This window comes from Lissotriton vulgaris, chromosome 4_1 (assembly GCF_964263255.1).
Source record: "Lissotriton vulgaris chromosome 4_1, aLisVul1.2, whole genome shotgun sequence".
NCBI lineage: Eukaryota > Metazoa > Chordata > Amphibia > Caudata > Salamandridae > Lissotriton > Lissotriton vulgaris.
This window is the reverse complement of record NC_141691.1, coordinates 2,102,044,258-2,102,116,346: the sequence shown is the minus strand read 5'-3', so window position 1 is coordinate 2,102,116,346 and position 72,089 is coordinate 2,102,044,258. Positions and strand designations below refer to the sequence as shown.

The 72,089-nt window shown below is 46.4% G+C and overlaps 2 protein-coding genes across 2 annotated transcripts; one reads left to right on the top strand and one right to left on the bottom strand.

Annotated features, from left to right (window-relative positions):
- Positions 1 to 14,676: 14,676 nt before the first annotated feature.
- LOC147725124 (uncharacterized) lies at positions 14,677 to 17,894 on the bottom strand. The gene is made up of 2 exons (XM_086918180.1): positions 16,307 to 17,894; positions 14,677 to 16,190 (listed from the first exon to the last, which is right to left on the bottom strand). The coding sequence occupies exon 2, from the start codon at positions 15,643 to 15,645 to the stop codon at positions 14,677 to 14,679; it is 969 nt and encodes a 322-aa protein (XP_086774306.1). The 5' UTR covers positions 15,646 to 16,190; positions 16,307 to 17,894.
- LOC147725123 (nicotinamide N-methyltransferase-like) lies at positions 15,683 to 64,199 on the top strand. Its single transcript, XM_086918179.1, has 3 exons — positions 15,683 to 15,713; positions 38,263 to 38,473; positions 63,595 to 64,199. Exons 1-3 carry the CDS (start codon positions 15,683 to 15,685, stop codon positions 64,058 to 64,060), a joined length of 708 nt encoding a protein of 235 aa, XP_086774305.1. The 3' UTR covers positions 64,061 to 64,199.
- The last annotated feature ends 7,890 nt before the right edge of the window (positions 64,200 to 72,089 follow it).

Sequence of the window (72,089 nt, the reverse complement as noted above, 5' to 3'; positions counted from 1 at the left end):
CATAATGACACTTTGCACTGCTACAATTGAGAGCAACCCTAAAGGTTCCATAAAGCTAGGTGTTCCATGACTGTCTCTGGCAACGATGGGTGCTCTCTTTGATAGCAGCCACTCTCTTGATGGTTGACAGTCCACCATCAAGTGTATCTGCTGTACTCTCATCAGTGAGGCACACAACTGCTGTCTGCACTTGGCGCACACACTTCAGTTACACTTGTTGCAGTTGCCTCTTTCACATCACATACTCAGGGCTCTAATGCCAGGCTAAACATTTGACTAAAATTTAATTCTGAGCAATTCACTGTGCCTCTATTGACTTCAAAATATTCATATGTGTAATGTAAGGAATAGTGGTGATGGATGACCTTTCAAAGAGCAGGGTGTAAATTACTGCAAGAAAGTCACCATTTTGGCCCAGATATCCCCCCTGTTTTGCTTGGCACTGGTGGTAATTGACTCTGCCCTGGGCTGTGCTTACCAGACCCTGGGCCCGTACTCTACTGTAAAGGTATATGGCAAAATTACAACAGGCAATAACTAGCACTCTAGGAACCTATTCATTGTCTATGCACTAGCAGAATGTCTCAGGCATTGAGACAAGCAGTGTTACAGTCAAATGTGCACAATGTATGCGTTTCTTAACCCCTTGCAGACTACTGAGTCAGTCCGGCAAAAGTCCAGGTAATAGTCATGATTTTCTGAAAACACACTGCAAGTCTCTGTCCACTCCTACAATGATCAAGACAGAAGCCTGTCCTTATCTATTCACTCTGCTGAAACATAAGCGCTTATAAGCTTATTGTGCTGTCAACTACTAGCACTCTAGGAACTCAGTCACTATCTCTGCATTAACAGAATGACGCCGGCATTGAGACAAGCAGTGGTACAGTCAAATGTGCACAATGTATGCAGTCCGTTAACCCCTTGCAGACTACTGAGTCAGTCCTGCAAAAGTCCATGTAATAGTCATGCTTGTCTGGAATCACACCGCGAGTCTGTGTCCACTCCTACAATCATCCTGATAGAAGCATGTGCTTATCCAATCACTCTGCTGAAACATAAGCGCTTATAAACTTATCCTGCTGTCAACCACTAGCACGGTAGGAACCTATTCATTGTATATGCACTTGCAGAATGTGTCAGGCATTCAGACAAGCAGTGTTACACTCAGATGTGCACAATGTATGCAGTACCTTAACCCCATGCAGACTACTGAGTTAGTCCTGCAAACGTCCAGGTAATAGTCATGTTTGTCTGGAATCAAACTGCAAGTCTGTGTCCACTCCTACAATCATCCCGACAGAAACATGTTCTTATCTAATCACTCTGCTGAAATATAAGCACTTATAAACTTATCCTGCTGTAAATTCCTAGCACTCTAGTAACCCAGTCACTCTCTATGCACTTGCAGAATGACTCAAACATTGAGACAAGCAGTGGTACAGTCAAATGTGCACAAAATATGTGGTCCCTTAGCTCCTTGCAGACTACTGAGTCAGTCCTGCAAAAGTCCAGGTATTAGTCATCCTTATCTGGAATCACACTGTGAGTCTGTGTCCACTCCTACAATCATTCTGACAGAATAATGTCCTTATCTAATCACTCTGCTGAAACATAAGTCCTTATAAACGTATCCTGCTGTCAACTACTAGCACTCTAGGAACCTATTCATTGTCTATTCACTTGTAGAAAGTCTCAGGCATTGAGACAAGCAGTGGTACAGTCAAATGTGCACAATGTATGCGTTTCTTAACCCCATTCAGACTACTGAGTAAGTCCTGCAAAACTCCAGGAAATAGTCATGCTTTTCTGAAATCACACTGCAAGTCTCTGTCCACTCCTACAACTATCCAGACAGAAATAGGTCCTTATATAATCACTCTGCTGAAACATAAGCACTTATAAACTTATCTTGTTGTCAACTACCAGCGCTCTAGGAACCCAGTCACTTTCTATACACTTGCAGAATGACTCAGACATTGAGACAAGCAGTGGTACAGTCAAATGTGCACAATGTATGCAGTGACTTTACACCTTGCAGACTACTGAGTAAGTCCTGCAAAAATCCAGGTAATAGTCATTCTTGTCTGGAATCACACTGTGAGCCTGTGTCCACTCCTACAATCATCCTGATAGATGCATGCGCTTATCCAATGACTCACGGAAAGATAAGCGCTTATAAACTCATCCTGCTGTCAACTACTAGCACTCTAGATACCCAGTCACTGTCTATGCACTTGCAGAGTGACTCAAGCATTGAGACAAGCAGTGGTACACTTGTGGGACACCCCCGCGCCGCACGGCCACCAGCTGCTGCGTGTGCCCCTTGCCTGCCCCTGCCTCGCTGCTGCCTCGTTTGCCGGCCGCCGCCGCTGCGAGTGTTTTTGCCATTTGTTTTGACGGTTTTTTGTGCTTGTTAAGGTTTTACTGTCTTTTTTCCCCTGTTTTGTCGTTTCTTTGTGCCTGTTCCACTGTTTTGCATTTTCCCCGTGTTTGGCTCTCCTTCCTTGTTGTCCGCCTACCTCGCCGCCCCCCTCCCTCCCTTCCCGCCACCGCCGCTTGTCCCCGCCCCTTTTTTGCCTTCTGTAACCCTCCCCGCTCCCGCCTCCCAGCTGCTCCGCCCACCCGCGCACTTGGCCTTAAATGGCGACCGTGCGACGCAGGTGAGTGTGACCCACTTGTGGGACACCCCCGCGCCGCACGGCCACCAGCTGCTGCGTGTGCCCCTTGCCTGCCCCTGCCTCGCTGCTGCCTCGTTTGCCGGCCGCCGCCGCTGCGAGTGTTTTTGCCATTTGTTTTGACGGTTTTTTGTGCTTGTTAAGGTTTTACTGTCTTTTTTCCCCTGTTTTGTCGTTTCTTTGTGCCTGTTCCACTGTTTTGCATTTTCCCCGTGTTTGGCTCTCCTTCCTTGTTGTCCGCCTACCTCGCCGCCCCCCTCCCTCCCTTCCCGCCACCGCCGCTTGTCCCCGCCCCTTTTTTGCCTTCTGTAACCCTCCCCGCTCCCGCCTCCCAGCTGCTCCGCCCACCCGCGCACCTCGCCTTAAATGGCGACCGTGCGAACGCGCAGCGGTTACGCGCAGCGGGCGCGCCGATTGTGCGCCGAAGGCGCGCCAAAGGTAAGCCCGTCTGCGCCCGTCCGCGACCGGATCGCGACCAGCGCCAGGACCCCTGGTCCTCGAGCACCTCGACGCACCCGCCTGACGTACTCAGCCGCCACCCTCATCGCTCTCAACACCGGCCGACCCCCAGAATGCCACCAAGCCACTCCAAGACGCACCCACGGACCTTTCAGCTGCCACGCCTGCAAATTCTCCTGCATCCGGACCAGCCCCGCACCAGCACCCGCCAAGTCGAACACCAACAGCTCCCACCTCAAGTGCATCCTGCTCAACACCCGCTCCGTCCACAGACACGCCATCGAACTCTGGAACCTTCTAGACGCCACAGCCCCTGACGTTGCCTTCCTCACGGAGACCTGGATGAACGCCTCTTCTGCTCCCGACATCGCCATCGCTATCCCAGAGGGCTACAAGATCGTCCGGAGGGACCGAAACGCCAACCAGATGGGAGGAGGCATCGCCATCATCCACAGGAACACCATCCGTCTCACGACCAGCACCGACAACACCCTGACCAGCGCCGAACACCTGCATTTCCAGATCCACACCAACCCGAACACCACCCTCAGAGGCACCCTGATCTACCGACCCCCGGGACCACGCACGCAATTCAGCGAGGACATCGCCGACTTCGTCAGCCCGCACGCCCTCCCCTCCGCTGACTACATCCTCCTGGGGGACCTCAACTTCCATCTGGAGAACAACAACGACCGCAACACCAGCACCCTGCTCGACAACCTCGCCAACCTGGGACTCAAGCAACTGGTGTCCACCCCCACCCACCTCGCCGGACACACACTCGACGCCGTCTTCTCATCCAGCACAGACATCGACTTCAGCCACGCCACAGAGCTTCAATGGACGGACCACAGCTGCGTCCACTTCTCCTTCAAGAGAACGACGACCCACCAACACCAGCAACAGACCGCCCGCAGAAGCTGGAACAAGATCACAGCAGACCAGCTCGCCACCTCCCTGAGCCAACACCCTCCTGCCAGCTCAGCGAACCCCAGCCAGGCCGCCGACAACCTCACGAAGTGGATCAGCAACTGCGCGGACGAACTCGCCCCGCTGAGGACCCCGCCCAGCAGACCCGGCAGCAAGAAGGCCCCATGGTTCACCGACGAACTCAAAAGCTCCAAGAAGAACTGCCGAGCCCTCGAGAAAGTCTGGAAAAGGGAACCGACACCGGACAACAGAACCTCCTACAAACTTGCCACCCGGAAACACCACCAGCTGATCCGCGCCGCCAAGAAAACTGCATTCAAGGACCGGTTGGACAACAACGCACACAACTGCAAGGAACTCTTCAACATCGTGAAAGAGCTTTCCAACCCCAGCGCAGGAAACAACGACATCACCCCATCGCAAGACCTCTGCAACTCCCTCGCCTCATACTTCCACAACAAGATCACGGACATACACAGCAGTTTCAACAACCAACCAACGCACACCACGACCGACCAGCCACCCCCCCCCACCACCACCCTCCACGCCTGGACCCCGATCAGCACCGAAGACACCATCCGCACGATGAACTCCATCCACTCCGGATCACCGACCGACCCCTGCCCTCACCACGTCTTCAACAAGGCCGACGCTGTCATCGCACCCCACCTGCGAGACACCATCAACACCTCCTTCGACACCGCCATCTTCCCTGAAAGCTGGAAACACGCCGAACTCAGCGCTCTACTCAAGAAACCAACAGCGGACCCCACCGACCTCAAGAATTACCGCCCCATCTCGCTTCTCCCGTTTCCAGCCAAAGTCATCGAGAAGACCGTCAACAAGCAGATGGCCGCCTTCCTCGAGACGAACGGATCCCTCGACCCCTCACAGTCCGGCTTCCGAGCCAAACACAGCACCGAGACCGCCCTCATCGCCGCCACCGATGACATCCGAGCCCTGATGGACAATGGAGAAACAGCGGCCCTCATCCTCCTAGACCTCTCCGCGGCATTCGACACGGTCTGCCACCGCACCCTAGTACGGCGCCTCAGCAACATCGGAATCCAGGACAAGGCGCTGGAATGGATCATCTCCTTCCTGGACGGAAGAACACAGAGAGTCCGCCTACCACCGTACAAGTCAGAAGCCTCCAAAGTCATCTGCGGCGTCCCCCAAGGATCATCCCTGAGCCCCACCCTCTTCAACGTCTACATGAGCCCCCTCGCGGCCATCGTACGCAAACACCACCTCAGCATAATCTCCTACGCCGACGACACCCAGCTGATCCTCTCCCTGACCAACGACCCCGCCGCCGCCAGAGCCAACCTGCACGAAGGGATGAAAGAGGTAGCCGAGTGGATGACGACCAGCCGCCTGAAACTGAACTCGGACAAGACGGAGGTCCTCATCCTGGGCTCCTCACCCTCCGCCTGGGACGACTCCTGGTGGCCTCCCGCCCTGGGCACCGCACCCAAACCGACAGACCATGCACGAAACCTGGGCTTCACCCTGGACTCCTCCCTCTCCATGACCAGGCAAGTCAACAGCGTCTCCTCGGCGTGCTTCAACATCCTACGCATGCTACGGAAGATCTTCTGGTGGATCCCCACAGAGACCAGGAAGACCGTCACCCAGGCCCTCGTCACCAGCCGACTGGACTACGGCAACGCCCTCTACGCCGGGACCACCGTCAAGCTCCAGAAGAGACTCCAGCGGATCCAAAACGCCTCAGCCAGACTCATCCTCGACATCCCACGTTCCAGCCACATCTCCGGACATCTGAGAGACCTTCACTGGCTCCCCGTCAACAAAAGAATCACCTTCCGCCTCCTCACCCACGCACACAAAGCCCTACACGACCAAGGCCCGAGCTACCTCAACAGCCGAGTCAACTTCTACGCTCCCAAACGCCACCTCCGATCAGCCAACCACGCCCTCGCCGCCGTCCCCCGCATCCGAAGAGCGACTACAGGAGGAAGGTCCTTCTCCTACCTGGCCGCCAAGACCTGGAACTCCCTCCCGTCCGACCTGCGCCTGACCCAAGACCACCTCTCCTTCAGGAAGAAGCTGAAGACCTGGCTGTTCGAGCAGTAGCGGCACCCCCCCCCCAGCGCCTTGAGACCCTACGGGTATGTAGCGCGCTTTATAAGTGTATTTGATTGATTGATTGATGGTACACTCAAATGTGCACAATATATGTGGCCCTTAACTCCTTGCAGACTACTGAGTCAGTCCTGCAAAAGACCAGGTAATATTCATGCTTGTCTGGAATGACACTGTGAATCTGTGTCCACTCCTACAATCATCCCGACAGAAGCATGTTCTTATCTAATCACTCTGCTGATTCATAAGTCCTTATAAACGTATCCTGCTGTCAACTACTAGCACTCTAGGAACCTATGTATTGGCTATGCACTTTCAGGAAGTCTCAGGCATTGAGACAAGCAGTGTTACAGCCAAATGTGCACAATGTATGTAGTTCATAACCCCTTGCAGACTACTGAGTCAGTCATGCAAAAGTCCAGGTAATAGTCATGCTTTTCTGGAATCAAACTGCAAGTCTGTGTCCACTCCTACCATAATCCTGACAGAAATATGTCCTTATCTAATCATTCTGATGAAACATAAGCGCTTATAAACGTATCTTGCTGTCCACTACTAGCACTCTAGGAACTCAGTCACTGTCTATACACTTGCACAATGACTCAGGCATTGAGACAAGCAGTGGTACAGTCAAATGTGCACAATGTATGCAATCCCTTAACTCCTTGCAGTATTTGAGTCAGTCCTGCAAAAGTCCAGGCAATAGTCATGCTTGTCTAGAACCACATTGTGAGTCTGTGTCCACTCCTACAATCATCCTGACAGAAGCATGTCCTTATCTAATCACTCTGCTGAAATATAAGTGCTTATAAACATATCCTGCTGTCAATTCCTAGCACTCTAGGAACTTAGTCACTGTCTATGCACTTGCAGAATGACTCAGCCTTTGAGACAATCAGTGGTACCGTCAAATGTGCACAATGTACGCGGTCCCTTAACCCCTTGAAGACTACTGAGTCAGTCCTGCAAAAGTCCACATAATAGTCATTCTTGTCTGGAATCACACTGAGCCTGTGTCCACTCCTACAATCATCCTGATAGAAGCATGAGCTTATCCAATGACTCACGGAAAGATAAGCGCTTATAAACTCATCCTGCTGTCAACTACTAGCACTCTAGATACCCAGTCACTGTCTATGCACTTGCAGAGTGACTCAAGCATTGAGACAAGCAGTGGTACACTCAAATGTGCACAATATATGTGGCCCTTAACTCCTTGCAGACTACTGAGTCAGTCCTGCAAAAGACCAGGTAATATTCATGCTTGTCTGGAATGACACTGTGAATCTGTGTCCACTCCTACAATCATCCCGACAGAAGCATGTTCTTATCTAATCACTCTGCTGATTCATAAGTCCTTATAAACGTATCCTGCTGTCAACTACTAGCACTCTAGGAACCTATGTATTGGCTATGCACTTGCAGGAAGTCTCAGGCATTGAGACAAGCAGTGTTACAGCCAAATGTGCACAATGTATGTAGTTCATAACCCCTTGCAGACTACTGAGTCAGTCATGCAAAAGTCCAGGTAATAGTCATGCTTTTCTGGAATCAAACTGCAAGTCTGTGTCCACTCCTACCATAATCCTGACAGAAATATGTCCTTATCTAATCATTCTGATGAAACATAAGCGCTTATAAACGTATCTTGCTGTCCACTACTAGCACTCTAGGAACTCAGTCACTGTCTATACACTTGCACAATGACTCAGGCATTGAGACAAGCAGTGGTACAGTCAAATGTGCACAATGTATGCAATCCCTTAACTCCTTGCAGTATTTGAGTCAGTCCTGCAAAAGTCCAGGCAATAGTCATGCTTGTCTAGAACCACATTGTGAGTCTGTGTCCACTCCTACAATCATCCTGACAGAAGCATGTCCTTATCTAATCACTCTGCTGAAATATAAGCACTTATAAACTTATCCTGCTGTAAATTCCTAGCACTCTAGTAACCCAGTCACTCTCTATGCACTTGCAGAATGACTCAAACATTGAGACAAGCAGTGGTACAGTCAAATGTGCACAAAATATGTGGTCCCTTAGCTCCTTGCAGACTACTGAGTCAGTCCTGCAAAAGTCCAGGTATTAGTCATCCTTATCTGGAATCACACTGTGAGTCTGTGTCCACTCCTACAATCATTCTGACAGAATAATGTCCTTATCTAATCACTCTGCTGAAACATAAGTCCTTATAAACGTATCCTGCTGTCAACTACTAGCACTCTAGGAACCTATTCATTGTCTATTCACTTGTAGAAAGTCTCAGGCATTGAGACAAGCAGTGGTACAGTCAAATGTGCACAATGTATGCGTTTCTTAACCCCATTCAGACTACTGAGTAAGTCCTGCAAAACTCCAGGAAATAGTCATGCTTTTCTGAAATCACACTGCAAGTCTCTGTCCACTCCTACAACGATCCAGACAGAAATAGGTCCTTATATAATCACTCTGCTGAAACATAAGCACTTATAAACTTATCTTGTTGTCAACTACCAGCGCTCTAGGAACCCAGTCACTTTCTATACACTTGCAGAATGACTCAGACATTGAGACAAGCAGTGGTACAGTCAAATGTGCACAATGTATGCAGTGACTTTACACCTTGCAGACTACTGAGTAAGTCCTGCAAAAATCCAGGTAATAGTCATTCTTGTCTGGAATCACACTGTGAGCCTGTGTCCACTCCTACAATCATCCTGATAGATGCATGCGCTTATCCAATGACTCACGGAAAGATAAGCGCTTATAAACTCATCCTGCTGTCAACTACTAGCACTCTAGATACCCAGTCACTGTCTATGCACTTGCAGAGTGACTCAAGCATTGAGACAAGCAGTGGTACACTCAAATGTGCACAATATATGTGGCCCTTAACTCCTTGCAGACTACTGAGTCAGTCCTGCAAAAGACCAGGTAATATTCATGCTTGTCTGGAATGACACTGTGAATCTGTGTCCACTCCTACAATCATCCCGACAGAAGCATGTTCTTATCTAATCACTCTGCTGATTCATAAGTCCTTATAAACGTATCCTGCTGTCAACTACTAGCACTCTAGGAACCTATGTATTGGCTATGCACTTGCAGGAAGTCTCAGGCATTGAGACAAGCAGTGTTACAGCCAAATGTGCACAATGTATGTAGTTCATAACCCCTTGCAGACTACTGAGTCAGTCATGCAAAAGTCCAGGTAATAGTCATGCTTTTCTGGAATCAAACTGCAAGTCTGTGTCCACTCCTACCATAATCCTGACAGAAATATGTCCTTATCTAATCATTCTGATGAAACATAAGCGCTTATAAACGTATCTTGCTGTCCACTACTAGCACTCTAGGAACTCAGTCACTGTCTATACACTTGCACAATGACTCAGGCATTGAGACAAGCAGTGGTACAGTCAAATGTGCACAATGTATGCAATCCCTTAACTCCTTGCAGTATTTGAGTCAGTCCTGCAAAAGTCCAGGCAATAGTCATGCTTGTCTAGAACCACATTGTGAGTCTGTGTCCACTCCTACAATCATCCTGACAGAAGCATGTCCTTATCTAATCACTCTGCTGAAATATAAGTGCTTATAAACATATCCTGCTGTCAATTCCTAGCACTCTAGGAACTTAGTCACTGTCTATGCACTTGCAGAATGACTCAGCCTTTGAGACAATCAGTGGTACCGTCAAATGTGCACAATGTACGCGGTCCCTTAACCCCTTGAAGACTACTGAGTCAGTCCTGCAAAAGTCCACATAATAGTCATTCTTGTCTGGAATCACACTGAGCCTGTGTCCACTCCTACAATCATCCTGATAGAAGCATGAGCTTATCCAATGACTCACGGAAAGATAAGCGCTTATAAACTCATCCTGCTGTCAACTACTAGCACTCTAGATACCCAGTCACTGTCTATGCACTTGCAGAGTGACTCAAGCATTGAGACAAGCAGTGGTACACTCAAATGTGCACAATATATGTGGCCCTTAACTCCTTGCAGACTACTGAGTCAGTCCTGCAAAAGACCAGGTAATATTCATGCTTGTCTGGAATGACACTGTGAATCTGTGTCCACTCCTACAATCATCCCGACAGAAGCATGTTCTTATCTAATCACTCTGCTGATTCATAAGTCCTTATAAACGTATCCTGCTGTCAACTACTAGCACTCTAGGAACCTATGTATTGGCTATGCACTTGCAGGAAGTCTCAGGCATTGAGACAAGCAGTGTTACAGCCAAATGTGCACAATGTATGTAGTTCATAACCCCTTGCAGACTACTGAGTCAGTCATGCAAAAGTCCAGGTAATAGTCATGCTTTTCTGGAATCAAACTGCAAGTCTGTGTCCACTCCTACCATAATCCTGACAGAAATATGTCCTTATCTAATCATTCTGATGAAACATAAGCGCTTATAAACGTATCTTGCTGTCCACTACTAGCACTCTAGGAACTCAGTCACTGTCTATACACTTGCACAATGACTCAGGCATTGAGACAAGCAGTGGTACAGTCAAATGTGCACAATGTATGCAATCCCTTAACTCCTTGCAGTATTTGAGTCAGTCCTGCAAAAGTCCAGGCAATAGTCATGCTTGTCTAGAACCACATTGTGAGTCTGTGTCCACTCCTACAATCATCCTGACAGAAGCATGTCCTTATCTAATCACTCTGCTGAAATATAAGCACTTATAAACTTATCCTGCTGTAAATTCCTAGCACTCTAGTAACCCAGTCACTCTCTATGCACTTGCAGAATGACTCAAACATTGAGACAAGCAGTGGTACAGTCAAATGTGCACAAAATATGTGGTCCCTTAGCTCCTTGCAGACTACTGAGTCAGTCCTGCAAAAGTCCAGGTATTAGTCATCCTTATCTGGAATCACACTGTGAGTCTGTGTCCACTCCTACAATCATTCTGACAGAATAATGTCCTTATCTAATCACTCTGCTGAAACATAAGTCCTTATAAACGTATCCTGCTGTCAACTACTAGCACTCTAGGAACCTATTCATTGTCTATTCACTTGTAGAAAGTCTCAGGCATTGAGACAAGCAGTGGTACAGTCAAATGTGCACAATGTATGCGTTTCTTAACCCCATTCAGACTACTGAGTAAGTCCTGCAAAACTCCAGGAAATAGTCATGCTTTTCTGAAATCACACTGCAAGTCTCTGTCCACTCCTACAACGATCCAGACAGAAATAGGTCCTTATATAATCACTCTGCTGAAACATAAGCACTTATAAACTTATCTTGTTGTCAACTACCAGCGCTCTAGGAACCCAGTCACTTTCTATACACTTGCAGAATGACTCAGACATTGAGACAAGCAGTGGTACAGTCAAATGTGCACAATGTATGCAGTGACTTTACACCTTGCAGACTACTGAGTAAGTCCTGCAAAAATCCAGGTAATAGTCATTCTTGTCTGGAATCACACTGTGAGCCTGTGTCCACTCCTACAATCATCCTGATAGATGCATGCGCTTATCCAATGACTCACGGAAAGATAAGCGCTTATAAACTCATCCTGCTGTCAACTACTAGCACTCTAGATACCCAGTCACTGTCTATGCACTTGCAGAGTGACTCAAGCATTGAGACAAGCAGTGGTACACTCAAATGTGCACAATATATGTGGCCCTTAACTCCTTGCAGACTACTGAGTCAGTCCTGCAAAAGACCAGGTAATATTCATGCTTGTCTGGAATGACACTGTGAATCTGTGTCCACTCCTACAATCATCCCGACAGAAGCATGTTCTTATCTAATCACTCTGCTGATTCATAAGTCCTTATAAACGTATCCTGCTGTCAACTACTAGCACTCTAGGAACCTATGTATTGGCTATGCACTTGCAGGAAGTCTCAGGCATTGAGACAAGCAGTGTTACAGCCAAATGTGCACAATGTATGTAGTTCATAACCCCTTGCAGACTACTGAGTCAGTCATGCAAAAGTCCAGGTAATAGTCATGCTTTTCTGGAATCAAACTGCAAGTCTGTGTCCACTCCTACCATAATCCTGACAGAAATATGTCCTTATCTAATCATTCTGATGAAACATAAGCGCTTATAAACGTATCTTGCTGTCCACTACTAGCACTCTAGGAACTCAGTCACTGTCTATACACTTGCACAATGACTCAGGCATTGAGACAAGCAGTGGTACAGTCAAATGTGCACAATGTATGCAATCCCTTAACTCCTTGCAGTATTTGAGTCAGTCCTGCAAAAGTCCAGGCAATAGTCATGCTTGTCTAGAACCACATTGTGAGTCTGTGTCCACTCCTACAATCATCCTGACAGAAGCATGTCCTTATCTAATCACTCTGCTGAAATATAAGTGCTTATAAACATATCCTGCTGTCAATTCCTAGCACTCTAGGAACTTAGTCACTGTCTATGCACTTGCAGAATGACTCAGCCTTTGAGACAATCAGTGGTACCGTCAAATGTGCACAATGTACGCGGTCCCTTAACCCCTTGAAGACTACTGAGTCAGTCCTGCAAAAGTCCACATAATAGTCATTCTTGTCTGGAATCACACTGAGCCTGTGTCCACTCCTACAATCATCCTGATAGAAGCATGAGCTTATCCAATGACTCTGCGGAAATATAAGCGCTTATAAACTCATCCTGCTGTTAACTACTAGCGCTCTAAGAACGTATTCACTGTCTATGCACTTGCAGAATGACTCAGGCATTGAGACAAGCTGTGTTACATCAAATGTGCACAATGTATGCGGTCCCTTAACCCCTTACAGACTACTGAGTCAGTCCTGCAAAAGTCCAGGTAATAGTCATGCTTGTCTGGAATCACACTGTGAGTCTGTGTCCACTCCTACAATCATCCTGACAGAAGCATGTCCTTATCTAATCACTCTGCTGAAATATAAGTGCTTAAACACTTATCCTGCTGTCAATTACTAGCACTCTAGGAACTTAGTCACCGTCTATGCACTTGCAGAAGGACTCAGCCTTTGAGACAAGCAGTGTGTAGTAATAAATCACTACTCAACGTGGGTTCCAAGATAAGATTTATTAGTTATAGATAAACAGGTGCTCCCAGCTTGGCGGCTTTCACTCACAACCAACATTCTAACTCACGCTCCCAGAGGCGGAGCGGACCATACCAAGAAGGGAGGAAGGAGAGGGGTGTGTGACGGGGAAGACACAACAGGTGAGGTTACAACACACCTTCCCCCCTAAAGAGAACAGAGGAAAAGAGATACAGATCTCCACAGACAGGGGCGAGAGAAAGCAGTAAAAGGGAGAGTGGAGAAGAAAAGAGGGGTGAGTTAAAAGGAGGCGAGGTGACGGGAAGGGATAGGGAAAAGCGAGGAATAGAGGGCTGCTGAAAGAGGACAGCCAAAAGAAGGGAAACAGGAGAGAGGGAAAGACCACCAGGGAGAGAGAGAAGAAGACCGAAACAAGGAAAGAAGAAGAATGGGGAAGACGACCTCTTGGGTTACAGAGAACGAACAACAGTGGGAGGGAAGAATGGAACTATCCTGGGCAGCTTTTAAAAGTAAACCATAACCTTAAGGTTAACCTCTGTATCGAACTAACTGAAAGAACTCTGGAACAGTGAGATAAAATGTTCCGCTGGGTCCCCCAAGAAGTCCTGGCTCTTCTCGCAAGGGATAAGCAATTATGTCTCACAGTGGGTGCGGCTAATTACTACCATACCTTGAACACCTCACCTTCCACCACCCCATTGCTCTCCCTAAAGTCTCTTTGATGGGCCCCATGACATTGGTTACAACAGGTAAGTGCCACATCACTCTTTCACCCTGGGGCTCCCCTTAGTCTGAACAAACCCAACAGTCTATTACACCCTAGAGTTCCGCATGTCTCTTACTAGTCTCTCCAACCCCTTAGGGAGGGATGATCCAGGCGGTAACGCTCCTCATTTTTTTTTCTCTTAGTCAATAACATGGGCCAGGGCACTCCCCGGAAGCTCCCTCTGACACACTATGTCTCTCTTACAATGTCATCCTCGGTGACTGGTCTAGGCCATCTTCTACCCTCCTTCCCTTGGCCCTTACCAGAATCCAGACCTATCTTGAATTCTTTTTCAAACAGCTCCAGATCATCATCACGAGCCTCTTCTGCCCTTAGTCTGTCCACCTGTTCCATCACGAGACCACCATAGAAGAACTCAGTTGTGTTTTCTGGGCCACGAAACTTATGCTTTCTCCTATACTCATAGAGTGGACCATTTTTTCCCGACAGGACCTTTAATGGGAGATCTTTTCGTATTTTCTGCATTTCCATACTCTCACTCTCCAGCTTATCACTATTGGGCCTATGAAAGTATTTTCCTTTATTCTCACCCTTAGATTCACACAAACTGAGACCACTTCTCTTTCCTGTTCAAAATTGTCTTCATACTCCTCCATCATTGTGGTCCTGGACTCAGACGATGTGGTACTTTGCCACGTCTCTTTGTGATTGAATTGCTTACTCTTACATTTTATCCTTTGCCGCTCATTTGCTGTAGTACTCATGCATTCTCCCTTTCTTTCGAATTTCCTTTTTTCCCAACTTTAACTTCACTGCCTTTTCTCTCATGTTTCTTACGTATTTCTCTTTCATGCACCCAACTTTGGTGAGTTTCTCGTTTTTCCTTACGTTTGTCCTTAGCTACTTCTTTTCCGTACTCTTTATTACTTGCAGCTCCTTCAATAACTCCCGAACCCTTTGACGTCGGCGCACGAGCCTTCTGTGCTTCACTATTTGTTCCCTGCATGCTTTGGCTCAGTGCCAGCTCACTCATGTGTTCTTTTCTTCTTCCATTACGTGATATTTTCAATTTCCTTTGATCCTTCCACCCTAGCATGGTGGGTCCTCTTTCCATTATATATATGGTACTCCAAGTATTATTTCCCTTGTGCATTAAATCCATAACTTTGTAACCTATTACGTTGATGTCCTCCCCTGTGTACGTTTTGAGGGATATGTTGGCCACTTTAAATTCATCTCCGTATTTTTTATTTAATTCTCTATTCCATTCACTCTTGCTTACCAAACTATAACGTGATCCTGAATCTGAGATCATATCTGTCTTTACTCCACCTATGAAGATAGTACACTCCGGGTTTATTTTTCTAGTTTTATCTTCCTCTTGGCTATCCATTCTTTCCTTGATCACTTCATCCCTTTGTACCTTTACCAACGAGGCTTGTATTTCATATTCATCCCACGCACTCAAGATGTCATCATACAAATTTCTGACTGACCCTTTCGTGAATACCTTTTCCATTTCGTGGTACTTTTTTAGTCCTTCAGTTCCTAAACTGTGAAGTAATATTTCAGACTTTTCCTCAGGTATAAGAGATACTTCCTCTTCCTCGACAACTGATATGTACTCCTCAAAATATTCTTTCCACTCACTCCATTCTGCAGTGTTTTTTTCATCCCCCTCCATAAACGGCACTGGTGGCGGAAAATTATACCTTTGGCCCCACTCCATGTTAATCGCGCAGCTATATTTTGGAATTCACGTGAAGATGTATTATCCCCCTAAACAGAAAGATGGCGGTACGAGTGAACTTCGTAGGACTCTCTAGCGCCCCAAGGTGGTTAAAAGAAATGCGCCGGCAATAGCCACTGGGATCCTTACTTTGCAGGTCACGTTTCCAACTCCGCTTACTGTTTCCCTACAGGGCACCCTGAAGTCACTAAATATGCTTTGCTTACGCCGTCTGTGGGTTTAAGACCCTTATAAATCCACAGTCACTTATGCAAAGAGATACGTGTCCCTCTCAAGACGTGCTGCATCATATCTGTATTAACTCCGCCACAAGAATTCCGTGCACTATCAGCCCCTCTGAGGGTTTCCTCACGCTGCTACAACTCGCTGCTACAATTCGGTTTACTACACGGAACCCGGTGGGTTGCCACACTCCCTCAGTTCCTCTGAAATCTCCACACACCTCTTCCAACCGCTGCCTCAGTTCTGAAAATTTCCTCACGCTGCTTCAACACGCTGCTGCAGTTAGTTTACTACACAGAACCCTAAAGTTTGCCACGCTCCTGAAATCTCCGCACACCGCTTCCAAGTGCTGCCTCAGTTCTAAAATGTCCTCACGCCGCTTCAACACGCTGCTGCGGTTTAGTTTACCTCACAGAACCCTGAGGTTTGCCACGCTCCCTCTGGTCCTTTGAAATCTCCGCACACCGCTTCCAAGTGCTGCCTCAGTTCTAAAATCTCCTCACGTTGCTTCAACACGCTGCTGCAGTTAGTTTACTGCACAGAACCCTGAGGTTTGCCACGCTCCTGATATCTCCGCACACCGCTTCCAAGTGCTGCCTCAGTTCTAAAATTTCCTCACGCCGCTTCAACACGCTGCTGCGGTTTAGTTTACCTCACAGAACCCTGAGGTTTGCCACGCTCCCTCTGTTCCTTTGGAATCTCCTCACGTCGCTTCCAAGCGCTGCCCCAGTACTGCGATTTCCTCACGCTGCTTCTACACGCTGCTTCGATTTAGTTCACCACTTCCACGCGCTGCCACAGATCCGTTTCACGCGTGGCAACAGGGGCTAACTCCCCACCTTGATCATCTCAGGTAATTTATGCCGCTCAAAGTGCTGCCACAGTTAATCTTCAGTCACTGGAACAAAGGCGCGCTGCACACTCTGTTCTACTGATTTTTCCTCAAACAGCTACAATGCTCTGCCACCATACAGTTTCATAAGTCTTCGGTACCAAATGTTACGCTCAACGCTCCTCACAGTGTTTCGAAGGCTCAACGCAATAATGCAGTCCAGCTTGGGTCCCCTACGGTTACTCTCCCTCCCAATAAATATAAGAATACTTCAGGATTCTCCGAGACTTTCAATTACTCGCCTCCATTAATTCTGGGAGTCAGGGGAAAGCAGATTCCCAACGCTGTCACTCACTCATGCTTCGAACACTTGGCGCTCACCTCAAATCAATTTCTTTTGCATTACTATAAATGTGCCTTCATTCCTTGCTCCGCTCCCTTCTCCTCACACAGCTTCTAGGTCTCACCTCCTTGACTTGTACGACTCCCTCTGTAACCGAATGGAGAACTTCCACCTTTCTTTATTTTCTCCAAATTCACACGGGAAGTAGTTTAGGCTGTGAAGTCCTCCTTCTAACACACGATCACAGTACCGGAACTTCCTGTCAACGACTCTGCAGTTCCTCGGGGCAAGACCTGCTCCGTCTTTTCACTCACTTGAGTTCCCTGCTTTTCGCAGACCGCCTGACAGTCCTCCCACTCCACGGAGGGGACTAAGCACGGTGCCAAGGGACGCCCCCTCAGAGCCAGGAACGGAACACTGTCGCCATACGTCGTTCGCTTCACATCGACTTCGACAGTTTCACTCTTTGCCTCAAGCTCATTACCAGCAACTCGCTGTGCCGAAACTTCATTCATCAACTGGCTGAGTCTTCCTTGTCAGCACTTTTCTCCGCCCAAGCATCAAATCTATCCAGGGGGGAGGCACCACACTGACCCTGGCTCAGCTCCACGTCCTCGTCGCCAAAAATGTAGTAATAAATCACTACTCAACGTGGGTTCCAAGATAAGATTTATTAGTTATAGATAAACAGGTGCTCCCAGCTTGGCGGCTTTCACTCACAACCAACATTATAACTCACGCTCCCGGAGGCGGAGTGGACCATACCAAGAAGGGAGGAGGGAGAGGGGTGTGTGACGGGGAAGACACAACAGGTGAGGTTACAACACAGTGGTACAGTCAAATGCGCACAATGTATGCGGTGCCTTAACCCCTTGAAGACTGCTGAGTAAATCCTGCAAAAATCCAGGTAATAGTCATTCTTATCTGGAATCACACTGTGAGCCTGTGTCCACTCCTACAATCATCCTGATAGAAGCATGCCCTTATCTAAACCCTCTGCTGACACATAACTTCGTATGAACTTATCCTGCTGTCAACTACTAGCGCTCTAGGAACGTATTCACTGTCTATGCACTTGCGGAATGACTCAGACATTGAGACAAGCAGTGGTAAAGCCAAATGTACTCAATGTATGTGGTGCCTAAACCCCTTGCAGACTACTGAGTAAGTCCTGCAAAAGTCCTGGTAATAGTCATGCTTCTCTCGAATCACACTGTGAGTCTGTGTCCACTCCTACAATCACTCTTATAGAAGCATGTGCTTATCCAATCACTCTGCTGAAAAATAACTGCTTATAAACTTGAGCTTTGAACTTATAAACTACCGCTGCCAGGAGGGCACTGACATTGCCCTCCTGGCAGCGGTAGAGGAAGCCAGAACGCTATTGGATGAGGGGGGATCAGTGGCAGTGATCCTCCTCGACCTTAGCGCGGCGTTCGATACCGTTGACCATCATCTCCTCATTGAAAGATTGGAAAGAGTGGGAGTGAAAGGTATAGCCCTATCCTGGCTTGCTTCCTTCCTGTCCCAACGGACCTATCAAATATGGGAGAAGAACGCCCGCTCCTCCGAAATGCCCCTCCAATGTGGTGTGCCTCAGGGCTCTTCCCTGAGCCCCACATTATTTAATATCTATATGTCCACATTGGAGGAGGTTATCACCCCATTCGGAGTGAGCGTCGTCAGCTATGCTGACGACACACAACTAGTGGTGTCTCTGTCCCATCCCAAACAGCAGAAAGCCGATCTATTCAACTGTCTCACGCAGGTCCATCGTTGGATGAATGGATCTGCCCTAAAGCTAAATGGGACGAAAACCGAGGTCCTCATACTTGGCCCGAAAGGAACATCACTCCCCATGGACATCTGGCCAGCCTGTCTAGGTCCTCCCCCTAACCCTAAAACAGAGGTAAAAAGTCTGGGTGTGTGGATTGACTCTGATCTTTCATTTGCTACGCAAGCAAAGAAGGTAGCAGGGACCTGCTTTGGTCTCTTAAAATCTCTGAGAAAAGTCCTGCCCCTTCTCCCCCCCAAGTCCCAAAAATTGCTAATCCAAGGTCTCATAATATCGAGACTGGATTATAGCAACGTGATTTATCTGGGCGCTCCTGAAGCGACTATGAATAAACTTCAGAGAATCCAGAACACCGCTGCCCGGATCATCACAAACACCCCGGCCAGATCATCTGCAAAACCTGCTCTCAAGCTCCTTCATTGGCTCCCCATAAGGGAGCGAGTCAAATTTAAGGCCCTGAGCCTTGTCCACAAAACATTGCACAACCAAGGCCCCCCAGTCCTCAGTAATTTTATCACCCCTTACAAAACCACTAGATCCCTCCGTTCTAATACAGAAAACCTCATCAATACCCCAAGATTCAGGAAAGTCCGATCAGGAGGAAGACGCTTTTCGGTCCAAGCTGCTCGCCTTTGGAATTCACTCCCTCGCGACCTGCGTCTTGAACCACAATATCTGCGTTTCAGGAAGCAGCTAAAGACGCATCTCTTCCCCTAGTTTCGGCTCGGCCCCCCCCTTCTTCCTGATTCCTCATCCCCCCTCTCCTTCTGCTCTCTGCTCCTGGCCTACAGGCCCGCAGAATTAGGGTTTTTTAGCGCTGGGATACTTCCGGGTGACTACGCGCTTTATAAAATAAAATAATAATAATAATAATAATAATAAACTTATCCTGCTGTCAACTACTAGCACTCTAGGAACGTATTCACTGTCTATACACTTGCAGAATGACTCTGGCAATGAGACAAGCAGTGTTACAGTCAAATGTGCACAATGTATGCGGTCCCTTAACTCCTTGCAGACTACTGAGTCAGTCCTGCAAAAGTCGAGGTAATAGTCGTGCTTGTCTGGAATCACACTGTGAGTCTGTTTCCACTCCTACAATCATCCTGACAGAAGCATGTCCTTATCTAATCACTCTGCTGAATCAGAAGTGCTTTTAAACGTTTCCTGCTGTCAATTACTAGCACTCTAGGAATCCAGTCACTGTCTATGCATTTGCAGAATGACTCGGACATTGAGAAAAACAGTGGTACATTCAAATGTGCACCATATATGCGGTCCCTTACCCTTGCAGACTACTGAGTCAGTGCTGCAAAAGTCCAGGCAATAGTCATGCTTGTCTGAAATCACACTGTGAGTCTGTGCCCACTCCTACAATCATCCTGATAGAAGCATGTCCTTATCTAATCCCTCTGCTGAAACATAACTGCTTATAAACTTATCCTGCTGTCAACTACTAGCGCTCTAGGAACGTATTCACTGTCTATGCACTTGCAGAATGACACAGGCATTGAGACAAGCAGTTTTACAGTCAAATGTGAACAATTATATTCCTTGCAGACTACTGAGTCTGTTCTGAAAAAGTCCAGGCAATAGTCATACTTGTCTAGAATCACACTGTGAGTCTGTGTCAACTCCTACAATCATCCTGACAGAACGATGTCTTTATCTAATCACTCTGCTGAAGCATAAGTGCTGATAAATGTATAATACTGTGAATTACCAGCACTCTAGGAACTCAGTCACTGTCTATGCACTTGCAGAATGACTCAAGCATTGAGACAAGCAGTGGTACAGTGAAATGTATAAAATGAATGTGGTGCCTGAACCCCTTGCAGGCTACTGAGTACACCCTGCAAACGTCCAGGTTATAGTCATGCTTCTCTGGATTCACACTGTGAGTCTATGTCCACTCCTACAATCATCCTGACTGAAGCATGTCCTTATCTAATTACTCTGCTGCAACATAAGCACTTATAAACGTATCCTGCTGTCACCTACGAGCAGTGTAGGTACCCAGTCACTGTCTATGCACTTGGAGAATGACTCAAGCATTGAGACAAGCAGTGGTACAGTGAAATCTGCACAATATATGCAGTCCCTTAACCCATTGAAGCCTACTGAGTCAGACCTGCAAAAGTCCAGGTAATAGTCATGCTTGTAAGAAATCACACTCTGAGTCTTTGTCCACTCCTAAAATCAGCCCCACAGAAGCATGTTCTTATGAAATCACTCTGCTGAAACATAACCGCTTATAAGCTTATGGTGCTGTCAATTGCTAGCACTCTAGGAACCCTGTCACTGTCTATGGACTTGCAGAATGACCCAGGCATTGAGACAAGCAGTGGTACAGTCAAATGTGGACAATATGTGTGGTCCCTTAACCCCTTCCAGACTACTGAGTCAGTACTGCAAAAGTCCAGGTAACAGTCATGCTTGACTGGAATCACACTGTAAATCTACAATCATCCTGACAGATGTATGTCCTTATCTAATCCCTCTGCTGAAACATAAGTGCTTATAAACGTATCCTGCTGTCAATTACTAACACTCTAGGAACCCAGTCACTGTCTATGCATTTGCAGAATGACTCAGACATTGAGACAAGCACTGGTACAGTCAAATGTACACAAGATATGTGGTGGCTTAACCACTTGCAGACTACTGAGTAAGTCCTGCACAAGTCCAGGTAATAGTCATGCTTCTCTGGAATCCCACTGTGAGTCTGTGTCCACTCCTACAATCCTCCTGACAGAGGCATGTCCTTATCTAATCTCTCTGCCGAAACATAAGCACTTATAAACTTATCCTGCTGTCACCTACTAGCACTCTAGGTACCCAGACACTGTCTATGCACTTGCAGAATGACCCAGGCATTGAGACAAGCAGTGGTACAGTCAAATGTGGACAATATGTGTGGTCCCTTAACCCCTTCCAGACTACTTAGTCAGTACTGCAAAAGTCCCGGTAACAGTCATGCTTGACTGGAATCACACTGTAAATCTGTGTCCACTACTACAATCATCCTGACAGACGTATGTCCTTATCTAATCCCTCTACTGAAACATAAGTCCTTATAAACATATCCTGCTGTCAACTACTATCACTCTAGGAAGTTATTCACTGTCTATGCACTTGCAGAATGACTCAGACATTAAGACAAGCAGTGGTACAGTGAAATGTGCACAATGTATGCAGTCCCTTAACTCAATGCAGACTACTGAGTCAGTCCTGCAAAAATTCAAGTAATAGCCATGCTTGTCTGGAATCACACTGTGAGTCTCTGTCCACTCCTACAATAATCCTAACAGAAGCATGTCCTTATATAATCAATCTGCTGAAACATAAGTGCTTATAAACCTATCCTGCTGTCAATTACTAACACTGTAGGAACCCAGTCACTGTCTATGCATTTGCAGAATGACTCGGACATTGAGACAAGCAGTGGTACAGTCAAATGTATACAAGATATGTGGTGCACTTGCAGACTACTAATTAAGTAAATAAAATACAATGTGGGTGATGTACATACCGTAGATCATACCTGGGGGCTGGGTCTAGAGCTGTCAGATATAAGTTGATTGAGTATGATGACAGGAGGAAAAGGAGGGTGAATTGTGGAGTGGGGGAAGCATGGAACAAGCATTGGCATAGCCAATAGGTCTTGCTTTGGGGACCCTATAAGTGTTTACTTATCCAGCACAATATGCTTGGTGCAACAAGTGTGGCTCAGGGGTTAGAGGCGGCAGACCCGGAAGCTGAGATCGGCCCTGGACCAGGGTTCAATTCCCCGCCCGACGGGGGTTGGGCTCAATAATTCCACAGACTCGATAATTCTCGCTCCGGTGCCTTCTCGACTCACGGGTTCACACTCTGCGACTCTGGGCAATAGCTTGCTTAATCTCCACAACGGCCCCTCGCGGCGGGATGCCTGGCTTTCACCTTGTGGATACCCTGCTGGGGTGTCTCACAGGGGAATACCAGGACGGGTTCCCTAAGCAAGCGCATAGATGCCTGCGATGTGGGCGATTTGCGCTATATAAATACATGTACATTTACATATATAAATACATGTACATGTACAACATCAACTGTTGCATGGCTAAACACTTATGAGGTCCCAAAGGGAAGACCTATTGGCTATGCCAATGCTTGTTTGTATATTTTCTGAGTCTTGTATTAGTCGGCGACAGGGGCACAAACTTTATCTCGAAGTACATGAGGTCTCTCTGGCAACAGTGCAGGGTCACCTACAAATTCACGACCTGAGGTAATTGAAAATTTTATGGTCAAGTATGTCCCCTAACGTGTACCCCAACGTTTCCATGTACGTGCTTGAAGTACATGTAATTTCCCTCCATGACCGAATAAGAAGACGCATATACATTTGCGTCCAACGTTAACGTGTCATCTACCAGATCCACCCTAAATGGATCGATGATTCAGTCTATAAACATGCCATGCCAACGTCTTTACATGGTACACTTTTGAATCTCGCCCACGATTTCTCCATGTTCCCTGGCCCAGTCGAGCTAGGCCCTTAAACGAGGCCCGAGCCTCATCTCTCCTGTCTCCGAAAGCTGTATGCATCCCTGATCCCTGCCTTACTTCCTGCCAGTGAAGCGGTGCCCGGCTCGGCCTGGACTGCCTGCCAAAATCGTATTTTGCCTACAGTTATCTGCTCAGCCTCCTCGAAAACACATTCCAGTCTAGTGAAATAGGTAAACATATTCCCGGCTGCAGAGCAAAGGGCCTGGCCTTCCTGTCCTCCTTGCAAGTGATTTACTGAACCCGTCACCATGGTAGGCCCATGGCTCCGCACGTTGCACCAAGACACGTATGCATGCACTAGCATTCAGTATTGAATGGCCTCTGCCCGAGAGACCTTTTACTTCAGACACTACATCCTCCCAACATGAGATACCAGATATGCCATAGGTACAGGTTGCCCTGACATCCCAGACACCAGTCTCCTCCACTAGTGCTAAAGTCAAAGCCCCCAGTTCTCCCCAGTTACACGTCATGCTAGTTACGCGCGCATGCAGGTCGTAGGTTTCTGCTGATCCTGCAACTTTCTCTAATGCATCCACCCACATGTGACGTTTCTTATGACGTTTCTCTGACATGTACAGTGCACGCCCATGTGTACGCCCTTTTACACGCCTCCTGCTACGCACATGTGTTCTTATCTCTCTCTTTTTCACCTGTTACGCCTACTGTATTGGTTTCAATTGTGACATTTTACTATATATAATGTGTAATGCTAATAAAACGTTGAATGTCCCTTCCTGAACCTTAGAGGTGATGGAACATGATGTCCCATCCTCGAGGATTTTCCATTAAAGCCCGTATGACTCAGATTCCACGGACTCTGCCTCTCATTTGAATGAGCTGTCTTTTATTGATATTTATATGGAAAAATGAGTAGGTAAATATAATTTACCACATAATTTGGCGCCCGAACAGGGAACCCCCTTCCCCACTCGCCGGTGAAGTCACGCAGGCTTTGACCCCTTCTACAGCCACGACGGAAACCGTGCACGTTTGCGGGTTTTCCTGCTATCTTCCCTCGGGCCAACGGGGGAGACGGAGACTGCGGTCCGACGTCCAGACGAGGCGGTGAGGAATGCGGAGGATCCCGACCAGAGCCCTAGTCGAGAGAGCAAGGTCCGAGGTGTCCGGAGGCCCACCTGTTCCGAAGCGCATGCGTGGTAGCGTGATGCGTAGCTGTCAAATGCAGTAGCAGTCCAGTCCAGTCCAAAGTCCAGTCCAGTTTCCGAGGCCTTCAGTTTCTTGCTTCCCGGTGAGTACCGTTGTTGGGAACGCATCTACACGGGTTCATTAATTTGTGCCCGGTCAAGACAGGTTTGGGTACACAGACCTGGTCCTGACGTGTTCACTTAGGTGGATACGGTCCGACGAGTCTCTTTATGAGACCGGTCTGTACTGTTTTAGCAGTGCATCTAGTAATCCAGTATTCTGGTAGTACCTCGAGATTTACAGTATTTGTGTTTTCCGTGTGTCAGGTGATTCAGTCCGAAATGTTTTAATGTGTTTTTAATGTCGTGGGGTGAATGATTGTTTGCTGTTCATTACTGTGTTTATTGTGTTCACGTCCGAATCGCTCCAGTTATGCCGTTGTTCTCGAAATTACGTCAGATAGGAACTAGGAAAGGGATACTCGAAGAGGCAGTTCCCGTCCCGCCTAGGGACACTCCAGGATATTTTATGTACCACAAGCATGGCTTAGATGCCGTGCTGTATTTAGACTTATGGGTGGATTACACCAAGGATCTGGAAGAGAAGTATAGATGGCCTGTCTCAGGGACATGGGATGCTGAATGCATCATGAGAGTAGAAGAAGCATTGTGGAAAAAGAAAGCCAGACAATCTCAGAAAGATGCCATAGAATTGTGGCGTAAAGAATCGCATAGCCAGACAGAAAAAGCAATCAGAAAAACAGAGAAAAGTAGAGAAGAATCCGAAAAAGCTAGAGAAAAGGAGTTACTAGAAGAAGGAGAACAGGTCAGATTAGAACAATTAGACCGTCAAAGAAATGCACTCATTACAGGCATGTATCCGGTTCTTGCCGAGGGCTTGCCCAAGGCGACCCCGGAAGTACCCCGTAACTTGCCACCACCATTGGTTCCGATTAAACTCCGTCACAAACAGACCGCAGCAGACATTTTCCTTTCTTCCTATTTAGACGACGTGGCTCCAGCATATACCAATGCATCCGTACCACCCGTTATTAATGTACAGCAGCCTGTTCCGTCTGTTCAAGCCACAACGCCTCCACGTGCCCAAGACTCGCTTCCCGCGCCTGTTGTCACTTCCCCTACTGCTACTGGCCACCCTATTACTGTTCCCCCTACTATTGGTCCTCTCAATCCTTTTGCGACAGCTGTCACCCAGAGTCCACCCCCATTACATATACCTCTTCTACCCGCCATGACCCCAGGCCATGCCCTCGCTTCCGCCTCAGGAGGTGCCGTAGGAGGCCACCTCCGCACCCCGCTACAAGTAAGACGAACGACAATCAGAGAATTAGCAATGCAACGTACACCGAAAGCAATCACATATGAAAAACTTAGACAGTATATGACAGATTGTAGATATGATCCAGTACCTGGTAAGGAAGGAGACATGATGTTAGCCTCGTTACGTCTACGACGTGTTACAGATTATTTGATGTTACTACCAGAAATGCCAAACCATCTAGACAAAATATATCATTTTATTCGAACGGGGGAGAGACCAGAATGTATTCGTGAGGCCATGGCATATCAGAAAGCTGAGACACAAGGGTTAATATTACGATTCTTAATTAATTGTTTGATAAGGGAACAAGACCGGCCAGGTGTTGTCAAAGAAGAGATGGATGCACTGACAAAATGGAGTCAGAATATTGCAGATTGTAAACATGATAAACAGAATTGTATAGATGCCATGTCCAGAAAGATCCGTAAAGAAATAGTAATAATGCATGACAGACAGAAGGCTGAAAGGGAAGCCGAGTCAGACAAGAATGAATCCTCGGAGGAGGAGGAAATAGAGACTCCAGTAGAGAATCAAGGTACAATAGCGTACGTAGGTAGAGTGAAACTCCCTAAACAGTATTCTTTTGATAGATCTTTTGACAGACCCATTCGTCTAGAAAACAAGAAACGTTTCCTTTCCCCCATACCAGAGCAATGTTCTCTTGAACATGTTTTTCAAGATACTGATAAAATATTGAAAGAAAGAATAGGTTATCATGAACTTAATACTATGCGTGATCAGGAACTAGCCCGGTCAGCAGTCCAATGGGCTGGTAATGACAGCATATATAAAGATGATTCAGTAGGGCAAACATTTTTGAGCCTTACTCCAGAAGAACAGCGACTAGCTGGTATATACATGATCCAACATCTCATTACACTATATGAAAATCAGCAATCCGATCCAGGCCCATTGTATAATATATTGCAAGACTTACTACTGAGAAGATGGAGAGGCCTAGGTACCGAATTAATTAATACCATTCTAGAACAACGTCACAAATACAGAATTTTCCTGACACCACATTTTGTTTCTGTTCCACCCCTAGTAAGACAGCCATATCACCTAGACAGACAGAACCCCTTACGAGAAGTTCATCCCGTTCAGACTACAGGAGGAACGCTTCAACGCGTATTCGTATACACTCCTTTAACTAAAATGGAATTACTGGAAATGAAGAAAATAGTACCTTCTCACGATAAAGACCCTGCAGGGTTCCACCGTGAATTAAAAGACATGTTACTTATGGGAGACTACACGTATTCCGATATTCTTAAAATGTTAAAAGTATTGTTGCCAGCAGGGATTTACGAAAAACTGAAAGAAAAAGAATGGGAGGTGGGAGATAAAAAGATTATCTGGACTGAATTAGAAGACGAGGAAAAGACACGTACCCCAGGTTTAGGTCTTGGGGACAAAACTAAAGCATTACCAGGATTATTAGTACAGGTCTTGCCTAGATTATTGACAGTTAAAAAGGAAGACTGGGATGCAATCTCAGCCTGCAAACAGAAACAAGACGAAGACACTAGTGATTTTTATTCCAGATTCGAGAAATGTTTCATTATTAATAGTGGCCTGAAAACAAGTAGCGAATCATATCCACATCTTTTTGTGACCAAATTAGTCGAGAATTCCTTACCACAGGTTAAAAATAGAGTATTGAAAGTCGAAAGCACGTGGCAAGCTAATACACCTTCCCAAATGTTACAGATGTTACAGTTCCACCAGAACCGAATCAGAGAGGAACACGATCATGAACAGAGACGTATGAAAGACACGAAAATGAAAGTACTAGTTGCCCAGTCTGTTCCAGCAGATGGTCAGAAAAGGGGTAACACGCAGAACACACAGACTAGTCATTCCGCAGCTCCTGTTAAAGGGAATTGCAATTATTGCAAACAGCCAGGTCACTTCATAAATGAATGTGCCGTTCTCAGACACAATATTGCTACAGGCAAAACAAAAGAAAGACCACGTCCGCCTAGACCAGAACATGTTCCACAGAATGTTCCACAGAATCCGCAACCTCCACAGAATGCACAGCAACAGACAGTAGCTGTACCTCAACCCCAACCCATTGCCGCAACACAACATGTCACACAGCAAATGTACCAGTATGCACAGTCCGATTATCCCGACTATCAGCAGTACACATGAAACAGCCTAGAGAGGGAGGTTGGCTTGCCCCTTATCGAGGTTCCTGTAGATAAAGATGGTCCCTATGTACATAGTCAGGTATTAGGGAAAGACAGAAAATTTTTGATTGACACAGGGGCGAGCAGAACTACCATTAGTCATGACGAGGTTCCAGGGGCACCCCTCTCAGGCTCACAGAATGTTTCCCTTGGATTTTCAGGCAAGCCTATTGTTAACGAAGTATCAAAGCCAATTCCCCTTGCAGTTGGTCCATTGTCCCGTACTACAGATCTGTTACTTACGAAATCATGTCCTGAAAACTTGCTTGGTATTAAAACGCTGAAAGCTCTAGGAGCTGTTATATGTTGTTCTCCGGAAGGAGTGAGATTATTCTTACATGACTTTAAGGGTCATTATGTGTTGAGAGATTTTGATGTAAGATTGAAAAGTGTTCCACAGCATTTATGGGCGCAAGGTCCAACTGATGTAGGTTGTATGCACATTACTCCTTATCGTGTCACACTCAAGCAAGGTGTTGTACTGCCCCGTATCCGACAATACAAATTGCCCCCCGAGGCTGTAGCGGCCTTACTGAAAATTATTGACGAACTCATTGCCCAAGGAGTAGTTGTAGAAACCGACTCCAATGTATGTAATTCTCCAATCATTCCGATTCTTAAACGTACTGACCCAAATGCACCTCCAGTCTACCGACTGGTGATCGATCTTCGAGAACTCAATAAATGCATAGTACCACAGTACCCCGTGGTCCCAGACATTTCGTCACTATTGACTGCCATTGATTCCGAAGCTGCGTTCTTTACTGTAATCGATCTTAAGAACGCCTTCTTTAGCGTCCCCATTCATCCCGACAGCCAGTACCTTTTCGGATTCTGTTTAAATGGCCGAAGCTTCAAATTTGCACGTGCACCTCAAGGGTTCACGGAAAGTCCTAGTATTTACAGCCAAGCACTGAAACGACAACTAGACAGTATTCACTTGCCTACTGACACTGCTCTACTGCAATATGTTGATGATCTACTGATCACAGCACGGACCGAACGTGACTGCGAGCGCGCGTCACTGACAGTCTTGTATTTTCTGGCCGAAAAAGGACATAAAGTGTCCCCTTCGAAGCTCCAATTCTGTGCCCAGCAAGTGGTATACCTTGGACACTTGCTGTCCAAGTGGGGTAGACAGTTGACATCAGATCGTATCCAGTTAATTGCACATCTGCCACAACCCAAGACACAAAAGGAAGTACGGGCCTTTATTGGCCTCACTTCGTACTGCAGACAATGGATTCCCCAGTATGCATATCTAGCCAAGCCACTCATACAGTTGACAACACAGGAGGCAGCGACTTCGACTGTCCTCCCTTGGACTCAGGAACATACACAAGCTTTTAATGACTTGAAGAAAGCTTTATGTGAAGCACCAGTTTTAGCGACACCATGTTACAGCAAACCTTTTACACTTTTTGTCACTGAACGCGATGACACAGCATTATCTGTTCTCACACAAGATCAAGCAGGACACCATAAGCCTTGTGCTTATTTTTCTAGTACATTGGATCCAGTAGCCCAGGCTCTGCCTGCGTGCTTGAAATCAGTTGCAGCAACAGCTCTAGCTATCAGACAAAGCGATTCAATAGTGTTAGGACATCCCTTGACAGTACAGGTTCCACACTCTGTGGAAGTTCTTCTGAACCGAACCCAGACTCAACACTTGACCATAGCACGACTGACAGGTTATGAACTGACACTGTTCCAGCCACATATAGAAATCAGACGCTGCAATATACTCAATCCTGCCACATTGTTACCCTCGAGTACAACAGATCCAGCACCACATGACTGTGTAGAAGTCATTAATACAGTGACAAAGCCCCGAAAAGACTTGACAGATATTGCATTGACCGACCCAGACCTGACACTTTACGTGGATGGTTCATGTATGAGAACAAGCACAGGAGAGTTAGTGGCCGCATGTGCAGTGACCACTGAAACTGAAGTCATAGAAACACACCGTATTGACACACTGTCTGCTCAAGCTGCAGAGCTCATTGCTCTGATCCAAGCCTGCATACTAGCCAGGAACAAGAAAGTTAACATCTACACGGACTCACAATATGCATTCGGAGTCGTTCACGATTTCGGTGTTCTTTGGGAAGAGAGAGGTTTCTTAACCTCTCACGGTACCAAGATCCAGCATGGTCCCCTCATTCAAGCCCTGTTAAAAGCAATATACTCACCTACAGCCATAGCCATCATGAAATGCAAAGCACATACTAAAGTCACCGACACTATTTCCCAGGGTAACGACCTGGCAGATCGTACAGCCAAACTTACAGCTCAGACTCAAACTGATATATCACCTGACATGACAGAGACTGATGTAACTACATTGACACATTGCCTGACAGTAAAGGATCCCACTCTAGATGTACTCGATATACAGACACATGCAACTCCAGACGAAATCAAGAAATGGACTGAACAAGGAGGGATCCAAACGGATCAGGGATGGATGACGAAGGGAAGAGCCACATGGTTCCTCCCCGACTCTATGGTTCAAATCATAATTAATACAGCGCATAGTCCGGCACACTTAGGAGAGAAAGCCATGTTAGACAGTTTACAGAATCTCTGGTTCAACAAACATTTATGAGCAGCAGCGAAACAGAAAGTGCGTACTTGCATGATCTGTTGTCAGTTCAATCCAGGAAAAGGAGTCCCCGTGGAACAAGGTGGGTTTCATCCTCCTGACCATCCTTTTGAAGTTCTCCAGATGGATTATATCCAGATGGACAGATGCCGAGGATTCAAGTATGTCCTCGTAGTCGTATGTGCCCTATCCAGATGGACAGAAGCATATCCTGTCCCCGATTACACTGCAGCAACAACTGCCAAACAACTGGTACGTGAGTTCTTCCCACGATACGGTTTGCCTCGTGTCGTGTACTCTGATAATGGACAGCCATTCTCGTCCGAGCTTATGAAACAGGTATCACTCCTGTTAGGTTACCAGTGGAAGTTCCACTGCGTCCGACATCCCGAAGCAGCAGGTCTTGTGGAGAGACATAATCAGACCCTGAAAACACGCCTAGCCAAAATATGTGCAGAGAAAGGTGTAGATTGGATAGTTGCCTTGTCAGTTGCACTCTTTTACATGCGAATGGTAGCTCATTCTAGGACAGGGCTATCCCCGTATGAGGTGGTCTTCGGTAGGCCTCCGAATATGTGGGGGACGCCTCTGCCCCGTAAGATTACTGATGTTGACAGTTCTATGCTGACAGATTACTTGGCTTCCTTGATGTCTGCACTACAATCTTGTCGTTCACAGGTCACGGCAGCCTTCCCAGACAACACGGAGGTGAAACCGCATAAACTTGTTCCTGGTGACATCGTCGTGGTACGAAATTTCGACAGATCAAGCCCTCTGGAGCCCCGCTGGAAGGAGCCTAAAATCGTTCTGATGACCACAAGGACCGCTGTGAAAATAGAAGGAAGGAAAGGCTGGCTGCACTCGAGCCATGTGAAGAAATTTTATGGACTTCCGCCAAAAACTGTTTCTCAGGACTGCCACATTCCAGACACTGACACTAAACTCCCCCTGTTAGAGAAAACTCTGCAGCAGGAGTATAAGTCAAAATTGAGGTCTAGTAAGTCAGACAGTTTAATTGTTTAAGTCCCCCTCGGGTGAAGCGGTTAGACAGGTTTCTGACATGAATAAGACAGACCCAAGTAGTCAGAGAGATAGGCGTGAAGAGAAAAGGAAAAAGTACTGTAAAGTTTTGCACAGCAGATGCATAATTGCCTTAATTTCTATGTTTCTTCTGAGTCTTACGATTATATGCATTAGTCTAATGTTACACGTTTTCTTTCCTCTTGATTCACTTGCATATGCTTCCTCTAACGATACTGTAGAGCACACTTTTAGTGACCTGCCTCCCCATGAATTGCCCTATCGTTTAGCCATGCGCAACAATACATTCATCCGTATGTTACACCATTCTCACCAGACCAGCAATGCCACTAATTGTTGGGTATGTGGCCGACTCCCTCCCTATCAGAACTACAGGGGAGCTCTGCCCCTCTTTCCTTATCCGTTCACACATAATGGTTCGTGTGGTGCATGGTTTACTTTAATGTCCTCCCTAGATAGTAAGTCCAAGGTTTCCCAAGGCAATTGGATATGGGGGAACCTGAATACAGTCATGAATAAAATATGTTTCCCAGACAAAGAAGGTCTTCCACAAAGGACAGGGACTGATCTAGAAAATGAAGTGTATGGATTAGGTAATTTTACACTTAACCTCATGATTCTGAATGTTCAGTCCGAGACTAATCCAGACATGCCATCAATATCAGTCTTACCAGTAAAAGGTGAATTATGCGTCAGAAACAATGGTTCAGTACATCTAGGACACAGTGACTGTACTACTGTAGTCAAATTCAGTGATAAAGGCAAGTCTACTTTCAAAGCTTCCCACCATTCCTATTTCATTTGTGGTCAGACAGCCTATATACGTTTACCTCTAGACTGGGATGGAACTTGTTTTATTGCATTCTTACTGCCACCTGTTTTTCTAGCCCCATCTGATTATCATAGGAATTCCCACCTTACTCACGTTAGACAAAAGAGAGGTATCCCAATTGTCGATCAGACTGAAACTACATTAGAACAATATATAGATTTCAATAATGGATTTTTTCCATTCATAGGTACTGTCTCAAATAGTAAACTAATACGCAAGTTAACTAGAACTTTGGAAGCAGTAGTGAACAAAACTACTTCTGCTTTAGGCAACCTGACCGAGGAGCAGTCTGCTATGAGACTTGTTGTTCTCCAAATTCGCCTTGTCCTTGACGTCATCCTGGCAGATAGGGGCGGGGCCTGTAGAGTCATCGGATCCAGTTGTTGTGTGTTTATTCCTAATAACGCGCCATCCATATATAAAGCAATTACAAGGCTCCATGAAATAGCTCATCAGATACACCAGAATCCAGGCTCGTGGACTTGGTCTGGTTGGCTCTGGAGTGTAATATCAGCCTGGGGATGGAAAGTACTGTCATTCCTAGGAATCATATTGCTCATAGTATTCAGTTGTTGTCTATGTCTACAATGTGGGCCAGCGATTTGCGGCTTGTGTGCCACAGCCTGCATTCCACGTCCAAGTCCACGTTCCAGTTCCCGTCTGAGAAAAGATGAGCAGATGATGTTATATGAACAGATAGATGGTCTCATGAAGATAGATATATCCTGAAGGGAACGTAGGGGACAAGGAGGGAATGAGGTAATTGAAAATGTTATGGTCAACTATGTCCCCTAACGTGTACCCCAACGTTTCCATGTACGTGCTTGAAGTACATGTAATTTCCCTCCATGACCGAATATGAAGACGCATATACATTTGCGTCCAACGTTAACGTGTCATCTACCAGATCCACCCTGAATGGATCGATGATTCAGTCTATAAACATGCCATGCCAACGTCTTTACATGGTACACTTTTGAATCTCGCCCACGATTTCTCAATGTTCCCTGGCCCAGTCGAGCTAGGCCCTTAAACGAGGCCCAGAGCCTCATCTTTCCTGTCTCCGAAAGCTGTATGCATCCCTGACCCCTGCCTTACTTCCTGCCAGTGAAGCGGTGCCCGGCTCGGCCTGGACTGCCTGCCAAAATCGTATTTTGCCTACAGTTATCTGCTCAGCCTCCTCGAAAACACATTCCAGTCTAGTGAAATAGGTAAACATATTCCCGGCTGCAGAGCAAAGGGCCTGGCCTTCCTGTCCTCCTTGCAAGTGATTTACTGAACCCGTCACCATGGTAGGCCCATGGCTCCGCACGTTGCACCAAGACACGTATGCATGCACTAGCATTCAGTATTGAACGGCCTCTGCCCGAGAGACCTTTTACTTCAGACACTACATCCTCCCAACATGAGATACCAGATATGCCATAGGTACAGGTTGCCCTGACATCCCAGACACCAGTCTCCTCCACTAGTGCTAAAGTCAAAGCCCCCAGTTCTCCCCAGTTACACGTCATGCTAGTTGCGCGTGCATGCAGGTCGTAGGTTTCTGCTGATCCTGCAACTTTCTGTAATGCATCCACCCACATGTGACGTTTCTTATGACGTTTCTCTGACATGTACAGTGCACGCCCATGTGTACGCCCTTTTACATGCCTCCTGCTACGCACATGTGTTCTTATCTCTCTCTTTTTCACCTGTTACGCCTACTGTATTGGTTTCAATTGTGACATTTTACTATATATAATGTGTAATGCTAATAAAATGTTGAATGTCCCTTCCTGAACCCTAGAGGTGATGGAACATGATGTCCCATCCTCGAGGATTTTCCATTAAAGCCCGTATGACTCAGATTCCACGGACTCTGCCTCTCATTTGAATGAGCTGTCTTTTATTGATAATTATATGGAAAAATGAGTAGGTAAATATAATTTACCACAGACCCCCTATCACCCGCAAGGAAATGGACTGGTCGAGCGGTTTAACCACACTCTCAAGGGAATGATCATGGGCCTAGAAGAACCCCTACGTCGCCAATGGGACGTGCTGCTCCCGTGCCTCCTATTCGCCTATCGAGAGGTCCCCCAGAAATCCCTAGGCTTCAGTCCCTTTGAGCTCCTGTATGGACACCCCGTCCGGGGTCCCCTCAGCCTGGACAAGGAAGGATGGGAGATGGCCCCCCAGAAGACTCCTCCAGATGTATATATAATTATCTCCTGACCCTCCGCAACCAGACCCGGCGATTCAGGGAGCTAGCCAAAGCCAACCTCGAAGCCAGCCAGGAGGACATGAAGAAATGGTATGATCAGCATGCCTCCTCCATCGAGTTCGAACCGGGACAACAAGTCTGGGTGATGTCTCCGGTCGAACCCTGTGCCCTACAGGACAAATGGACAGGACCCTTCAAGGTGATAGAGCGCAAGGGCCCCGTCACCTACCTAATCGACATGGAGTCCTCCCGGAACCCCCTACGAGTCCTCCACGCCAACAGACTCAAACCCCACTTCGTACGCTCGGAACTCATCCTACTGATGGCAACAGATAGTGGGACGAAGGAAGACTCCGAGCCCCTCCCTGACCTACTGAGGACCCGTGAACAGGATGCCTCAGTGGAAGGGGTCAGACTCTCCGATGCATTGTCCCCGGAGCAACGCCAAGACTGTCGAGCTCTCCTGCTACAATTTGCAAACCTGTTCTCCCTCACCCCCGGGGTCACCCCCTGGTGCCTTCATGACGTGGACACCGGGGATAGTCCACCTATTCGACACAGGGCGTACCGGGTGCCAGATCGGGTGCGCGCCTGCATCCAGAACGAAGTCACCAAAATGCTGGCTCTGGGAGTGATCGAGCCATCTGACAGCCCCTGGGCCAGCCCAGTCGTACTGGTCCCCAAGGCTGCCGCCCCGGGCGTTGCCCCCGAGCTCCGGTTCTGTGTGGACTATCGGGCCTGAACGCCGTTACCAGAACTGACGCTCACCCTATCCCTCGGGCAGATGAGCTAGTTGACCGCATGGGGGCCGCCCGCTACCTGAGCATCTTCGATCTAACAGCGGGCTACTGGCAAATCTGCCTCACCCCCGGGGCCCAAGAACGATCCGCCTTCTCTACCCCGGATGGCCACTACCACTTCAAGGTGATGCCATTCGGCATGAAAAACGCTCCAGCTACCTTCCAACGACTTGTGAACCAGGTACTGGCAGGCCTCGAAGAATTCAGCGCCGCCTACCTGGACGATATTGCTGTGTACAGTCGCCACTGGGCAGACCACCTCCACCACCTCCGAGAAGTCCTGAACGCCCTCCAGCAGGCCGGCCTCACCATCAAAGCCAGCAAATGCCAGATTGGCCAGGGATCCGTGACCTACCTCGGACACCAAGTGGGGAGCGGTCTGGTGGCCCCCCTTCAGCTCATAATCGCTGCCATCCAGTCCTGGCAACCACCTGTCACCCAAACCGAGGTCCGAGCCTTCCTGGGGCTCACCGGATACTACCGGCGGTTTGTAAAGGACTATGGCAGCACTTACTTCCAAGAAAAACCCCAAAACAGTCAAATGGACTCCGTACTATCAAGCGGCCTTCGAGAAGTTGAAGACCGCCATGTGCACCGCCCCCGTGCTCCAGGCCCCCGACTACAGCCGGGAATTCATAGTCCAGACGGACGCCTCAGATCATGGCATTGGGGCAGTCCTCTCTCAACTCAACGCCGAGGGAGTCGATCAGCCAGTGGCCTTCATCAGCCGACGCCTGCTGGCTCGAGAACAGCGCTAGAGCACCATCGAGCGGGAGGCCTTCGCAGTGGTATGGGCCCTCAAGAAACTCCGGCCCTACCTCTTCGGTACCCATTTCAGGGTACAGGCAGACCACCGACCCCTGCAGTGGCTGATGCAAATGCGGGGGGAGAACCCAAAACTGTTGCAATGGTCCATCTCCGTGCAGGGGATGGACTTCACTGTGGAGCATCGTCCTGGTCAGGACCACGCCAACGCGGAAGGCCTGTCACGCTTTTTCCCCCTTGGCGAGGAGAGTACCCGAGAGGATGGGTGACTCTCCCTGCCTTCAGCTGGGGGGGACGCATGTTGGACAGGCCTCGTGAAAGGCTCGCTCCCTCCCCGCATGATAGGGCCCGGATGCCGGCTCTCCCTGTATCCCCAGAAAGAACCATCCCGGCAACCCACCGAGGCAACCCGCAACCCGTCCCCAACGGGACGCCTGCTCCCGAACACCCCAGTATCGGCTGGCCCGGGCCTCCGTCAGCACCATTGCCCCGGCCCAGCCGCCATCTTTGGACACTGCATCACGAGGCCGCGTGGCCTCGGCTCGACCCCAACCCTGGGCCTGGCCAGGCCCCGACATCGAGGCACCACCATCCACCCAGGAGGTGAAGTAACCACTTGGCGGGTCAATGGGAGAAAGGAGTGTCGATGGCTCTCCCCCGCCAGGTGTCGATCGCCCCCGGCCTCCCCGGGTGCTGGCTCCACCCCCCTGCTGGGTGTCTGGACTCCCTCATCCCGGACCTCCCGACCTCCAAGCGCGAGGGTCTGGGCATCAAAGGAGACCAGACCTATAACTGGGGCAGCTCCAGAGCAGGAAGGCAGTTGTATCCTGGAGTCGAGACACCTTGAAGAACTCATCCTTGACGGACTGCTGGCGCTGCCGCAGCCCTGCCTTGTGAACCATCTCTGAAGCCTGCTGGCACTGCCGCGGCCCTCTGCAACGTGCACCTTCGCCTTGGCCTGCTGGCGCTGCCGCGGCCCATCCTTGTGAACCATCGCTCCGGCCTGCTGGCGCTGCCGCGGCCCCTCTGCAACGTGAACCCTCATCCTAGCCTGCTGGTGCTGCTGCGGCCCTCCTCGTTGTAAAGCCTTCATCCTGGCCTGCTGGCGCTGCCGCGGCCCTCCTTGCCAAGAACTATCATCTTAGCCTGCTGGCGCTGCCGCGGCCCTCCTTGCCGAGAACTATCATCCTAGCCTGCTGGCGCTGCCGCGGCCCGACCTTGCAGACCCCTGAGCTCGAGGATTGTGAGCTCCTTCTGGCCGCCCCTGTACCGGACCGGTACCAAGACTGTCCCGCTACCCCTTACCCTACAGAGACTAGAATTGGGAGGATCCTCGTGTCCTGCCCCCACTGTATCGTTGATAACCTTGCCTCAAGAACCCTATATAAAGTGTGCAGATCTCATCCTTGTGTGGTGTCCATTTGTGGGGGGGGGAGTTACTTGTCTGTACGAACGCCGAAGACGGCCCTCGCCGGAGGCCTCTCCCCCTGTACTCGGCCGACCCTCTGGGTCTCCGTCTAACAGGTAGATAACACATATTGGTATATGAAAACAGCATTATAGCACAACCAACGTTGGTGTAAGTTATGCTTTGCCGAAGGTGATCAAAATCAATTCAACATTTGAAAATGATTAGCAGGACACATATGATCATAATTGTAAAATGAATGTGAATGCCACTAATTGACTGACGCTTAATTCTATGGCTTCACGTCCTTGCTCCGAAATATCCAAGCCGAAGCAATATCTATTTTTTGCATCTGCACTTGCCGTGTTGGTCTTTATTATCTGTCTTTGTTGTATTCAAGGACAAACTTGTCAGGCTTGATCTCATGGCTTTTGTCCATTCAACTCTTTAATTATGCCACCTTTCTGGATTTGAGTTGTTAATCTGGTTTTGTGTTTCCCATTAGGTAATATATCTGGGCATACCCTGATTGATATTGGTTCTGGACCCTCTATCCATCAACTCATCTCTGCCTGTGGAGCCTTTCAAGAAGTTATTGCTTCAGATTTCGAAGACGCAAACCGCCAGGAGCTTGAAAAGTGGCTGAAGAATGAACCGGGAGCATTTGACTGGAGTCCATTGATGAAGGCTGTGTGTGAACTCGAGGGAGGAGATAGGTAGAGTGTTGGACAAGTTTACGTCATTCCGTATCATTGAGAAACATAAACTACTGTATTAAGTGTCCTAAAAACCTGGATGTTCGACTGACAACTACCAGCAGCAGCCCCACCAACCCCAGCGCCTAGATACCAACAAGAGGGATTAGCATTGCTCTACAAATCATTGATTGATTAATTGATCCTTACTTCGCATTGCATTTTTGTCTTGTCAAGGTTCCTCCCGCTGACAAACTTCTTCCTTATTGATATAGGCTTGCCTAATGCCAACCAAACTCTTGCCAACAGTAAGCAAATAATAACATCTGAAACAGTCATAAAAGATAGTTCTTGAACAAATCACTGACAAATTCCTGAGAAAGAAATGCAGCAGACAATTAAAAAAAAGTGCAACACATGTATTGATGGAGTTGAAAGAAATAATTCCAAGTATTGCAACGTACATGTAGAGGAAGCAGACATACCTTCTTTAACATATTTGTTTTCTATGGTCTTTCAAACATTAGCTTAATATATTTCAAGGAGACTATTAAGATGTATTATGTCTACTTACAAAGCAATCCCAAAGAAAATTAAAGGTACTGGCAAGCATTAACGCTAATTTAATATATTGCCAGCTTACCGTTTCTTTCAGACAGACTGCTAGCCAAAGCAATGCAACGTCAAGATAGCTTCAATGTTTGCAAACCAAGACAGTTATCCTGATCCCAAAAAATAAACAATGTAATTAAAGAAAATATATTTAGTGAGACATTTATATGTGAAGAACCTGCCTTGGATCTCCATTACTAGTGACCCCTGTACAGCTACTTTTAGAAATTGAGTTTCTAGTTGTCAGAGTCTGCACTTTGTACAAGCAGGAACCACAATCCTAGTCTGGGTAAGTCAGATACACAGCAGAAATGTACCTCTGCTGACCCTCTGGTAGCTTGACACAGAGCAGGCAGGCTTATCTTTAACAGCAATGTGTTAAGTATTTGTGCAACACAGCAAACCTTAACACAGTGAAAACACTACAAAAAGACTCCACACCAGTTTAGAAAAATAGGTCAATATTAAATTTTGAACAAACGAAAAAAACACAATAATTGGAAGTCAAGATACGAATTTTTAAAGAATAAATGTCAAATTAGCATTCAAATGAAAATAGAAATCAAGGGGTTTGAAAAGGTTCATGCTGGACCGAGAAATAGTCAAGTGATCAGGTCGCCTGCGATTGAGCATAGGCCAGCTACATGGCCCACGCAAGGCGCACTGAACAAAGTACCTTAATCCTTGTTGCAGAAGAACATGCGTGGTGCGATGTGTCTATGCACCCCATGCAGTTGAGGTTACAATGGATTTTTCCACACAGTAGTGGTGATGTTTTGGATCAGTGAACAAAGCTTCTATTCTGGAATGCGGTGGTTCTGAAGGCAATGGGCTGGGTTAATCTACGCTAGAGGTGATGCAGCAATACTCTCCACACTGTGCCGGCAATGTGTTGGTTCTGATGCGGTGATTCCAGAGGTGATGCAGAAGTACTGAGTACGATGCTCTGGGTCCAGACCTTGCGGTTTTTATTGGCGCAATGATGCCGATGTGCAGGTGCGTGTCAGATGAAGCATTTTAAACTAACTTCCATGGGCCCTGAACTTCACTGGCACCACTTGGCAGAGCAAGACTTACAGCAAGTAAAGTCCAGGAACTGGGTTGAAAATGAAAGGCAACGTCTTCGATATCCCTGAGACTTTATCAACAGGGAGCAAGCCAACGACCCCTTGGAGTAACTTAGGCTCAAGGATGTAGAGAGCAGATCCAGTCCTTAGCCCAGGTAAGAGACAGCAGGCCAACACAGCAAAGCAAACTAGTTTGTGGCAGTCCCTCCTAAAGCACAACAACTCTACTTCCTGACTAAATGTGCTGACTTCAAGCAGTGTTCTGAGTTGGTGGGGTCAGATGCCAGATACTCAAATCCCATTTGGCCTTTGAATTAGGGAGGGTTCAAAGAGATTTTTTGAGGTGCACAAGACCCTATCTTTCCTGCCCTGGCTACAGACTCACTCTAGAAGGGTATCCAATCATTTGTGTGCTGTCATGTTATGTTATGGTGACTTATAAAGCTCACGGCAGTCCCAGCAAATGGGCATCCCGGCGCTGAAAACAGAAAACTGCACAGCTTGTGGCAAGCAAGACAGCTTATAGCGGAGGGAAGAGGAATGTTTTCACAGCTTTACAGAAAGGCAGATAGGACTTTATACTGCGGACAGAACTGGGGAGCACATTCCAGAGTTTCAAGGCCAGCCCACGGAAGGAGGGCCCTCCAGCATGGACCCTCCTCACCCTAGGGACAGCCATAAGTTTCTGTCCCATAGAATGAAGTTGGCAGGAGGGGATGAAAAAATTGTGCAAATTGTCCAGAATAGATGGAGATGAAAAATTAAGAATTTTAAAAGTAATGCAAACAGCCTTGAACTCTAGACGCTTGGCCACAGGCAGTCAGTAGAGGCAACAGCAGCCATTCGAAGTAGGAATCCTCCTTGGCAGGACGATTAGAGCTCAAGCCGCTGCATTCAGGACCCTTTTTAGTCTGAAAATCTCAGACTAGTTGACCCTCAGACAGAAGGAGCTGGCATAGTCCAGTCTTGACAAGATCAAGGCCTGGACGATAACTTGTCTCATTGGGGGAACGAAAAGGCCCAGCAGAGATTTAAGCCACCGCAATAGCCCAAAACAAGACCATGCCACCTTCTTGGTTAGGACTCGAAAACAAAGGGCGGTATCAAACCAAACCCCTAGAATTTTTACCACCTCCTCAGGGGCAGGTGCCAGCCCCAGTGTGACAGGCCACCAGTGCTCGCTCCACAGCTCTAAGTCTCTCCCCACCAGCAGTACCTCAGACTTGTTAGCGTTGAGCTGGAGACAGTTGGCAGTAATCCACTCAGAGACAACCTCAAGATCGCTACAGAACTTACAAGTGTCCCAAGTAATGTCATCAGAGATTGTGACTACCAACTGAGTATCATCTGCATACGATACTGCTGTGAGCCATCTGTTCTTAGCCACCATCACCAGTGGTTGAACATACAGATTGAAGAGGGTAGGGCTCAAAGCTGAGACCTGCGGTAACCCTTGCTTTGTGGCATACACTCTGGAAACAAAGGGAGAGACGGCAACCTGGAAGGTCCTCCTGGGAAGAAAGGAGGCAAAACAATCCAGGGCAGAACCCGCTATTCCCACCTCCACCAGGTGCCTCAATAGGATCTGGTGGGAAACCATGTCAAGCACTGCATTGAGATCGAGCAGAATCAGTGCCGAAGTACGGCCTTCATCCAAGGCCCATCTCAGATGTTCGGTGACAGCAAGGAGGGCAAATTCCATGCTGTGACCAGATCGAAAACCATTCTGAGAGGGTTCTAGTATGTCATTTTTATCCTGATACTCCATCAAGATGGTATTAACGTAGGCCTCCAAGATTTTAGAGACCCATGGCAGGAGGGAGTGGAAACTCTCTGGTTTGGCCGCATCCATGTTAGTTTTATTTAGCAGAGGAACCACCCTAGCATGTTTCCAAGTGCTCGGTACCACAACCGTAGAGAGAGATATGTTAATCACATGGCTCAAAGGAGGAATGTGCACAGGTAAAATTTTCATTGCATAGGCCGGCTTAAGAGAATCGGACGGGGACCTAGACTTAATTTTACTACATAACACAGACAACATATCCTAGGAGATAGCAGGGAAAGAAGTCAAAGAGTAAGTAGTAGGGGGCTGAGCCAAGGGGACAGAACCTGACACGACCTGAGGGAAGGATTTATAGATCTTTTTCACCTTCTTCACAAAGAAAGAGGCATGAACACCGCATTGCTCATCAGATGATATGAGAGTAGCAGTCAGCGCTGTAGATGATTTTAGCTCTTTCAGTATCGCAAAGATACTTTTAGATGGATTTGCACTACTCTTAATCTCCTCCGCATAGTAAGTGGCCCGTTCTGACTGGATAGATCTATGACATTACTTAATTGCTATGTTATAGGGCTTCTTCAAGTTAGGGTCATAGTTCCTTCTCCATGCCTTCTTCAACCTTTTACACTCTTTGCGCATGGAGGTGAGCTTAGCATTGTACCAAGGAATAGACTTGGTACTGGGATTATTATACCATTTTACTGGAATAAGGGAGTCGAGAGCACCAAAAATCTAGTTGGACAATGATTTATCATAACAGTCAGAGTCAACTGGAAGACTGGGTACAGATAAAGAAAGAAGCTCTTGAAAATGCACGATATTAAGTTTATGCCAAGGGCGCGTAAGTATGCACTTCTGAGGCACCCTGCTCATAGGCACAACCCCAGAAAGTGACATTGTTATGAGGAAGTGATCCGACCAGCACATCAGGGAGGGAGAGTGAACAATCAAGAGAGCAAGATTAGTAAAGACTGGATCCAACAAGTGGCCAGCAGGGTGTGTAGGCCCTTGCACTAGTTGGAGTAGCTGGCAAGACTCAAGATCAGCCAGAAAGTTACCCATGTCAGCATCCTGAGGATTATGCAGATGCTAATTCAAATTCCCAAAGATACTGAAACCTGCTGATCCGGCCCGACAAGGTATAGTTAGCATTAAAAGAGAACCCAAAGTGCGCAGCTTCGGACCTAGCCTGGGACTCCCCCACAAATGAGCAAGAATAGGAGGATTTACAAATGAATGCAATGCCACCCCCTCTACACCCTCTGTTGAGCTTTTGATACTAAAACCCGGGGGAAGCGCCAAACGCGGTTCAATCACATCATAATCAGACAGCCAGTTAAAAAGGGCATCTGGGGCTTCATCCAGAATCAAGTCAGCATGATGTTTGACTAGGGAGCAGCAGTTTAAACTAAGCAGTTTTATTTTGGGGCTGGTGCTAAGGACAGGACCTGGGGTGGGGGGGTGGGGGGGGCGGCAGGAGCAGAGGACACCCAGGAGTTAAACCCACAATGCAAAAAGCAGAGCGGTACATGGAGGATGACTGCAGGGGCGTACACCCCTCTGAATAACGACAAGATCTGCCACAGAGTAGGTGACCATACCACTGTGGAAACCGGCAGCATTTCTGGTATCTGTTGACGGCCAGGCACAGATGGGCGCAGACAGGCTTGTCTTTGGTGAGCCAGCAGCGCGCCCACTGCATGCATCAGCTGCACGCTCGCCAGGGCATGGATTTAAATAAAGGCACAACCCGGAATCGCCAAAAGTGAACACCGGCCCAGCTGACCCTGAGAACACGCCCTCTGCTTAATCGGCATGCTGCCGTGGCGGAACGGGCAGAGATCAGGGAAAAGTGGGATGACCCTCTGCAGCAATAGGATGAAAGTACAATGCCCCAAAACTGAAGGGTTACCCCAAACGAACCTCCTAGACCCCTCTTAAATGTAAACAAAGGAGGCACAAATTCAGCAACACAGAATGGCAAATATTAAAAAATAGTGCAACAGTGGTTAAAAGCTGCGAACTGCAGAAACAAACCTCTGTGCAATGACTGAGCTGTGCAAACTTGCATAACCTGTATATTCTGCATAGCCTGAACAAATAAAAGCTCTGAAGTTAAGCTGAAGGCACTGCAAGTTTCTCACAGTGTCTGTCAGTGGGTCAAACAGGTTTCAGAATACACGGGCATCATAATGTTTACCTTTCTGCAGAACCCAGAGGCAACTGTTGACACTGCCAATAGTTCAGGCTGGTTTTAGGTGTATATCTGTTGCTGTATTGTATAATCGCATGCAATAACACAAGGCGCAGAGAGGATTCAAAATACTGTTTGGTGGCACACTATGGAAATCACAGAAATGTAGTTTACGCTTTAAGTCATGTCTATAATATACCATGCCCCATTTAGAGACACTCCTATAGACACAATTTTTTTCATCCCACTGTTACAGCACTGATCCCTCCATAGCAAACCCACTCACCGGTATCTCTCCATCTCTTTCTCTCCACAGCACACACCGAATCTGGGGGAAGGACATAGGGCCAGATGTAGGAAGGCTATTACTGGTCGGTAACGGCCAAAATCGTCCGTTACCGACCGGTAATAGACCTTTCCTATGTAGGGGGCATATTTACCGATTCGGTAAATAATGAATCAGTATCTACCGATTCGGTATTTACCGAATCGGTAAATGAAATGTAGGAAACACTTCAAACAGTGCTTTTGGGCTTAAAGGATTCGTTATTTACCACCAACTATTAGTTGGTGGTAAATAACGAATTCCTATGTAAATGCAAATATGTGCATTTACACCTGTGCCATTTGACAGACATAACTGCCCTTAGGGCATGTATGTGTGCCACAAGTGCACACAAGCAATGATCAGGGGTGCAAAAGGGTGTCAAAGTGACACCATGCCACCCTTGACTTTTTCCCAATTTGACCAAATCGGTATTTACCGAATCGGTAATTGACATTCATTCCTATGGGCCTCCAGGCCCATAGGAATGAATGGCAAATACTGAATCAGTAATTACTGATTTGGTAAATACCGAATCTTAACGATTCAGAATTGTTTACCGATTAATTACCCACATAACATTTGCCGATTTGAAAATACCGAATCGGTAAAATTCGGTATTTTCGAATCGGTAAATCTAAATTACCTACATCTAGCCCATAGTCCTTTCAGGTGCAGGGTGTCGGCTCCTTTCTCCCATCCTACTCAGGATGACCCATTAACATGCAGATAACTAGGCAGTCACACCTGCCCTTTCTTTAGGTGTGGCTTTCTAGAGGGAATGCAGGAAGCCAGCTGTCACCCACCCTGACGGGTAGTCGAAAGACCGGCAGAAAGCACCAAATAGTTTAAGTAAGGAAATCCCAACTTTCTAAAAGTGGCACTTTCAGAACTACAATTTTAAAACCAACTTCTCCATAAATATTGTAAACTGCACTTTACTAAATGTAATAAATCATTCCCTGTGTTAAACTTTGGGAGAGATAGGCCTTGCAGTGTTGAAAACTGAATTTAAGCATATTTTACTACCAGGACAAGTAACAATTTAAAGTGCATGTCCCACTTTTTAAATAGACTGTACACTGCCAATGGGCTGTTTAGGGCCTACCTTAGGGATAACCTATATGTAATAAGAGTGAAGGTTTTGGCCTGGCAAGATCGTTAACTTGACAGGTCAACATAGCAGTTGGAAAGTACATGCACAGGCCACTCAGTGGCAGGCCTGAGGCATGATTAAAGTGCTACTTTAGTTGGTGGCAGAATCAGTACTGCAGGGCCATGAGCAGCATTTAATTTACAGGCCCTTGGTATATTTAGTACCAATTTACTAGGGACTTACAAGTAGATCAAATATACCAGTTGTGCTTAAAACAATGTTACAATGTTTTAAATAGAGAGCACATAATGCTCACACCATCCCCCAAGCTGGCCCTGCTGGGCATCGTCTCTGACATCCCGGACTGCTATTGTAGGTTCACAGCTATTGCACTGTTACTGGCCTGGAGAGAAATTGCAGTACACGGGGGTCGTCTTGGCCCCACAAAGGAGGCATGGCTCTGCAGTATGGCATAATGCAACATACAAACTGAGATTTACTCTTCATTACAGCCCCACACTTCCCGCCCCAAAGGCATCTGTCACATATGCCATACCTACCTTCGTACTCTGCAACAAGATTCCACCACATCCTCTCCCCTCTCAACTCCTGAACACCACACTACCCCGCTGTACCCCAAATCTTTCCTACCCACAATTGGCCCGAGCCACATGACGTCCCATACAACTCTCATGCAAGTGCTACCTCCCACATAAATAGGTAAACATGGACCACAGCTCTCTTTACTGCAAAGTTGCATCCTCAATTTATCAGCCGTCCGGCAAGTTTTTATATGTCTACTCTCCTTCCCCGCAACTTACCTCCCCCAATCCCTTTATATGAATTATGATATTATTTGATTCCTGTGTTATAATCAAGGAGAGACAGAGGAACTAGAGTGGCTAGTTTGTTTCCCCTGAGTAATTGATTTCAATCAACAAGAACTAGCTATGTGTAAAGGGTTTATGTGTCTGTATGGGAAACCATTAGGTTTTTATGAAGGCCCTCACCCACCAACATGGTTGGTGGCATGCTTCATCATCGGGCCCCACCCGAGGCACCGAGTGTGCCTCAGGTGTGCTTCAACACCAGATTACTGCGGAGCGGGTTCAGTGTGATTTGTGAGAGTGCTGTGAGTGTGCTTTGTGTGAGGTTTAAAATGCTGTCCTTGGGGTCCCAAAGACTACTTTAATGCTGGACCCCAGGCAGTCATTAAAAACAAAGGCTTGATTCCTGTTATATTTTTATACAATAATCTTCTGATAAATACAGTTTAAAGACATGACTTGTTATTATGTAACTATGGATACATATTCTTTCTTAACAATGCAATATTCACCTTCTCATTTGGATGTTTTCTTTACTATAATTTAGTAATAAAATCATTTTTTAATTTTTTTATTTATTTATTTAAAAAATATTGTATTTAAAATAAATACATACATAAATAAATAAATAGAGAGCACAATCACGTTAGCCCTGGTTAGCAATGAAAAAGTGGACAGTCCTAAAACCAAAAAATGAGATCAGAAAAATTGGAGGAAGGCCAAATGTTTGTGTGATCATGCAAAAGGGCAATTTCCAACAGCTACCAGGAACCTTTCTGCAACTATTGCTTCTAGTGATGATACCAATACTAGTATTTATATTATTGCTACTTCTACCCGTATTTGTTTTAGAATGCTACTACTGCTGATCTCATTGTTTCTTCAACCATTAAAACCACTAATACCACTGTTAGTTATCCCTAGCGTGCAACATTGTCCAAAATTATTCCACAAGGCTGAGGTATATATGGATTTCAACCCAACTACTGACAGTGGAAATACTTCCAATTGTGTTGAATTTTATGTTACTTTATCGCATTTGGTTATCTGTGAATTCTACCACGTCCCTGCACTTATAGACATCATCTTGGACAAAAACACCTTTGCGCTTCTTCTGAATCCCCCCAGGCCATTGAAGAGCTATCAGTAAAGTTTGACAAAAACTAAGAGATGCTGACACTTTAATCCCTGTCAAAGAGTCAGTTCCAGATTAGACATAGTGATATCAAGTTTGTTTGTTCACCACAAGAATTCCAAGACCATGATCCAGCCATGAATGCTGAAGTTTGAAGGAGGCATCCTTTTGTTTTAAAAACCTTGGGCCTACTTTGCCAAATCCAAAGTACATTTTGACAAATCCTTGCAAGAAAACGTTATATCCATTGCAGACAAACATTGGCAAGGCTTCACTGGCACCAATCTAAAAAAAAAAGTCTACACTGCAGAATGGAATTAGCAGAAGTACAGCTGCACACAACTGCAGACAATGAACAAGTAGTCACACTACCCAAAGCTCATCTTCAGACACAAATGCAGATTCTCCTCTAACAATGTGAGGCCTCAAAAATAAATGGAGGATAGATACTGTCAGAATTTACATGGATGAGAAGATACTAATTGGTAGCATGTGGTGGAATGCCTTTGGATTCCTTTCAACATATTATGAGTTTCCCCTCCTGCAGCCATTTCATGGTGGGCTCAATGCCTTGAGAAGGCTGGCGGAGGAGAAACAAAGGGGGACCTCCAGGGGATGCATTCAGTGGGGTGCAACATGCACCTCAAGTCCCAGGGCGGCATGGACTTCACAGTCTATGCCATTCTGGAACTTCTTTTGCTTTCTCATTGCAGTGCCTGTTTTCAGGGTACCGTTGTGGGAACGGCAAAAGAAAAGAAAGGAAACGTCTGCAGTCGTAATAGGCCGCTAAGTATTTACAGTGCATTTTACAACAGAAGACTTTACAATGGAGATAAGTATTCTTAATTTAAATGGCATAATGTTTATTTCACTAAAAAGGGTTAAGGGTAAAGTATTGAGTATTAAGGGAACAGGAATGGGTGGTGGTAAAGGGGACAAGGGTTGTCAGGGTTCAGGGGTTGGTAGAAAGGAAAGGAAGGTAAGGTTATTTTTAGGGTTCATGGGTAGGTAGAGGAAAAGGGAGGTAAGAAGTTTTAAGGGTTCATGTGCAGGCAGGAAGAGGTAAAGGTGGTGTGTGTCGATTTAGATACCGTATATAGTTTTCCCGATTAAAGACCTTATATAGGCACAATTCGTACTGCCCATATTTAGGCATAGAAATCGTACCTTTTTTAGGCATTATCCATGCTAACTAAATACAGGCATAGCCACCTAAATCCGTTCATCTATGTCACAACGAGTTCTTGGAAAACCGGACTCTTAAGTCTATAGGACTTCCACTTTATTGGATATTGATTTCTCCAAGAACTCATTTATTATGCATGAACATCTATTCCTTAGGGGTTCATCATGACGTTCTTCTGCCCAACTTTTACGTCATTAATGGCATTCCTAAACACCTTCAAGGCATAAATATACCTTCACTTACCATGGCAAACCATGGTTCGGCTGCCTACTTGCACGACACAGCTTGCCACAGCAAGTTCAGAAGGAATTCAAGTCCCCGCCTGGCGCACTGACCAGACGCTGTCATCCTCCTTGCAGAGAATCCAGCTCCAGTGTTTTTGACTCCCCTTGCGGGGTGTTAGCGATCTAGACTCGGAAAGAGATTCCAACCTCACTCATTCTATGGTATGGAGTGGACTAGAACCTAGAAGAACTTTTGGCAAATCTTGGCAACACCAATCTAAACTGTAGCCCAACTAGACTATAGACAAGCAGCACCTACTTCTTACCTCCTACTACATTTAGGTTAGGTACTCCGGGGTGAACTAGCTTGAAGCATCAGATGAGTATGCAAAAACAAAGAGATTCTATCAATGTGAAGAGAGAATTCTTTTTATATATATGTTTTCAACTATGCAGTGAAAAGGTAGTGAGAGAGACTCCCTTTGCAAATGGCAAATGGGGAGCACTATGTGTTTTTAAAATACCCCTCACACACTACGAATCCCTTAGTGTCATTCTTCATCATGGGGGTCTTCCCATCCCTCTACGGGGCAGGGCATGCTGCGACCTACGAACTACGTGGGAGCACTTAATTCTTGATAGTAGGCTATGTGTGATGTAAGGATAGTGAAGTAGTGGCAAGTGATAGGGGTGTAGGGACCTAAATAAGTGAGTGCAAATAGAATAGTTAAGGCGATAAAAACCAGGATTGGGGAGCATAAAAGCACCATCAAATGTCGCAGTACCAAACTAACCACCCACTGTCTGGAAAAACATCATAAACTGGAAAACATCTCCTGGACCATCATTGAACATGTGACAAGGGATGAACACCTCCTGGAAAAAGAATAAAGGTGGGTGTTACGCTTGGACACAAATAATACCGGCCTGAACGACGAAATACCATGGGGACAGCTTTGACTAGTTTCTCTGAAGCCTACGTTCCACCATTCAGGTGAGCAGGACTGATGGGTAGACATGAGGTACCATCTGATATTTTGTATGCACCTATATTCCATCCACAGCCCCTACACAACCTCAACTTTTCGCCTGAATGGGGATAAGATACTAACTTTATGGGCAGATAGGAGGCACCATTTGACATTTTTATGCACCTACGCCCCTACACAACCTTAACGCAGCGCTTTTACAAAAAACATGCTAGCATTATTGACATGACCAAACATGGTATTTCTCAAAGGTACCAGCCTGCGATATATATACCATTTCCCAGCCAATCCCGGCTTCTCCACTATTATTTTTTCATCATCAGTGTCCACACGCCTGCTACACAGACTTTTGAGAATCATTTGTGATAATAGATTAACACCTTTAAATACTCCGAAATTATAAAGAAGTAAGACTCGAGAAATTATCTTTACATCTACACAGCCACATTGAGCGGCCCTTTTTTGTAATGTTTCAAACCCTTGCTATTAAATATTAAAACATTTTTGCAAACTAGCAGCAATTGAAAGAGCTACAAATTATCTGGAACTTCAAAAGAAGAAAGACTCGACATATCTGGTTTTCCTTCGACACAGCCACAGCGAGCGGCCATCTTTTACATTTTTATCAGTCTGCCAGCTCATCTACAACGTTACGAAGCTAATTAGCATTCTGAATGAAATCATGAATCGCTAATTTATTATTCAAGATAGGTTCTTTTGTAGAAATATTTTGTCATTTTTTTCTCCCCACACTACCGGGAAATACAAAAAAAGACTCAGACAGGGTTTTTTCCTCACGATCGTGCCACAACGAGCGGCCATTTTTTCATTGAGCATTCTAGTCTTCCAGCAGCGTCCAGGATGACACAGCAAAGCTTCCGGTTTTAACATAAATAGTGGGTCTGGTCAGCAACCCGAGATGCCACGGAGCTGCCGAGGGATAGGATTAACGTTATAATATCACAAGCGGCCACGTAAGTAAGACCCCGACCATGGGTCGTAAAAATCTGGTCAGACGCTAACTTTGGGCTATGCTCTCTACCTGAGCACCTCGTGAGACTCTACCACATTTGTCTCATTTAAGTAGACCGCAAGATATTGATCCCCAGGATGCAGTCTCATGGAGCACACAACTTGTGAAAGAACTGTATGTATACAATATACGTCATATGCATGTATCTGTGATATAAATGTAGATCACGCCTTGAAACATTCTGGTGATACGCTATCTTTGGGCTACGCTCTCCACTGAGCAACTTGTGAGGCTCTATCTGGAACATAAGTGTAGATCACTTTTTCCGAGAAACGAACATTTTGCCTTCTCCTTAGAGTATCGAGTCTCGTTTGTTTTTAATTTGGAATCTTTCTAAGCAGCTTTCTCACCTACTCTCCTCGTGTGGGATCACTGCAGAATGTGTGTGTGTGATGTGTGGGGAACATACGCAATGCGAGTGTAAGACTTTGGAAGGTTAATATACCTATCATATCAGGGGCAGGAGAAAAATATATCACCATTCCCTTTATGACGGGCTGTCCTACTAGTCATTACAGCTATACCTATATATGGATACAATGCCACAATGTGCCCCACGCAACTAGCGTAATATGAGAACCATGTGTTAACTTCTTTTGTGCATTTACAAAACTGTATTTTCTCTCCCTTTTTCTTTTACAGGGACCACAACAGGTCACCCCATTTTTTGCTTAACAAGGGCCCACTCAAGCCCAGAAGCAGAACCTATTAGCTGATTTTTGCTATTAGGTTTTAGGACTGTAGGCATATCATTCTTATTTAGAATTAGTATTTTTCAGTAGGGATCATTAGAGGTCCTGAGGAGTAAGCAGTAGGGGACTGCTTACGAAACATGTCATGTAGACCAGGTGGTTAACACATTCTGTTCCACTCCACGAACCCCTTTTTATTGTTCCCAGCTAGGGAATCCATTAAATTAATTAACTAGCCGGGGAATTTTTACCTAATCTATTTGCACTCACTTATTTAGGTCCCTACACCCCTATCACTTACCACTTCTTCACTATCCTTACATCGCACATAGCCTACTATCAAGAATCAAGTGCTCCCGCGCAGCTCGTAGGTCGCAGCAAGCCCCGCCCCGTAGAGGGACGGGAAGACCCCCATGATGAAGCATGACACTAAGGGATTCTTAGTGTGTGAGGGATATTTTAAAAATACATAGTGCTCTCCATTTGCCATTTGCAAAGGGAGTCTCTCACATTACCTTTTCACTGCATAGTTGAAAACATATATATAAAAAAAAAAAAATTTCTCTTCACATTGATAGAATCTCTTTGTTTTTGCATACCTGTTTGGAGGGTGATTCTATCACCACCACCTCTGTACTTCCTCAATTGTTTTTGGATGCATCAGATGAGTATTCACATTTTAGCCTGTGTTATTTATGAATGTATTTTTAGGAATATCTGTCATAGCAAACCATGCTATTGCAGTATTATCTTATCTTACTGCTAACGCTGTACGTATTTTACTTTGCATTCTGTCTTACGATTGTGGAAGTTCATATCTCTTGCACGAGAAATAAGACTATTCTATACGCCCCTTTTATTCAAATGCCCGTCTATCTACTTCTGTGTAACTCTGTAGAAAAGAATCATGCACGATTTACTGAGTGAAACTGTTATCTGTTGTTTCCACGATTCAGGGATTGTTTTGAATCTAAGGGAAACAAAGTTGTCATGTTTATGCGGTTGTCAGAAACTAATCCCTTCTTGTTTATTCGAGAAGTTTCTAGTGACATCTGAGTTAGCTGGCACCCACAAGTAATTACGTTAAATGTACTCAATAGAGACATACTGACCTCAGTCCTATGTCAAAACTATAGTGTATATTATTCCAATACTGAGAGCCTATTAGGGATATAGAACTACACTACAAAGGGTGGTAAATATTTTTTAGAATTCAGAGCTGGGTGGAGGTAAAGATAGGTAAGACCAGTCAGTCAGTCAGAATTCTTTATTATGCTTTTGAAAGCTAACATAGTTAAAACTATGAAAACAAATAACCATATATCAAACATATGACAAGATCAAAAAATACATACTATGCATAAACATTCTAATAAACTACTAAGTTGTATGATAGTTTTAGGAATCAGTCAAAAAATAAATGCACAAACTGACATTCTCACTCCTATCTTTCCCTCATAAACTGACATGCATCTCAGTCTTGAAGTTCTATATTTCGGCCAAAGGTCATAAAAGATTTCATAATAATACATTATTCATAAAACAATCTAAAATACATCCATGCATCTCTAAATTCTAATGGAATTCTGTATGAAACTGACTTCTGTTAAAGAATCAATTCTGTGGATAATAGCAAAAGAGACAGAGCAGGTCCACCTTGATTAAAGTTAAGTGTTCACAATAAATAACTGGTTTCTAAGAACCATATAAAATGGACAAGAAAAATTATAAAGTGTGGGCTGCCCCAAAACAAGAGCAAAGCAACAGCTCCTTCCTCAGATACTAAGACTTTGGAAGGAAACCAAAGATCAACAGTCTTCAGAATGTGTTAGCCGAATTCTTTTTTGTGTATTAGCTACTTATAAAATAAAGGGTTTAATAGTGTTGGAGCTGGAGAGCAAAGAGTAAACTTGCACAGATGTTTTGAAGTATTTCTTTGTCATCCTGAGATCATCACACCAATGAAAAAATAAAAGCGTAATATTTTTTGTTAGAGCTAGACAGACAAAATAATATGGGCATCCATGGTTTGAAGTTAATGATTACGAAGGTGGTGCTGTTCCCCGGAGTGACTTAAAACCATGGTTGTCAATTAACCAAACTGCCTAGGGTAGCGGAAGACATATTTGAGGCCCTTCAACCCCATCCAATGACATCCCAGGATATGACATCTTCAGACCTTTGACCCAATCACATCACAGGAAGTGACAAAATGTTACTTTTGGGCCCTATTACATCAAAGAAAGTGACACAGCCTTATGACCAGGTGCCCTCACGTCTCCGCTACAAGAAGCCTTTATGCTAGAGTTTAGTTATTGAATCAGTGCATGTGAACAGGTCTTCATGTTTCTAATCCTCGCCATTTCTAAATCATTTAAACAAGTGACTAATGGCCCCATGTTCTCAGCCCAACTCGCAAATAGAGGAGGAGGGAGCAGGCACATTAGTAGGGTGAGCAGATCAAGAGTCAGGCCATCAGTCTGGCTTGACTCCGAGGCTCTGCACAAGCCGAGCCGTGGAACCATTTGGCATGTATATTATGCAATAGACATAAAGGAGGAATGCACTGATCTCTTTAAAATTTTACAACAAAAGTGTATTTCTTCAACATGCGTAATTGTTTCACCTTATTAAATCAGATTTTATACCTGCATAGACAGACACTTATTAAAAGTGATAGCTTTCGGAAACATTATTGGCTTGCCCTCCAGTGTAGTCTAATAAAACAAATACAAGAGGTGCTTGTATAGCGCACATCCTGAACTCAAGTATTTAAAAGTGTGGGCATGTGATAATAAAGAACAAGCATTTGCAATGCAATAGGTCTCACATTTACAAAGGTTAGAGTTATTGGCATTGTAAATTCGTGGAGGGGTGACGGTCAGGGAGGGCAGTGTATCTTCTATTGCCAGTGAGAGAGGCCCCAACACAACATCATCAATGACCGTGAGTTACAACACTGACAAACGATGGTCAGATCTCGTGAGCACTGCACCCACTCACTCCAACTGTAGGCAGCCCTGCAAAATGTAACACGTCTCTGACAACGGACTGTCACCGAGCAATCGAGCTGCAGCGAAGGCAAGCAGCAAGCGGCGAAGTGGTGAAGTGTAGTGTAGCAAAGCTCTGAGAGCCACAAGGAACCTAGGGGAGCGTGAGGAGCCCAAGTCCGAACCCGAGCCTAAGCGGAGTGGCGGCATCAGCAGTGGAACCCGAAGCTGATAAACCAGGTACACGGCCGGTGGCGGTGGGCAGCGAGAAGAGGCGGAGGCGGGCGGGCGGTGAGAGGCCAGAGAGTGCAGCTTTACGGCCCATGGGCGGCGAGAGGCAAGAGAGCGCAGCTTCACAGCCCACGGGCGGCGAGAGGCAAGAGAGCGCAGCTTCACAGCCCACGGGCGGCGAGAGGCAAGAGAGCACAGCTTCACGGCCCACGGGCGGCGAGAGGCAAGAGAGCACAGCTTCACGGCCCACGGGCGGCGAGAGGCAAGAGAGCGCAGCTTCACGGCCCACACACCGGCCCACAGTCCCACCCCACCCCGCCTGAACCACCGCACCGCCGTACCGCCGACAGCCGGACTTTACATGACACAGGGATAGGTTCACTCAGCAGGTCTACCTCTCGCATCACTCCTGCCCTCTGATCTGTGTCTCTGCACTACCATCCGGCTCCTTCTGTTTCGGTACCTCATCAAAAGCTGCTCTGCCCCCATTCATCGCAGGTCACAGCCAGTTTCTGCTCCCCTTGCTGAGCACTGTTGGTTAGTGGAAGTGGAAGAGTCACACACCAGCGCAGCTGCCACCTAGGGTGACCAACTGGCATTGGTGCAAATTCAGGACGGTGAGTGTAAAAATTCAGGACAAAGGGTCAAAATTCAGGACACAAATTCAGGACAGGAGGTCAAAATTCAGGACAAAACTTCAGGACAACTGGATAAGTTTTCAGACACATCAGAGGTCGTGCAATTGTATATAAGTAAGCAAAGCCATATCTAGACATATTCAGCAATTTGCAAACCTATCCATCATGTATCCTTCCATCTTTCATTTCACTCATCCATCCTTTCATCCATCCTTTCATTCATCCATCCATTATCCATCCATCTGCCCTTTCACCCTATCCATCTGTACACTCAGCCATTCACTCTTCTACCCATCCATCCATCCATTCACTCATCCATCCAGCGATTTGCCCTTTCACCTTCCGGGCCATCCTTTCACCTACTCATCCATCCACCCAGTCACTGATCCTTCCACCCATCCACCCTTTCAGTCATCCATCACCCTCCCTTTCTCTCTCCATCGACTCTTTCACTTAGCAATCCTTCCTTCCATCCACCCACCCTTCCTTCTATCCATCCATCCATCCACCCACCCATCCATCCATCTACTCATCCGCTCATGAATCCATCCATTGTCCCTCTCACTCATTCATCCTTTCTCTCATCCATTTATCCTTTCACTCCTTCACTGGTCTATTCATCATTTTGTCCATCTACCTTCCCTTTCGCTCACTCATCCATCCTTACATCCACCCTTTCACTCATCCGTCCATCCATTCGCCCTTGCACTTATCAATTCATAAATCCATCTGTCATTTCACTCATCCATCCGCCCACTCACTCATCATCCACCTTTTCACTCATCCATCCTTTCACTCATCCATCCACCCTTTTACCCATCCAGCTACCCTTCCACCCATACATCCAGCTATTTCCGTCTTCTCTCTTCCATCCTTCCACTCACTCATCAATCCATCCATCCCCTCCCATCCCATCGGGCACCAACGCCCCCTACCACCACCCTCAGCGCCTGGACCCAGATCAACACAGAAGACACCATCTGCACGATGAACTCTATCCACTCCGGATCTCCGACCGACCCCTGCCTTCACCACATCTTCAACAAGGCTGACGCTGTCATCGCACCCCACCTGCGGGACATCATCAACACCTCCTTCGACACCGCCACCTTCCCTGAGAGCTGGAAGCACGCCGAACTCAGCGCTCTACTAAAGAAACGAACAGCGGACCCCACCGAACTCAAGAATTACCGCCCCATCTCGCTCCTCCCATTTCCAGCCAAAGTCATCGAGAAGACCGTCAACAAGCAGCTGGCCGCCTTCCTCGAGACGAATGGATCCCTCGACCCCTCACAGTCTGGCTTCTGAGCCAACCACAGCACCGAGACCGCCCTCATCGCTGCCACCGATGACATCCGAGCCCTGCTGGACAACGGTAAAACAGCGGCCCTCATCCTCCTAGACCTCTCCGCGGCGTTCGACACTGTTTGCCACCGCACCCTAGTGCAGCGCCTCAGCAACATCGGAATCCAGGAAAAGGCCCTGGAGTGGATCCTCTCCTTCCTCGCTGGAAGGACACAGAGAGTACGCCTACCACCGTTCAGATCTGCAGCCACGGAAGTCATCTGCGGCGTTCCTCAGGGCTCCTCACTCAGCCCCACCCTCTTCAACGTCTACATGAGCCCCCTTGCGGCCATCGCACGCCAACACAACCTCAACATCATCTCCTACGCCGACGACACCCAGCTGATCCTCTCCCTGACCAACGACCCCGCCGCCACCAGAACCAACCTCCACGAAGGGATGAAAGACGTAGCCGAGTGGATGACGACCAGCCGCCTGAAGCTGAACTCAGACAAGACAGAAGTCCTCATCCTGGGCTCCTCCCCCTCTGCCTGGGACGACTCCTGGTGGCCCCCCGCCCTGGGCACCGCACCTAAACCGACAGACCACGCAGGCAACCTGGGCTTCATCCTGGACTCCTCCCTCTCCATGACCAGACAAGTCAACGCCGTCTCCGCGTCCTGTTTCAACATCCTGCGCATGCTACGGAAGATCTTCCGGTGGATCCCCACCGAGACCAGGAAGACGGTCACCCAGGCCCTCGTCACCAGCCGACTGGACTACGGCAACGCCCTCTACGCCGGAACCACCGCCAAGCTCCAGAAGAGACTCCAGCGGATCCAGAACGCCTCAGCCAGACTCATCCTCGACATACCCCGACGCAGCCACATCTCTGGACATCTGAGAGACCTGCACTGGCTCCCCGTCAACAAGAGAATCACCTTCCGTCTCCTCACCCACGCACACAAAGCCCTACTCGGCCAAGGCCCGAGCTACCTCAACAACCGCCTCAACTTCTACGCTCCCAAACGCCACCTCCGATCGACCAACCACGCCCTCGCCGCCGTCCCCCGCATCCGAAGAGCGACAACAGGAGGAAGGTCCTTCTCCTACCTGGCCGCCAAGACCTGGAACACCGTCCCGACCGACCTTCGCCTGACCCAAGACCACCTCTCCTTCAGGAAGAAGCTCAAGACCTGGCTGTTCGAGCAGTAGCGGCACCCCCCCCCCTGCCCCCCCCCCCAAGCGCCTTGAGACCCTCCGGGTGAGGAGGGCGCTCTATAAATGCCTTGATTGATTGATTGATTATCCATCTATTCAATCTTTCATTCATCCATTCACCCTTTCACTAATTCATCCAGCCATCCCTTCACTTACTCACTCGCCCACCTTTTCATATTAATTTTTGAGAAGAGGCTCATCAAGAACTTCACCCTCACTGCAGGAGACATTCCAGGACTGGGACAGAAGCCACCCAGGGCAGAGACAGGATCCACTACAGGAGCCATCACAGGCAGGGGGGGGGGGGTGTGGCGGTGCAGGAGCCACCACATGGGGGGACAAGATCCATCACTGGAGGGGGAACAGGATCCACCAGGGTGGGCACAGGGGTGGGTATGCAGTAATCTAGTATCATCTTGGTCTCTTCCAGGGTGGGGGAGGACTCCTTATCCCCTCCCGGATAAGACAATGAGAAGACAGGCTCTGTTTCCAAAATGTTAGTTTTGCCCCCCTCCCCCCACACTGATGTACAGTACTGAAAGGAGATACTCCAAGAGAACTGATTTAACTGATTGTCCTCAATACTTTGTTAATCAGTGTGAGTGTGATTGTGCAATTTCTCTATTTTATTACAATATAGACTGCATGTTTGAAGAATCGAGGTTTGTTTACAATTTAGTAACAGTAATTAAGCTCTGTGAAGTGAACCATGTGCTGCCTCAGTGTAATCAGGGCCGGTTCTAGGATATTTGGAACCCTGGGCAGAAAGGGAATGTCTCACACCAATTGAAAATACAAGACGCATTCAGTGCTGTTTGCATCTGAATAGATGCCCCTGCTCCGAAGCTGCTGCCCCTCCCTCTGTCACCTTCAAGCACCTCTTAACAGCTCATCAAGGGCTGAAGGTGGGAGGGTTGCCATCCCGCTGTGCCTCGCCAATGCTGATGGGTATCTAAGCATTTGTACTGCCTCGGAGTCTGTTACACCCGACCTCAGCAGCATCGCAGTAAAGAAGGGAGGTGGGGGCCAGCTGTGCCGGTTGTGTGACCAGTTAAAATTACGGACAAATGGCGTCTGTTAAACAATCCTTCACGGACAACGGACAGATGGACGAAATTACGGACTGTCCGGGAAATTTACGGACAGTTGGTCACCCTACTGCCGCCCCCATCGGATCCATACCTCGTTGTAAGAGATAGGGCCCACACCGAATTTGCAATAAATCTCATAAACAGGAGTTCCAATCGGAGGAACCGAACACGAGTCCTCCAACCGGGAATCCCTGCTGCAACCAAAACATGAAAACATAGAACTTTTCCGACTTACCATTTTATAAACCGGAACACAGAACAAACACAAACAACGGTGCGCACTCGAACTTAGGCCTACCAAAGGTGAACAAATGTATCGATACCCAAACTAAACCAAAAGATTATCGTACTAGAGCAACCAGTGATAATCTTACAAAACCAAACCAAACCAAGGAACTAAAAGGATTATCCAAACCCTTACGAAGTAACCAAACCACTAGCAACCACTTAATACTTAACTGAGGCACTGAAGACGTCACCAAGGAGAAACCCGTCACGTCTCGCTGTACTAAGGTCTGCACCTCGGGTCCAAGACAGGGCGACGGTCAAGGCAACGGACCACTGCAGCCGTCCAAACGGGAACCCTCGTGGAAGAGAACGTCAGGCCACTTCTGCGATATGCCGGGATCGATGAAGTGGGGCGCCTCCCTCCGGAATCTTCACACGAAGCTTCTCAAACTCTTCAGGCTTTTGGACCGGTACCGAATGACGTCGCCCTACGTTGGGCACCAATTGGAGTTCTGGACTTTTTGGTACTGTCCAGAGGTGTCAGGGACAACACCCGAAGACCCCTGAGTTCTACCTGTCTCGGTGCACAAATAAACAGAAACACGGGCTTCTCGATGGTGGCGTCAAAGACCAAAGGTTTATTACTGCAGGGACACAGAAGTCACAGAAACTACACACGGGCAGAATCTAGGAGCCTGTTCGAATTGCATTAAGTGGTTGCTCCTTAAATACAGATTTTTTAGCTTGGGGCAACATTCTTCACATGCTAGTACATTTCTAAACCTTCATGTCCTAAACAATAAATATTTGGCGTTACACAAGAATCGTCAACAATATCTGATGTAAAAACATTACAATCGAGCGGTTCCCACTGTTCCATCATAATCCCATGTCATCTCTTCATTCAAGAGCCGGACCGCCTCATCGTAAATTTCGTTACCTCCCCCTAATAAAGGCCCAGAAGGAAAGGAGCAGAGCCAGGTGCAGACGATAGAAAAGCAGGATAAGAGATGTTTGTGGGTCGTAAATGGGCAAGGCTACCAGCTTCGGCCGCCTAATCATGATCAGGCCAACGAACACGAGAACCAGTATAGCAGGACTGGCCTCGGGCAGAGGAGGCAGCTTTTGCCGAGTCATGCGGCCACAGCGTTTCTGTCCTAAGGTGCACGTGTCACTAAAGAGGTGAATCGCCGGCTAAAGCTTACGTGTCCTTAATTGAAATGAAGTGATCAGAGGTCACTGCGTGTCCATTGACTATGTGAGGGCAAGGAAACAAGATGGATGCCATGATCTAAAATGGATGCCATCGGTGTATCGGAAATGTGGTTATAACAGGAGTGCTCTTGCTTGTAGCGTAGCGAAAACACCAGGATATACTAAATGGATCATTTGCAGTTCATCGGTACCAAAATTCTAAGTTTACGACAATGTTGAAAACACGGGTTCAAATCGTCACGGAACCTCACGCCCCTACATTGTTGTTGTGGCAGTTATCATTGAATACCATAAGATGTGCTAGGTGCCTGCCTCATCCAGAGGCTCCTCTGGTCTAGAGTTGCAGTGTCCAGAGATCAAAAGAAAGGTGAAGTAAAAAATGACCCCAAAAAAATGGATTTAAAATTAGGTCCACACCCCAGGATTTTATTAATTGGTGTGGAACTAAAAAGTAAAATGATTGGTACTTGTACTAGATCAAGTAACTGGATCTAGAAGTATAGCTTAGAAAATGGTGTCGACATGTTTCAGCCCCCTATGGCTCAACGGAGTCTACGGGGCTTTCGTGAGGACTAAACAAACATACAAACAGAGAATAGTTACTTACACCTTTTGTGCAGTTACTTTGACAAAACTCACATCTGGGGACTTAATGATAATATACCCTGGCACCAGTTTGCATAACTGAATATGCTAGCTCTGTGAAGTCAGCCTCCTTATCCGCATTTGATTCAAATTTACACCAGAGCAGTGCTCTTTATGATTCTCCCTAGACCACTGCAAAGATATGATTTATTAGACTGCTAACCGCTTCAAGCTACCGCGGCACTCTCCTTATTACATACATTCAATGCTCATGTTCTGCCCTATTCCGACATCGCTCATTTGTAGTTGATAAAGTTTTACATTCAATCAGATAGAATCACGTGTCTCGCTACAAATACGTAAACTCAACAGGTGATGGACCGAATGTGGATCAATGTCACACACTCACCCCAGTCCAAAGATCTGGGCCCAAATCCATCGTTTTTTTGCACTCCACACCACCCTGGGTTAGACAATGGCGATATGCAAATCAGCGCTGACCCTGTGCCCCATGGGAACAGTCCAGTCCGAACTACAAAAGCCATGTCCTTCCCAGAACGGAATCAAGCTACAAATACGTGTCTCGGACGTCTACCCAAAGTCCAGGGGCATAGTCAGCACAAGTGGCGGAAGTCTCCTCCCACGCGGGTAATGGCGACGGAATAGCGTTTTATCTCTCATTGCTAACTAACGGTAAGGTGGCTAAATACTGATACATTTCCCGACCTTTCCTTCCCAGCTCTGTGGCTAATTCATAGCCGGTATCCCCTGACGAAGCCTCTTGATACTTAGCATTAGGTAAGAACGCTCGCATGCCGAGAACGCCACTCAATACAACTGATTTCTGTTGCAGTTTTGTCAATACCTGACACGCCTTGCAGTATTCCATCTGATATGGGAGTGTTCGTAAAACGCTTCGCGCTACCTAAATGATATAGCATTTTATTTAATGCAACTAGAGCGCTCGCACGCCATGAATGTAATTTAACATAACGTTCAGTAGCTTGCAGTTACAAAAATGCATAATAGTCTTCCGTCTCACATACGTATGATCATTCACAATATGCATCGCGCTACAAAAATATTAATAAAACCTTAACAGCGGTGTAGTCTTTTCAACATCACCTCGCTCTTCTAACATTAATGTCACCTCTCCACTCTTTATTTATTTTTTTGTACTGTCACAACCACACTGGCAGTATTTCAGCGGTCCCTTCAGACAATGCAGGACCCTTTTTCTAACTTAGTCGCTCAAGTCCAGCCTCTCAGCCCTTAGCCTTACCATGTTCCCTCACAAAATCCACATCAGTAATTTCTGTTACATAAACACTTAAGAAGAGACTACTACGTACTCTGGTGCCTATGTACATACAGCTAAACGACAAAATATGTATTGTTTTCCTGTTTTTTTGTCCCTCTTTTACAGCGTCACAAAAAGTGACACACCGGCGGCGTAAAAGTGACGCAATGGCTCATAAATACGGCCCTTAGTCTATCCAAATTTTGAAAAATTTTAGATGTTTCTGGCTGAAACCTTGTTTCGTAAACTTGGCTTAATTTCAATGTAACACGGCTATCTCCGCATGTCTGAGTAGTGTGAGCCTGCACTTATCCGCCAGATGTGTGAAATTCTTCAAAGAATTACAACAATTATTGACTTTAGTGCCACCGAGCTCTTAATTGTCAGTATTAAGAATTTCTTTTATATCCTTGCCATTTCACAGGGGTGCTTTGGTTTTTTATCACTTCTCCTTTATTTATTTATTTGGTTAGGGATTGAGTATTGGCTTCCCTTTGTGAGTGATACCGAAACGTGCAGACAGTAGTTTTGAAATTCAAGTGTTTATGGAACAGTGATAATGAATGAAGTATGACTGCTGAGTCTGTACTGCTGGGGATTTCTCAGATCTAAAGGGGCCGTTTCATGTCCTAAATGTGCTTAATGGTCCTTAGTCAAAATGTGATACTTTGTAGCAGGGCATTGGTATTTCTATTTTAATATTTGCAGGAGATACGCCTTGGTGTTGTGATAAAATTGCAAAGAGGTTGCTGTAGGGATTTGTTTGTCGCACCACTGTTTTATTAGATATTATAGTTGCTTTGGGGGACAGTATATGTCCTTTATCGTTTTTAGAGTTGGTTTTTACTCTTGATAAATCTTTTTATATGCGATTAGTATTGCACTTTGCACTCCGGTTCCTAACAGAGTCGCGTAGTGCTATATTTATTGAAGTGTTATGCTATGTACTGCAATGTCTTGACTGTGTTTTTCAATTTTTTGGAGGTTTAAATAATTTGGAACAATACAATCTTATCTAGCCTTCTATCGTGCTTCCGTGCATTAAAATCCTAATTAATAAGAAGATGACGAAAAAGGTCAACACGAGACATCAAATTCACAACATCCTAACTGTCCCGCATAAACTTATAGCATCCTTTTTTGGGGATCCACACTTCTTTAAATAATATGTTGCCTGTGTTTCTTTTTGCTAGGGAGAAGTGGCTTGAGAAAGAGGAGAAGGTCCGGGAAAAAGTCAGCCGTGTCCTAAAATGCGATGTTACACAGATAAATCCACTGGATCCCATCGTGCTGCCCCCAGCCGACTGCTTGATCACATCCCTGTGTTTGGAACACGCCTGCAAAGACTACGAGGCCTACTGCGCGGCAATGGGAAACATCTCCTCGCTGTTGAGAACTGGGGGGCATTTGGTGATTGTAGGGGCCCTCGGTGGTACATTCTACAAAGTTGGGCGTCAGACCTTCGCCATGTTGGAACTGAATGAGGAATTAGTCAGAAAAGCAGTGATTGGAGCTGGGTGCAACATCATAAGTATGAAAGTATTTGTGATACCTGAAAGCAATCACAAACCTCACATTGCAGATGCAAGGGCAAACATCTTTCTGGTGGCATGCAAGGGGACACGCCTGTCATTTGGATGTAGCCTAAAAGCGATTTGAAATCCTAATGTATATCCAGCTAGCTACAAGGCTGAATGTATCCATATTGTATACTTGCAGACAGCAATGTCCCTGACTGACATCAATAAAATAATAACATGTTTACAATTGTGAAAACGATTAAAAGCTGCACAAGCGCAAGAAAGTGTTTTAGTTATTTACTCTACAAAGACACGAAACAGCAGATAATCCAATAATTGCAATCATGGAGACGAAAAGATGACCCTATATATATTCTATAACGTGGCAGGAGCATGTGGTGCTGCTGTATGAAACTCTAGATAGCATCTAGCAATCAGGGCCTCATCACTTCTCCTGGACGAATATGAAAATACTATGCACACCTGATTGGGTAAGATAGAAAACTGACCACTAAGGGCCAGATTTACGACTGTGGAAACAGCACCTCGCAAATTGCGAGTCTTTTGCGACTCGCAATTTGCAAGGCGCTATTTCCAATGTACAATAGTGTGTAACACACTGTTAGTGATTCCCAATGGGGTCGCAAATTGAGAGGCTCATGAATATTAATAAACGTCTCGCAATTTGCAACACCATTGGGAATGCCAGCCCTCCCAGGTATGGTGGCCTGCTGGGCTCAGCAGACCACCATGTCTGGGACTGCATTTAAATAAAGCAACTTTTTTTTTTAAATGCAGCCCGTTTTCAGAAAATTAAACATTTTCGTTTTATTTTTCCCTGTGTTTGCAAAGGGGAAGGAGTCTCCTGGGACACCTTCTCTGTTGTGATCCCATTACCACCCTCTTGAAGAGGGTGGTCATTTGCAAGAGTTTTGCGACTGCAATTTTGGTCACAAAACATTTGTACATGGGGTAGCGCTCGCTATTAGGAAGGGAACGCCCCTTCCTAATAGCCAGTCGCAAAACCCTATTTTGCGAGTTGCAAAATTGCGACTCGCATTATAGGGTTTGCCCATTCTCCACGCAGTTTTTGCGCAATGGTCACACATCTGCTGGGTTATGGTAACCTTGAAACGAAGCTTTGCCTCCTTGAGCAGCAATGCTAAGAGAGCAGAGTACAACAATGTAATTCTTTAAATTGACGGCTAATATTCCATTATACTAAGGACTGGGTGGTACTTAAGCATGTGGAACGTAATCTCTCAATTTCCTCCTTCGTCACTATCATGGGACATAAACTCACATCTAGCCATGGATGTTTAGTCTGATCAGCATGAAATTCAACATAATTACAGTTTTAATTCTCCATATTTTTAATATCCACTTTTATATTCCTCCAGATTGACACTCTTTGGGAATAAGTGGGGCCACAGCCTTTCTGTCAGTTGACGCGGCGAATGCTGCAGACCCATGATTGGACCAGATAATATCTGGGGGCTTCCTACTCATGGTTCAGTGCTGCCCTTGCTCCCTGCAACAACCATATTTAGCACAACAGGAAATATGCTGATTCTGCCTTGTTTTTCCTCGTTCTCTCTGTGCTGCATCCCGCAGCACACACAGGAAGAGGAAAGATCCTCTGAGGAAAAGGTCTTGTGCAGGAGGGTCTCCCTTCCTGCACAAACACGATCCTGCCTATATTGCAGGCACCCGCGCACCGTGGGGCAAGGGTGCCCGCCTTGGCACTAGGCAAGAGTCTGTGCGCCAGCACAGGCAGAGATCAAGAATGTGCTGCATAATGTTAGTGACGTTGCAGTCCTGCCCTCTCCCTTTCAGGCAGTGCAGCGCAGCACGGCGGCGTGGTGCATCACCATACATGAACATACATGACTCGCCTAGTTATTAGGGGCAGAATGACAACGATTATTATTTCAAAATCTCCATTCCTCAAATTCCAAACCCCCAGCTATCCAACGCCAGTTGGTCCTACTGTTCATTTCAAAGGTACTTTTAATCTGGTTTAGTTCCCGGACACTGCACTTCATGTGATCTATTTGTTCATGGATGCTGAATGAGTTGTTAGTCATGCATGTACAACATGCTGACCCCATGAAGGAACACGACCCTTTTGGCAGCAGAGACACCATCTAGGGCAGTATGATAGTTCATGGAGATTACAGCGGTTTAGCCACTAGACTGAATGCGCCAGTGGTGGCATTTTTAACCTCCTTTGAAACTCAGGCATTAGTTTGGATTTCATGGATGGCCATATCTGTGGAAGAGAATAAAGAAATATGCAAGCCTCAGAATCAGCTGGCGACTGCTGCGGAGACAAAGAGGATAAGCCAGACCATGAGGGATCCAGTAATGGGTGACCATCCAATCACCTTGGATGAAAGGGTTAACAATGAAGGGAGGGATATATTGCTTCACAGCTACAGGAGAGCAGGATGGAGTGAGGACTCTACTCAGGCTGTCCAGTCTGGCTAAAAGAGAGATGCAGAGGCAGGGGTAGCTCCATCAGGGACGCAGACTGGGGGCCAAGTACGGGTCCAGAGGAGATCGCTGGTGAGCAGTCATCTGGTTAGGGGGTTACACACTTCACTTGAGAAATGAGCCCACATCAGCAATCACAACCACTTCACTGTTGTGTTGGTGATGTGTAGTACTTGATACAGCCCTATGGACCAGGCGTGCACAGTGGATCTCCTCTGGTGCACATTGACGATACCTGGTCACTGGGCAGGAGGACATGGCAGACATCACATAGGCAGTCAGGTAAAGCAACTTGAATCAAACAACAGAGACCGTAGATACAGCAAGTACATTTTAGCAGAGCTGTAGAACTGCGTCTACTGTGAGCCCACTTTGGTGCTTCATTGTAGTTTTAAATTTGACACATTTCAGGCTGCCATTGTTTTAGCAATATTATTTGCATGCATGAAATTATTCTGACAAAACGCCGTACATATTGTTTCTTTTGAGTAAGCCTTTGTCGCTGTGTAGTCTGTAACTCTGTTCAAGGTTAGTAACATAGAACAAGCTATCCTACCTCTCTTTTGCCTGTTTGGAGACAGCTTCTAACATCTAGACATATTATTACTTCAGAGCTGTGTCTCTAATACAGTGAGGGGTTCATTACATAAGTTATGACCTGGCCTTTACGGGTCAGAAGCGCACTCCGACCATGACTGCTATGAAACAATCCTGTGTTCAACATGCAGCTTTCCTGACGCTGATCTTCCAATCTGCAAATATGATTTGCCAACTCCACTTCAGGCCTATTCCTTGGTCCGGTTGTCCAGTTATGGGGACTCAGATGAAGCTTTGAGATCTGGCACAGGGTTTATCCTCTATGCTCTGAGGGTAGGCTTAGTGATAGTTAGGAATATATAAAAAGGCAATTGTAATGATTGGACTGTTTATTCTTTTTACCTTGTTAGAAATGCTGGTTACTTTGCTTTTTTTATCTGCCTAATAATCGCATCTCATTCTTTCAATACAAGACTATGATTGTTCAATGAATGTATTGAGAATCTAAATGTGTTTCTTTCTTGTGTTTACCCTGGGCATGCATGAGTAAACTATGAAAGGGTAAGATCTGTTTCCATGATTCCCTTGGGGTCAGAGTATAATGTCTGAGGTTGCCAAAATCGACTGTTAGCCAGGAAAAATTAGGGGTTCGGGAAAGGGAGAGTGAGCTAGCGAGGAATTGGGCCTACAGTCTCTGACGGTGTATATAGACTCAGTCCCTACATTCTGAAGCTTTTTCATCCTAATATGCAGTCCTACCTTTTTAAGTGGTAACCGTATAACATGGCACCACCGTTTACAGGTGCAGTACTTATTTAACTTGTCTCTTGAGTAGTTCTTTTGTGCGCCCACCCTTTTCACCAGATGTCCGGAGAGACTGGCAGTAGCAAGCATAGAGATACATTATGTACAATTCAGAACCAATTAAGGCACACCCAAAATGGAATTTTCCAGTTAGATGCAGCTAAAACAAAGAGGTACAGAAGGATACATTTTTATTCTGCAGCTGGGCACACACTATATCAATCAGAGGGTCATTCTATCAGTACCCTCTGCTAGGCTGGTGGGAGAAGGCCTCTATCTAGTGGGAAAGGTATGCGCTAATAAGAACAGTGTATTCATTAGCAAGCAAGGCTCTACCTTGGAGAAACAAAGAGCAGCAGAAACTGTTTCTTTAGAAAGGCAAGGATTAGTTTTGATCATGATTCAAAATGGCGGCCAAACACAAAATTGTGCAGTGAATACTAACTTAGCATAGAACAATTGAATTGAATTGAATTGAAATTGTTCTTATATAGCGCATGGCTGCCCGGGAGCATCCCAGCGCTTGGAGCCGCCGAAGCAGAGAAGCTGGTATTGTTCTAATGTATTCTTAGTTATTAGATTTCCGGGAATAGCCATGTCTTCAGTTTCCTGCGGAAGGTGAGGAGGTTAGGCTCTTGCCACAGAGAGAGGGGGGCAGAGAATTCCAAAGTTTTGATGCATTGTAGGAAAAGAGGCGGCCTCCGGAGCGCGACTTTCTGATTCTGGGAACTTCTGCCAAGTTGAGATCATTGGACCGCAGATTCCTGGCTGTATTGTAGGGTCTAATAAGGTTGGCAAGAACTGGAGGACCCTTACCCTGAAGATTTTTATGGGCGATACAGAGGGCCTTAAAATGTATCCGTTCTTTTATCGGCAGCCAGTGAAGTGATCTTAGTGCTGGTTTAGCTGAGGAGCGATGGTTAGTGCCAGTCAACAATCTCGCTGCTGAATTCTGGACCACCTGGAGCTTACAGATCACAGACGCCGGGGCTCTCAGATAGATCGCATTTCCATAGTCAAGCCTGGATAAGATCAAGGCTTGAACTAGGATATTTTTAGCCTTGTCCGGCAGCTGCGGCAGAATTTTACGTATAGATTTTAGCAGGCCAAAACAAGTGGCCGCTGTTTTCCTGGCTTGTACTTTGAACAAGGGATCCTCATCTAACCAGAGTCCTAGACTCTTGATCTCACTTTTTGGAGTAGGCCCAGGGCCCATACAGGGTGGCCATAGTGTAGCAGCTTTGAAAGATGCCTGCCTGCCTAGCAGCATAAGTTCGGTCTTCTCACTGTTAAGTTTAAGGTGAGACTGGCTCATCCAATTGGCCACTTCCTCCAGACAGACGCTTAGACTCATTTGGGACAGCTCTGCTTGGCTCAGAGAGACAACGAGCTGCGTGTCGTCGGCATAGCTAACCAATTCGATCCCATAGGGAGCTACTATCTCTGCTAAAGGGGACATGTACACATTAAAAAGTGTGGGGCTAAGGGAAGAACCCAGAGGGACCCCACACTGCAGAGGTAGGAGAGAGGAGTGGCAATCCCCCTCAAACACCTTAAAATACCTTTCCTGCAGGAAGGGTTCCAGCAATGCGAGGGCCTTTCCCGAGACTCCGAGTTTGTTTAGACGGGCTAAGAGGATGCGGTGATTCACCGTATCAAAGGCGGCGCTGAGGTCCAGGAGGATAATGGCCACATTGCCACCTGCGTCCAGAATCCTCCTAGACTCCTCAACCACCTTTACAAGCGCCGTCTCCATCCCTTGCCCAGGGCGGAAGCCTGTTTGAGATGGATGGAGAAGATTAAAGGCTTCAAGAAAAGCGGACAGTTGGTGGTTCACAAATATTTCCACCAATTTGCTGATGCATGGGAGAAGGGAGATAGGACGATAGTTGGACAAGTCTCCGGGGCCAAGATTAGGTTTTTTAATCAGTGGTTTGACATGGCCAGCTTCCAGTCCCGTGGAACTGTGCCTGCTTCAATCGAGGAATTAATCAAATTAATGATTGGTGTAGTGATAATGGGCAGAACTGATTTCAGGATGTTGATGGAGCAGGATCGAGTGGTGAACCACTTTTATTGCTTTGAGGAGGGGGAGAACCAGTTCCTCAGTAAGAGGGGTAAAAGAAGAGAGCTTAAAAGCCTCTCCTAGAGAGGATGATTCAGCTAGCATTAGAGATTCGGGATTAAGAGTAGGGGGAGGGCCAAAGGAATCTTTTGAATTTTGGTCTGAAAAAAGGTTGCAAGTTCTTCACATCTTGATCCAGTTATATTGGGAATTGAAGGAGGGTCGGAAGCCTTCAGGAGAGATTTGACAATTCTAAAGATCTCTTTCGGTGCTTTAGGAGACGCAATAATTTTCTCTGCATAGAAGGCAGCCTTAGCCACCTTTATAGCAGATTTGTAGGCATTGATGGAGGCCCTATATTTAGTTTTTTTCTCTGAGCTAAAGTCTTTCCTCCATTGTCTCTCCTCTCGTTTACAGAATTGTTTGAGTTCCTGAAGTTCCGGGCCGAACCATGGATGATTGGTTGATCCCCTCTGCACGAGCAGTGAGAATAGAACATTTACATTCTAGAAGATCTCGGAAACAAATCAGGTCGAGATCAGGTCAGCATGTGAGAATATCGAAAAGAAACTGGATATCCTGGCAGCTGGAACATCAGCACTAGAATCAACAGTGAATGTGTTAACCTTCCAAACTGAAGGGAATAAGAGAGAAATTACCCTGTCAAAGAAAAAGGGAGTGGACATTCAAGAAAAGCTCGAAGCCCTTGAAAACTCTCAAAGACAAAACAATCTCTGTTTGTTAAAGATCCCCGAGGGGGCAGAGGGGAATATCCCTAAGGAGATTATGATCAGTTTGATCAAAGAAGGAACCCCAGTTGACTTCACAGAACAAGATCTCATGGCCGATATGCAGAGGGGGGATAAGCTAGAAGATTCAGGGCAGATAAATTGTCTCACTTTCTCTTTTTGTCTCAGATCTGCTATTATTATTTTAGATATCTTTAGGCTATGTAACAAACGCAACTGGGCAAAAGTAGCAAAAAGACGTAATGGGACATGTGTTCTTCTGACTCCAGGGGGCCCCTTAGGCCTAGTTTGGGGCCATGGATGAGGGAAAGGAGGGTTCTCTGGGGTGGGTGTCACTGTCGGTTCTGGGAGGGATGAGGTTGGGGATCACTGGGTGGGGAGCAGTGGGAAAAAAATATGTCTAGTTCGCCTTAGTATTGCTTATGGCACACTGTCGGTAGAAAGAACATGACACAACTGATAAGTGACCAAAGAGCCCAGTTGAGGGCCCTGTCTTGGAATGTGAACAGGTTAAGAGTTAAGCTTAGGAGGGAAATTTTGTACAATATCTGAAAGATGTCCCAGAACAGACCTTATACTGTGTTGAAAACAGCTAGTAGAAGATGGTACTCTACTTTCTTGCGAAAAGTGGTCAGAGATTACGTATAGCAGGAGATCCAGATTCAAATATCTTCAATTGAAAAGTTGGCATCAAGCAACTGGTGCTGACGTTGGCTCTTCAAATGAGTTGGAACCCGCATTGAGGAGGAAAATTTCAAGAGAGGAAGAGGTGGAAAACCTATACTGGCTTTTGATCTATCTTTCAGAGGGTGACTTCAGACTGCCAACGGAGTTGTGGGAAAAGAGCTTACCACGGTTCCAATTGGAAGACTTATGGCAAGTATCTTGGAACATCTTGTGTTCCACGTTACAGTCTGCCAATATAAAGAGAAACCACATTTTTTTGTCTCCATGGGCTACATTGGACACCTTTAAGGCTTTCTAAATTTGGAAAGAGTGCTACTCTGAAATGCCTTAAACGCACCCACGAAAAGATAGATGATATTCACATGTTTCTGCATTGCCCAATGTTAGAAAATTTTTGGGCAGATGTAAGTAAATGTATTTCTTCAATACTCGGATTGTATCGTCTGATAAGCCCAGTCTTGGTCTTCTTTTGGGTTCAGTTACAGCATGAATCTTTATTCCTTGATAAAAATAAATTGTTGTATTTAATTTTACTTGCCCAGAGGGAAATTTATAAAAACTGGAAACAAAATGTTACCCCGAAGGTAAGAGATTGGATTAACTCTGTGAAACACACAAATAATCTAGATAGGGCAGCACCAAACAAGAAGAGAGACTTTTACTTGCACATTGTTTGCTCTGTGCTTCAGAAACCTATTGTTCTTAATATAAACTTATAAGGTACTTACTTCCTGGCTTCTCATTGGTTCCTGTGCGTGCTACTTACATTTCCTCCATTTCTACTGGCTTTAGCATATTTTCCTGCATTTACCATTACTTTTTATGTTGGA

What these genes read in the sequence shown, in the direction of transcription:
- LOC147725124 (XM_086918180.1), bottom strand. Translation starts at nt 15,645, where the DNA reads ATGGAGTGGGGCCAAAGGTATAATTTTCCGCCACCAGTGCCGTTTATG.
- LOC147725123 (XM_086918179.1), top strand. Translation starts at nt 15,683, where the DNA reads ATGTATTATCCCCCTAAACAGAAAGATGGCG. An exon ending in CCCTAAACAGAAAGATGGCG is followed by an intron (nt 15,714 to 38,262) that starts GTACGAGTGAAC and finishes GTTTCCCATTAG; the next exon opens with GTAATATATCTGGGCATACC. An exon ending in GAACTCGAGGGAGGAGATAG is followed by an intron (nt 38,474 to 63,594) that starts GTAGAGTGTTGG and finishes TCTTTTTGCTAG; the next exon opens with GGAGAAGTGGCTTGAGAAAG.